The sequence below is a fragment of the Anoplophora glabripennis genome, unplaced genomic scaffold, assembly GCF_000390285.2.
Source record: "Anoplophora glabripennis isolate ALB-LARVAE unplaced genomic scaffold, Agla_2.0 scaffold78, whole genome shotgun sequence".
NCBI lineage: Eukaryota > Metazoa > Arthropoda > Insecta > Coleoptera > Cerambycidae > Anoplophora > Anoplophora glabripennis.
The window spans coordinates 213,095-285,183 of record NW_019416286.1 but is presented as its reverse complement, the minus strand read 5'-3'; the positions used below and the strand labels follow the sequence as shown (position 1 = coordinate 285,183).

The 72,089-nt window shown below is 31.5% G+C and overlaps 2 protein-coding genes across 4 annotated transcripts in view; both read left to right on the top strand.

The window, feature by feature from the left end:
- Positions 1 to 12,147: 12,147 nt before the first annotated feature.
- LOC108907960 lies at positions 12,148 to 55,512 on the top strand. 3 transcript variants are annotated; one of them, XM_023457433.1, is made up of 7 exons: positions 12,148 to 12,757; positions 45,359 to 46,427; positions 50,929 to 51,156; positions 52,255 to 52,428; positions 52,694 to 52,765; positions 53,297 to 53,494; positions 54,391 to 55,512. In XM_023457433.1, the coding sequence occupies exons 1-7, from the start codon at positions 12,318 to 12,320 to the stop codon at positions 54,430 to 54,432; spliced, it is 2,223 nt and encodes a 740-aa protein (XP_023313201.1). In that variant the 5' UTR covers positions 12,148 to 12,317; the 3' UTR covers positions 54,433 to 55,512. The 3 variants fall into 3 exon arrangements, with proteins under 3 accessions (XP_023313201.1, XP_023313200.1, XP_018567357.1); XM_023457432.1 differs by lacking the exon at positions 12,148 to 12,757 and adding an exon at positions 16,503 to 17,092; XM_018711841.1 differs by lacking the exon at positions 12,148 to 12,757 and adding an exon at positions 36,723 to 37,296.
- Positions 55,513 to 69,410: 13,898 nt separating this feature from the next.
- Positions 69,411 to 72,089, top strand: part of LOC108907925 — a 2,963-nt gene continuing 284 nt past the window's right edge. Inside the window, exons 1-4 of the mRNA XM_018711765.1 lie at positions 69,411 to 69,682; positions 69,736 to 69,920; positions 70,056 to 70,173; positions 70,232 to 70,398. Coding sequence (XP_018567281.1) covers positions 69,548 to 69,682; positions 69,736 to 69,920; positions 70,056 to 70,173; positions 70,232 to 70,398 — 605 coding nt within the window. The 5' untranslated portion in view covers positions 69,411 to 69,547. The remainder of the gene's footprint in view (positions 69,683 to 69,735; positions 69,921 to 70,055; positions 70,174 to 70,231; positions 70,399 to 72,089) is intronic.

Sequence of the window (72,089 nt, the reverse complement as noted above, 5' to 3'; positions counted from 1 at the left end):
CGTTGGTGTACTGTAAGATGTTCATGGGTTGATGAATAAATTGAAACTTTACACATCCGAGGAGAGGAGATTGTTCATAGACTCTTCGAAACAGAGCTTGAGTATTTCGACACACTAGATACGAATACGCCTGCATTCCCATTGCACATCCAAGTTTGTGGTGATTTGTAAATCGAATCAATCAATTTGAGGCAGTAGTCAAGATTCACTGAGAATCTCAGCTTCTTGTGTCTATGGGATAGTTGAGATCGAAACAGTTACTATAAAAAGAAACAATGGTCGACAAGAGAAGCACGCAATCCAGGAAGTCACAATGTCATAGAACGACTCTCCAAAAATACAGACTTTGGATAAAAATGGAAATTATTACCAATACTTAGTCAATTTACTTAGTGAAGCACAATAGAAACTATGAAATCTTCGACGGACCTTAAATCCGGAATATGTTTCACAATGAATATTTCACAACAATAATGATGATATTGAGTGAGCAGCGAGATTTTGCAACGCAATACTTTTTAGAGACAAAAGCTATGACTACGATATTGTACCAGAAATGATGAGGTACTACCAATGGTTAGGATGTTTAATGAATGCAAAAATTAATATCTTGAACTCTTACTGAACTACTCTCCTTTCATCAAGATTTCAAAGAAATTGAAATAAAATACAAGAGCAAATGGAATATGATGGCGGATTTCTTTTGGTTAAAAAAAAACTGAAGACAATAGTTCAAAGAGAGTTTGATACCCGCTGTTACATGCGAAGACAAAAAGGTACATTACAAATATAAGAAATAGTTGAAAAATGAGCCTCGATCATTTCCGGATTTTTTTCAAAATATTTATGTAGGAGGAGCATGGAAGCTTAACTAGTGTTAGATTCGTATTCAACAACTAGTGTTCAATGCATCAGAATAGCTAAGATTAAGCATTATCCTATTCAAATGTTCCTGTGACGGCTTTTCTACGTTTTTTCAGGCTTTTCAAAAGATCGTCAGTTTTCTCGTTCTTGAGGAAATCAACCTTGAAATTGGGTCTCATTTTTAGCGACCGTGTTAATATTGTTACGAAATGTACTATAAGATTTTATTGTTTAATATTAGGATTGTACCCCGTAAACAATCTAGTTGTTATTAAAAATTTTAAACGACTGGACTACTGGAAAGAAAGCATGGAACCCTACTAACTTTTCCATAACCCGATCCTCATTCCTTTTCCGTCCATGAACCAGCTCCGTCGTTGTCGGAGTCGAGTCTGGCGGAACTAAATACATTCAATAGTTGCGTACTTGCTCAAGAATCACCCTTATGTATTGCACCACAGGGTCTTCCCTGTAGACCTTGAGTGGGATGAGATACAATCTGACTGTATTTGTAGTGCGTCTCGTTGTCAAGGCCGTTCAAGAACTGCTTAATATGAATTTCAGCAGTGGCGTGCCTGCCGGCAATGAAAAATTTAAGGTTCGGATCGACCACATCGATTTTTGATAGAAAGAGGGTTACTGTATATGTAACAACATTTCGTTTGGACAAATTTTATAAATAGTAAAACAAACATTTTCCTGGACCAGGGATAAATTACTGATGGAAAGAAATTTTACTTACTTTAAGATTAAAGTGTATGCGTAGTCTTGAAAGGGACACCCTATGAGCACACTTTTTAATATATCTTAATTCAAGTTATATCAGTTTTTCTATTTACTTGTAAATTAAAACCCATTTTTAAAGGTTCTCAATTTTGATGTGTGTTAAATACTGTTTTTCCAAGTAGTTCCCTTTTCAAATAGATATCTAAATATTAAGTATTTGATTAAGCATTTTTACTATATAACATATTTTAATATCTATAAAATATATTACTAAGCGTGGGAAACAGATAATACGTACTACGAAAAATTTTCAATTTATCGACAATACATATATCGCTATAATTCATATTTATTGACATCATATTTATAGCTAAAAACGAAGCCCATAAATCAAGCTATATTACATATGTCAAATATTCAAACAATTGACACTATCAGCCTTTGAACAAAACAAATGTTTACCGAATATTTATTTATGCCCTGGCTGAAAAAGCTATTTTTAATTACAGGACTTTACTGAATAGGCAAATTCCATTTTGATTCCAAATAATAAATTGTCCTTAAATATTTTTCCATTTCAAATATTTACCTTCGTGTATATACCTACATACAACTGGCTCACTAATTTGAAAATGATGATATTTGCTGAGTGGGATTAATCTATGTATTAACTAAAAGAGCAGCAAAAGGATATTTCTTAAACAGTTTCACCATTTTTAATCCTGAATTTCAATCTGTTGAATTAATTTTTATTACAAGGTATATTTTAATGAGAATCGCGCATCGTCATTGTTTTTAATTCATTTTATTTGATTGTTCCACAAAGCTTATTTTATAAAAATAAATTCAAAAAAAGAAATTAATAATAAATAGTAAATTAATTTTTATATTACTTTATATAAATTCATCTTTTAAGCAAACGCTATTCACGTAAATAAAATATAAAAATTCAGCCTATTAACAGTTTCATTACTAAAAATAACACAATCAGTACTGCCACTCAAGAATAAATTTTATACTTACAATTACAATAATTCACCTTTAAAAATAAAAGCAATTTGTTTACAAAATAACATTCTTTGAATCGATTAACAAATGTTTATTTATTCAATTTTAGAATATAAAGGCCATCAGACATCAATATAAATACCACAAATAAATAAATAATCGGCAAAACCCACAAAAGCTTAATTCACGTCTGTGGAAAAATTTTAAATCTAATTAAGTAGTATAAAAATATAAATCGACAAATATGTAAACATAAAGAGGTAAATAACGTAATCTGTGTTAGATAAGACATCTCAGAATTTTTCATATCAATAATTTTATATGTTTTCGATCCGATCACGATATTAAACCAAGATGACAATTCTGATAAAAAGCTTTCTTCCTTAATCAATGAAGATCTCAGAAAATTGCTTAGTAGAAAATAACCGCATCGTTCGCACAACTTACAATCTTTCTGCTACTCTGGTTAAAGAACAATTGGTACACATACTTTGTAAACAGTATGGGATCTAAAACTGTACCTTGAGGTACCCCGTATTCAACTATTTCAAGCGCTGTTGTCACGTTATGATGAAATATTAATAATCGCTTAATTTTGAAAACCGTTATTCTTACGTCCCTGTAATATACAACTTTTCATTTATGATTAATCTACCTCATGCTGCAGTAATGGCAGTCAAACTTCTTATACCCCGTATATTATAATTATAGTGTCTCATTGTCAATTAATGATCGTATTAAAAATATAGACAAGTAAGAACGTCGATCAAAACTAAAATAGGTAGTGATTTAGTGTTCTTTCCATTTATTGAGAAATGGCCGAATATATCCTAACAAAGAACTCATCCACGCTTTTTCCTGAATGTATGTACACAAATAACCATCAATATCACAAGGGAACGCTTTATTTTTCGACGTATTGTTCGTATTGGCAAATATCGAATCGGTATTCTCTATTTAATCCGGACAACGGTGGCTCTGTTTTTCAAATAATCATGGCCCTTTATTCGATAAACCCTTGTTAATCTAATTGTCGTGAATAGTGTTGGCAGCATAAGGCGCCAGCTTCTGCTTCCCTATCTCGTTTTAAGTGTTAACAGGGTTAAAACGAGACGAATTGTGTAGGAAAATAAGTATAAGTATTTACAACTTTTACGAAAATATGTGCTCTGTATATCCTTTCAGCATTATAGTTATTGAAATATTATTTTTGTCTTATCTTTCACAAAACAAAATTCAAAGTGTTAGGATAATATTGCCCTCTGGCAGTATTTATTTGGAGCATGGTTCAATTTTGGACAAAAAAATCAGTTGTAGTGTTGAAGATAAGAGAAAGCTGACAAAGTGTCAATTTTGTAAATTTTGATTTTATAACGAAAAATGACTACGAACCTAATGTTGTGTGCTTTTTTCAAAAACCACCTAGGACATTGTCATACTTGTATATAAAGAAATACATATTTATGATCAATAAAAACATATTTGATCACAAGCATCTTCTGGTGAACATTGAGCACTGTTCAAATTTCACCGATCATTAGTTATTTTATGGTCTCCAGAGAACTAACACGTATTTGCACTTATTTACAATACGATCGTCAATTTCCACACACATAGTTTAGTTCCCATATGTCTCATCTGTTATCTACTTTACACGCTGAATAATGCATGAAAAGTGACGTATTAGGTATATTTTTAGGACAGATTAGCATCGTCTAAAATTATATCTGCTCATTATTAATGCATCAAACATTTGAATGTCACTTCAACGCCATGGAATATTAAACACAAACGAATTATGGATTTTGCTCGTGAGAAATATTGTTCTCCTCAAAAATATGTTTTGCTCATGATTAAAAAGTAATTGTGACTTCAGAATTCATGAAATACCGTGCGATTCCTATATCTTAAAATGTGCAGAATAATAATTAGCGCTGTTGGTACTTTTTAACAGTACCAAATTAACATTGTGAAAACTATTTCCAAATCGGCGACGATCACACCAGAAAACTGTCACAAGGTAACAGTATTTATTCTCTGATTTAAAGCGACTGTCGTATATTTTTAAGTTTTAGAGAAATGGTCTAATTAAATGCTAAGACATGTCTAGGGACGTGAAAATATGTTTTTATTTAAAGTATTTGTTCTAAAAAATGTAGTTTATCTGTTATCTAAATTTAAACCTTTAGAGGAAGAGGTAATGTAGGTAGATAAATATTTGTAAGTGATCATAAGCCTTAGGTGATTTTATTTCATAAGTTATTGTTATTAATGTAATTAGATGTGAAGCGTATCAGAATATTATGCGAAATACACAAATGCGCCAAAAAATACCAAAGAAGCTAAAATACTTTACATCAACCAATACCATTTAAAATCTCTAAGAATACATATATCTAACTTCAATAAAGTGTTTAGAAAACATTTTACGATATACATATTTTATAATATTGGTAAAACTTGTACTGAGTAAATTAATTCCGAAACATATTTATATATAAATATATAAACCGTAGAATAGCATAAATTATGCCCGCCACCCAGAGAAACTGTAGTTTGCCTTGCATTTTTTCTGCATTTTTTTTTCGATAACTAGGTTACCGTATTATTTACAAATTAAAACGAATGTAATAAAAAATTCATTTACATGTGAATAAAATACCTGTTTATACATATATGTAATATGTATCTTATAATAGCCTTTATAACTGTAAATAGTACTTTATTTCAGTTAATTTATCATTCATATAATATAAAAAACGTCGATTGTGCTTACTAGAAATATCAAAGGTTATTTATTTAGTGGTATAGTTTTTGTTTCTATTCCAAATTCAATACCTATGTATGTTTTCAGCCACGAAAATTGAATAATCCAAATGTTCCGAATTTTCGCAACCAAGAACGGCGGTGACAACATTTTTAACAATAAGGCGACGTTTCGCATTGTATTAGCTATGTCCTGTCCAAATTTAGTTAGTACAACTCTCTCGGTTGCAAAAATTCAATACCTACGTATGTTTTCAGCCACGAAAATTGAATAATTCCAAATATTTCGAATTTTCACCACCAAGAACGACCGTGACAACATTTTGAACAGTAAGGCGATATTTCGCATTGCATTAGCTATGTCCTGTCTTGCGAATAAATGACGTGTATGTGGTCTCTAACCCCTTGCTACAGAGAAGAAAAGTCGAGTTGCTTTTTTTATAACAAATTTTCTGCAATATTTTACTAGAATCATTTTAAGACAAATTCAGCTGTCAAATAAAAAATTAATATTCTTAGTTCCATACTTCTTTTCAAATTAAAATTTATTTGTATTTTTTGCTGACATGCACACACGAGCTTTTCCTTTTAATAATTTTTGATATATTTAAAAATTTTAATAAAAAATTATGTACAAATAAATGGTAAATAGTATTTAAAAATATGAATCGTATGTGTTTTGTAATTGGATAAAATAGCAATAAGTTTGTTGATCATTCCTTTCTGAAGAATCATTCCTTTCTAAAAAGGTGGAGCAAAGTAATTATATGTTAGAAATGCCACTGTTGGCTAACATTGTTTTTATTGCATGTTAATATTTATAAATTCATTAAAGATGGACAAGTTGTGGGTATGTACAGTGAAACATATTTTTAATGCAATAAATAATCAACATGCGTAACAACTGAACAAAGTGAATAAATTTTCTTCACTTCCCAGCTTTAGTTATTGAAGAATTTTAACTGAATATTATTGGGAAATAATACTTTCTACATAAATTGAAACAGTAATATTTTGACGTTAAAATATAGTTGATTGAAATAGACAGACTAGAATGTCTTATTAATTTAACATTATTGAATTTTCGAGAAGCATTATTTCATATCAATGTAGAAAATTACCTGTACTAGGCTTCTACAATTTGAGAGAACTAGCTAATTTATTCCTGCTACAAAGAAAATTTCGCTTTTCAAAGAAATTCCAGATAACAATGTCGTACTGTTAAATACCGTTTTATAGGCTGGACATTCAAAGTCAAGATTTAAATTAAATAACAGCCATTAAAATAATACTGCAGTTATAAACCGAGATATTTATAGTTCTAGTGTTTATAGTCTGTATTTATAACGATTTTACGAACACAAATAGGAAGTGCACTGCTTTGTAGGAAAATTAAGGACACGGCTAACCATAAAACGTATTTCCGTCCATTAAAAGATTTGATTTTATTACTCAGTGCGTAGATGTTTGCGTTTGCATAATGTATAAAATATTTTAAAAAAGGTATATTATTCATTCTTCCGCTTTTGTGTAATGTAATGTGAAATTCCCTACAAATTGTACTAATAAATTTATATTTATATTATATATTTATAGTAACACCGCCTAGAAATACATTTATTTTGCCTAATAATGTGTAATACTGAACGTAGTAAATTAGCATTAAACAGCTTAAAAATGAAAAACTACTCGTCTGAATACATATTTCCATTTTTAAGCAAGATTTTGGCTCAAAGAAGTAATATATTTTTGTTGTTTTAATATCACACTTGAAATAATTAAGGCCAATACGTATAAATAGCCACGCTAGAAAGACCAGACTATTACTAGATTTTACTTAAAAAAATAAATCGCACTATTCTGTCAATACTTTTCATATTATCGTTTCAAAATTTCATTGTTTCAAAAAGTGTTGTGTTTTATTTAATTTTGTTCTATCAATATTTATTTGAAAGGGGGCCAGTTAAGATCTTGTTTCTTACATATGTTCCTAGAGTTTTTGGTATCCACGACTGTTAACTTCATTTCATATGATTTTTAGGTTTATTTATTGTAATATCTTTTAATACTATTAAAATCAAGAAATAATAATATAAATTTTTAAGTGCATGTCACTGAACGTATGTTAAATTTCAAATAGGTAGGTACGCAGAAGTCTCTATCACTTATACATAGTGTCCCGTTTATGTTTCAAAAAAATTTTTCGTATCACATGAAACAGTTAAATTGTAAAACATTTTATTAACTAAAAAAAAATTAAATGTATTTTAAGTTTCAGTTTGTTGTAAATTAATATTTAAAAAAGTAAATCATAATAAACTGATTATGGTAGTTAATTATCTATTATTAACTAATTTTAGATTTTGTAAACTACTACATTACCATTACTAAAATAAACAATTGTTAAATGGACTGAATTGTTGATGGACATGAATGCTTAAAAAAAGTGATAAAAACAGAAAAATATTAGGAAACAAATTCGGAGACATACAAAACAAAACAGCTGCACAATTAAATAAATGTGCAAACTTGAAATACTACCGTAGATACTGAAATTGTCCCCCATATCCTTCTATGCAACTTCATTTTTCTCGAAAATGGTACATGCTACCAAATTTCGACAAGTATACCTTTTTTTAGTATGCTTTGGAGTTTATAGAACCGTTTAGAACTGTAACAAATTTTGACTTTTAACATATTTTTTTTCGATGTACCCCTCCAATTACCTGTATCAGCGGCACTGCTTTTCAGAAAGAATCCGTTTACTCATTATTTTTAACGCACAGTTGGTGTTTACTCGTGTACAAATTTTGTCATTTTTATCTTTAGCCGATTTAAAGATAATTAAGGAAAACCATTTGGAAAGTAACAACTTCAACACAGGGCGTCTAAGAAAAAAAATTTACATAAACTACTCCTATTATTTTTCTATGTGGATCTTGCACACAAGTTTTTTGAAACATGAACAGGACATCTTGTATATATGTAGCGTATAAGGTTTATAGGCATTTTTATTTATACTGGCGCATTCGCCATAATTTTAAATATAGAAGTAAATCAATAATACACATTTAAATGTTGATAATTGCAAAATTTAATCATTTATGTCTCAAGCTAAAGGTCCTAGTAGAATGTTCTGCTTGTATTTGTGAAATCGTGTTTAATTAAATTTGTAAAAAGACTTCTTTTAATTCACTGAATTAAGTACCTTAAAGGGTTTGTACAGAAGTTGTCCGCTATTTATATTATGACAATTTCTATCATGCTCTCAGATGAATATATCGAGTGCCCTAAAGTTCACGTAAGATTTGAATTTTGTGTAATTTGTGCGGTACAGTATTGCCAACGGAAAAAAAGACAACGTAATTGCTGACGGTTCAGGGTTATAAAAAATTAAACGCTACACAAAAGAACAACGCATTTCTATTGTTAAGCTATATTTTAAAAATAATGCATATTTGGCCGTTACAGTTCGCAACAGTGATACAACTTTATCAACTTTGAAAATATTTTTGATCTTAAACACCCCGTCCGTCTTTCTTAAGTCGTTCAACTCAAAACAATCATGCTGAAAAATACAATACCTATGTATGTTTTCAGCCACGAAATTTGAATAATTCCAATTATTTCGAATTTTTACCACCAAGAACGGCGGTAACAACATTTTTAACATTAAGGCGGTGTTTTGCATTGTATTAGCTATATCCTGTACAAATTTAGTTTCGTGCAACTCTCTCGGTTACAAAAATAAAATACGTATCAATGTTTTCAGCCACGAAATTTGAATAATTCCAATTATTTCGACCACCAAGAACGGCGGTGACAACATTTTTAACATTCAGGGGATGTTTCGCATTGTATTAGCTATGTCCTGTACAAATTTAGTTCCATGCAACTCTCTCGGTTTTAAAAACATGTACGTTTTCAGCCAGGAAATTTGAATAATTCCAAATATTTCGAATTTTCACCACCAAGAACGGCGATGACAACATTTTTAACATTAAGGCGATGTTTCGCATCGTATTAGCTATGTCCTGTACAAATTTAGTTTCGTGCTCGCTTTCAAAAATACAATACCTATGTATGTTTTCAGCCACGAAATAGCCATATTTAAGCTGTTTTAATTATCATACATTTTTATTTAAAATATAACTTAAAACCTTCATTAATTATCCACATAGGGTTGTGGTATAATACAAATATATAACTTTTCAGAAAAATAACGTAAAGTTTTGTTTCAAACTAAATTCCAATTTTAATTCTCGATTTTTTAATATTAAAAAGGAACTGCATTAGAATAAGAGTTCACTTAAAAACGTCTTTATGCTATCTTCCTTATATTTAAATGGCTTAAAAGTTTTGTTAAATGTTTATAATTACTCAATTGTACACATTGTATAAAAAAGTAGTTAATTACAAGAAAAAAAAGACTAGTTGTGATTAAATAAAAGTCAACTGAGTTCAGTACAAACAAAATTTACAAGATAGAGATTTGTTAGTGAAAAAAAAGTAGCAACTTTGTTACAAAGCAGAAATTAAACCTATAGTAAGTTTATACAGAATGATAGTGATGTCTGTATATGGACATATTTTTAAGTTTGAATGAATTCATGCAGCCGCAGTTGGTATTTTAGCGATGCAGAGAATGTGTTTACCACCATTCAACAATCTTATTGAAGCATTCATCGCCCACAGACAAAGGAATGACGCCCAACACTTACGTTAATGATATACTACAGTAAATGCTGTTATTTATTACAAACGTTACGAATTTGTATTCGTATCTGGTAAGAAATCTTCTTTCGGGACCAGCATTATTTAACGTAATAACGTATTTTAAAAATTAATAAACGTTGTGTAAATATGTACAGCGTCGGCCAAAATCGACACTTAAGGCGTTTCTTGTATTTCTTACGGAGATATTCAAAAATGGATAGGTACCACTAATTTTCCGATTTTAAATGTTGCATAAAACATCGTTCCAATAATAAAATCAAGTTCAATGTTTTTTTGTATATTTTCTTCAGGAAATACAAGAAACCCCTTAAAAGCATCGAATTCCTTAAGTCGCCAAGAAAGAATAATCTTTTGGAAAAAAGCATTATTTTCTCATTTTTTTTTGATGATTTTGCTGTCAGTATAATTTCTGATATGTATGTACTATTCCATACAGTTCAGAAACTGCATTAACCTAAGTAATAAGTTCCTTCTCTGTCAAGTCATCGTACTCTTATTAGCCGAGTTCAACAGATACCCCTTGGAGCAGACAAGAGATCCACTTTGTTCTTTTTATAAACTTACTTTGATAATACTCTGAAAGATTGCCACGCTGCCTCGATGCTATAACTAACTCATTATCATTACTATATACCTATACGGCATTAGCATAAATTATTATGCATCTAAATTTGTACATTATTGCAAATGAACAGTACTTACGAGTTCTAACTGGGTCAGCAAATTTATTACACACTTATTAGGAATTAGATAGAGCGTAAGCTGACATTTTTAAAAGAAACTAGTTCGTCAGACATTTCTAAAGAAACTAAAAGTTTAATAAAGGTATACTTTTTGTATTATCCACTTGTTTATTTAGAAACAAATAAACAACAACATTTGCTGTTACTTCCCACTTTTTGATTATTTATTGTACAGTAATTGTACAATAATGATTGTCATTATAAAAAATTAGCTGTGACTTTCATAGTAAGCTCAAAATAGTGGATTCTACTATATTTGATTACTTAATACTCTGATTTGTTATTAAATTATTCGAGTTGTAAAATAAAGAGTATTAGGTAGATTTTTATAAAATAAATCAAGTGTAATATACTGGGTGTTTCTGATAAAGTGTATTTTTCTGACGTGGTGTATCAAATAGAATAAAACTTATTCAATGTTCTCTTCTGTGCCGTCACTTGAACAATTTTTGCCCGAAATGTCGTAATTAGGTTTAAATGTACTGGCTTACGAGATACAAGAAAAAATTATAAAATGTCGACCTCGCTAAGTATTCTAGAAATTCAATCATTTTGTCAATCTCATTTCTAAGAAAAAAAGGTATTCTTTATTTGTTCTCCATATCCGAGTCATTTTTTAAATTTAAACTAATAAATCTAAAATAACTAGAGTTATTCATTCTATAAATTCATAAAATTTTATACCTAACAAACACTTCTCCTTCTAATATACGCCGGGCTCTGGTACAGCTTATAATTAGTGTAAAATGTACGCCCATCTGCCTTTTTTGACCATTTAAACCTTTTACTTTCACAGAAGAGAAGCAAAAGAAGTAATTTAAACTTTTTTAAAATGTTGTATTTCTCATTTGCTTGACCTAAATCACCAATCGCTCATAAAAATCGTCAGAATAGAAAATAAATAGAAGTACAATATAAGCATTAACACCGACAATATTTTACCATGAATTCCGAACAGTCGTAATATTAAGAAAATTCTTAGAAACATTACATCGAGCTTGGAGAGAAGTGATCAATACCAGAGTAACAAATATTTTTATTACATATTTCCAGTGCCTTAATCGTAAAATCAATCAACTTTAATGCGAGCAGCCTTGAACTACTTGCCCGGCTGAATAGAAACAGTGGCGCCATCCTCACAGACACATTCAACAACCTTGTGTTAAAGCCATGGCTGTATAGATGGCGGAGGCATTCACTTCTGTAGCGCCAATTTTAAACGAAAATGTAGATTCCTACAGCCCCCAAAGCCCCATCCAATCAATAAACACCAGACTTCTAAATATTTAGACGTAACTGCTTACTATATACATAAGAATTGCGTTTACTAACCTGCTTCTCACAATTAGCTTACTCAGTGACTGCTTCAAATAAAATCATAGGTGTGGTTCTTGTGTGTTTATTTAAAAGGGAATGAAACAGTGCTGGTAAATTGGCATAAACCGTATCTACATCTACTGATTATTCATAACAATGAAAATGGCGGATAATTCATTAATGACATTTCAAAATAATTGTGAATCTATTAATAGAAACGGTGTCGAGGTTAAAGCAAACCATATCAAAGATAACAATACAAACGAAGATAGTACGACTCTACAAATAATTGTAAATAAGCCAGACGACCAACCACGAGATGAGATATTGCAAAATAGTTCGGACATTTTGACACAGGGGGATGTTGTTGACGAATTCTTGGCGGGAGAAAATAATCTTGAATTCAACAATGACCTACTCTCTAATATGGACAACGTCAACGAAGGAATTTCTTTTAAATCGGAAAACACCATCTCAGAATGCAACACTGGAAACCTGGAGAAAAACGAGCTTCCTGAAAGTATGACTAAGGACGTCCGCAGGATATCCACGACTAATTTTATTGCCAAAAATTTAAAAAGGAGGAGCATAAAGTGGTAAGTGCATATTTTGTTTTTGTTTTCGAATCATAATTTTACATCTAATTATTTGGTACCTAGAATTATTAATAGTAACATCTAGATATAGGGGAGATGAGGACACTACTAGAAGACTTTTAATAAAATAGAGCGCATTTCTAAAAGTGGTTCAAAAATTAAGTTTTTGTAAAAAGGTATGCTGTCCCATTATGTGCCAGCTTTGAAGGTGGCATCTACCAACTCATGGGAGGCAGCCAAGAACATTATTAAGTTCAAATTACACGTATTTCTTATTCTTTTTGAATACTACTTTTATAAACCCATCTTGTAGTTTGTAGTTTTGGTAATTCTACACAATACAGAATTCCTATTAATTATTATCTTCTTAATTTTTAGTGTCTTTAGCTTTTTTCTGTTTAACATTTCAGTTTTATATATGTAATACCAAATTACGTTAAAGTACAAAGATTGCAAGCAATACATATTGGGGCAAGACTGGCCAATGTCCCATGGAAAGTCCAATTCATAAGCTCTCTAGGTATCTAATTCAAAATATTTCATATCACTAAGCTCTAACTTAGTAGCAAATTTTGCAGGAATACTTTTCAAGTAATGATACATAATGGTATGGCATTTAATATGAAAAATACAATTTAATGTCTAAGAAAACACACAATTTCCCATATTTAACGTTTATCTTGTTATGCCCCTCTTTTCCCTATCGATAAAGATGCCTACAGATCTACAACTTTTAACATTGAACATAAATTCCTTAACATTATATGCTCACCTACATTTTTCCATTGAAATATTGGAATTTTTAATTTGAAACTTATAAGATAGAATGTACTGAATGTAACTAGATCACGTTAGTTTATATGCCAAAAATATATACAGTTATACATATTCAGTGATGACAATTTTCCAGAAAATTCCAAAAATTTTCCATGATATGTAGATATACCATACAGGGTGAATTATAATTAGATGTAAGGAAAATTAATCAAAGCTTGCTCAGGTCGAAACAAAACAATTACCAAAAGCATATTGGTACTGAGATTGTTTCTTGTTTTTATCTGAAGAAGTTTCGGTTTACTTTTTACACTTAGAAAATTTTTAGTTAAGTTATTTATTATTTTTTAAATGCAGGCAATTTTTAATATTTTAAATTTTTAGCTTTCTTAACTTATTATACGTCTCAAATTGCTTGAAAAAATTGTTGCATTAGTTTATTTCGAGCAAATGCTGATATTTCGTCTTTCAAACACTCTCAAAGTTAAATGCTAAAGTAGGCCCATATGTTTAAATTTTCTGACAACCTAAAAGCGTTTCAACTGAAAACGGGTGCTAATTAATGACTTCTCAAGTGCTTCATTACAAGACCTCATTGTTAGTTGAGAATAACGATGTCTTGCTCACTGTAGAATTATCATTGCTTTCAACTCTAAGTTCAACTTTGGTGATCACATCTAAATTACAGGTTTTCATGTGTTTTTAAAAAATAATGCAATTTTGTTTTCAGCATCTGAATTATCAGAAACGATGATTATTTTTAAATAGTTACTTACTTCAAACTAGTTATTTCCTTGAATGTTTTGTATCTACCACAAAGTTGAGAATGTTAAACCCTTGATCAATTATGTTAATTTTTTTACAAGAGCAATATGCTTCTCTTACAAAAATGATGACAAGATCAATTTCTGTTTGATAACTGCAAATGTTGTGACCAAAAGAAATAAAAAACCAAGCTACAAATGGTGAGGTACCTCGGTAGTTGGTTTCAACTGTATAAATATAAAATCAAATAATTTGATAAGGATGGTTCATTTCTGAATCTTCCTTAGATTGATCGAGAATGGTGTCTCTCTTCCAATTTTTAAGGCGTAGTTTCAGGAAAAAAGTTAATCTTGCCTTCTTTTGATTTTGGAATTAGTCGCAAAGTTACTGTTACACCTTATACAACTGTACATTAGAAAATATTAATTACTCATGTTGTGTCACCTCATTTTTGGACAGGAAGAAAAAATGTTAACCAAATATAAATAAATATAATTTGTACATCGGGAACGCTATCAAAATCACTCCTTGATTTAACGTGACCTTCAGCAGGAAGTAAAGTACAAAGTAATAGTCTGTTTTATCAAACGAATGCAAAAACATATATTTGTTTGGAAAAAAGGTACAATTAATATAATGAATTACTGTCAGTGATAATTATAGTAATTTTAATATCATAATTATCTCAATTTAGAACTAAACTATGTCTCGTTTATAAATAAGGTAGTTAGACAAATATACTAAGCAACGAAAATACTAGATGGCGACCTTTACAAATTGATACTACGAACAAGGGTGAAAGGGACTTTATGAGTAAGTCGCCATCTACTATTACTACTATTAATAGTCCAATTAACTAAGCCTTTTAATCGAAATTTTGTCAACTTGGCTGAATTTTTGATATGAGTTAGTTTAAGGTATATTATAACAATAAGTGAGAGTAATTTTTTGTTCAACCCCCGGCCAAGGGTGGAAAAAGATAAAACAAAGGGCTTTTTCAAGATAACTCAAAAAGGGTAAGCGCTAGAAAAAAAAGTTTTTCATGAAAGTTGTAAAGCAGACAATTCTACATCCCTAACTCTGTTAATTTTAATAGTACGAGAAAAAGCTAAGAGACCATTTTTATGTAGAATTGTCTGCTTTACAACTTTCATGAAAAACTTTTTTTTCTAGCTCTAGGCTAGAAGTTAAGGGAAGATTTCAGAAATTTAATTTTGTTAAATCATTAAAATTAACGATTAAAAATTTGATTTTTTGTTATAACTTTCTTATTAAAAATTAAAAAATATATCTATTTCTCTGAAAAGAAAAGTTACATATTTTAGAGCAGATTGAAAAAAAAAATTACAAAATTCAATCATTTTTCTGTTTGTTATGATTTTTTTTAAATTTCTGAAATCTTCCCTTAACTTCTAGCCTCCCTAACTTTGTTAATTGTAATAGTACAAGAAAAAGTTAAGAGGCCATTTTTATGTAGAATTGTCTGCTTTACAACTTTCATGAAAAACTTTTTTTTCTAGCGCTTACCCTTTGTGAGTTATCTTGAAAAAGCCCTTAGTTTTATCTTTTTCCACCCTTGGCCGGGGGTTGAACAAAAAATTACTCTCACTTATTGTTATAATATACCTTAAACTAACTCATATCAAAAATTCAGCCAAGTTGGCAAAATTTCGATTTAAAGGCTTAGTTAATTGGACTATAAGTTCGACTGGTTCTCCACCTGTATTATATGTAAACAAAGCCGCTAGCAAATGCGAAAGAAAACCTTTTCCTATTATTGCTACTCTAGGATAAGCGTGCAGCAAGTAGTCGATTCGAAGTGTGTTCTAAATAAGGAGCAAATAGCGATGTTTAACATTGATACAATTTTATAATTAGCAATAATAAATATAGATAAGATCGTCTAAACACCGATAATAGTATTAGCCCGCTCCAGTGTTTATACCTCGCTACGTCAGAGCGGTACACAACGGTCGGGAGAGGGTAGAATTGCAAGGGGGTGCCGCTTGTACGGCATCTGCCTGTCGAAAAACTAGCATCCCCGGCATCTAAACCACCCATACCTAAGGGCGAAATTGCTGCAGCCTTAAAAGGAAGTGCAGCCCTATGTATCCGACATTTAGTTTAATACAGATCAGTATTGAGCAGCAGTGTTAGTACAGACGCATGAGGGAGAGAACGGTCAGTTAAATAATTAGGTACAACAATGCCGCAGTGCTACGTGTCGTCGTGTACCAACTATTACGGCAAGACGAGGGGGAATTCTAAAATAATTTATCACATGCTGCCGGCGTCCCCTTCGTTGGCGATGAAATGGGCGAAGGCCAGCGGGAAGAATGACGTGATACCACCACCGTACGCGCGCGTTTGCAGTGACCATTTCTCGTCGGGGTGCTACCAGAGGGACCTTCAACACGAACTTCTGGGGCTACCGCTGAGGAGAAAACTGAAAGCTGACGCCGTACCCGACAAGAACCTACCGACGACGAACCCCAAGGAGAAGATCCACGTGCTGAAGACCAAAGATGATGTAGGTGTTGTGAAGAACAACAACAGGGTTAACAGGCTGCCGATGCGGTCGAGTATAAGGATAGCTAAGAAGAAATCCATAGAATGCCTCAGCGATTCTTTCGTTAGTAACGTGAACAGCAAGGGAACGGATAGTGAGTTGCCGGAGCGGTTTTCTGACAAGTTGAAGTTTATGGCAAAGTTACAGTTGAAGCACGAACTTAACGAGAACGTTTCACGACATTGTTCTAATTCTGATAAATATTTGAATGGAAACATTTCTGGAAGGTGAGTGTTTGAAGTTATCAATTTCTCAGTTCCATTAAATTCATTGTAGAAATAACATTTACTTGGGAGTATAATTAAATGATTTAAAGAACTATCGAGCTACTGTGAATAATAATAACATTCTAGATGGGGTTTGTGTAAATAGCACTCAGTATGTACATAAACGACAAATCTTCATTTTGACAGTGCCGCTTGTTGACACATTTGTATTCCATCAATTCAAGTTTCATTAGTTTGTGTCACAAATTTTCAGAAATATTCATGTAGATGTAACATTTTTCAAAAACACCCCGTATATGGAAATGAAACATTTTGGGAGTCATGGGTGTTTTTTTTTCAACGTCCGCTACAAATAACAATAACCATGTAATTAAATTCGTGATTTTAAATAAGGTCCTACAAATTATTGTCTTTTTAAAAACAAAGCAAGTCAATTTTTCAAATGAAGCTTTATGTACAGGGTTTTTCAAACTCGATAGTATGGGCCTACTGTGAGGATAGAAAAAAATTAAATAAAATTAAAAGTATTATATTTGGGATGTGACAGAAACGACTAATTACGTCATCAATTATATATTTTCCAGAAACATATCCAAATTTTTTTCCTGTTAAAAAGCTCTCTTTTTTTCTAATAAACTTTTGTGCTTACAAAATGTTTTCTCATTCAGAAAAGGTTGTTATGTTGCTAATTTAAGGCGAGTTACAAAAAAATTCAAGAAGAGCTGTAGAGTTATATCGAGAAAGGTATACAGAGCGCCTCATTCCTGATCATAGAACCTTTACAAGAATGGAGGCGACCTCATACTTAGGATTTGTTTATATTTAACTAGAATTTTTGCATAACATTGTAATGTTAAGCAAATATTCTAATTTTGTTTACAAAAATAATTATATTCAGGTGAAAAATTAAAAGAAAGAAAATAAGTCTAGATCGAAATTTTCAATGCTAAAAATTTTGTATTTGTATTTTTCGGTAGATAGATATAATGCAAACAATTTGTTTAATCCCAAGTTGACTGTTGTATATAATAATGTACAAATAAGTATTTGTCTGTATAACATAATTATAGTTATTATTGTAATATCTACCTACCTACAATACCTGAAATATGTATTATCAGCATGAAACTAACATACTAACTGCGAAGGCATTATTGTAATTTAAATATCAAATTTATTTATTAGTATCAATCGTAATCACATCAGTCATTATTATTGTCCAAAAAACTTATTGACTTATTAACATATGTATTTATTAGAGAATGGAAAAGTCCAAATAATTTTAATATTCCTTTTATTAACACTTATCTATGTATTTAAAGTATATCATGTTTGTGACACTTTTAAAATAGCTGACCACAACATTTTGAAAGCGAAGCAAGATATTGTTAACCAATTTCCATGTATCCACATCGTGGCGGTACAAAACTAATACGGGATAAGCTCCAAGAATTGCCACCTTTGTCATCTACTCTGAAACCAGAATGGCCATTTAAATCTTATACCTGCCTTTAAAAAAGATTACCTGAGATGAAAGTGTATACCTTAGACAGAGAAGAGGTTAACATGAAGATGTATTAACATTCGAGAAAGAAGGACAAAATACCAATATAAAGTATTTTAACATTATTCTGAATAGTTCTCATATTCGTAACAATCTTCTGTTATTTGCTCTTACATGGGTCAAAATTGTGCAACTCTCTTCTTTCCATAACACTTGTTAAACTTAAAATCTGTGGCAGTCGCTTTTATACTGACTTTTTGATTATTTTCGAATCTTGTGTCAGTTAATACGGGTTTTCTTGAAAACTATAAGTTTTCTTAAATTTTAAAAGAGTGAAAAAAATGTTTAATTAAAGTCTGCTGTGAATTAATATTACTATTTTTCAATTCGGTCAATGAAGAAAAAGTTCTGAACAGTTTTAGGGGTGAGTCATCCTCAATAAACACCTTGTAGTGCTTCAATTAACTTTAAATCATAGTCAAAGAAGACCAGTAATAAACCTAAATCATGTATGAAATTTGGTTCCTCTACGGTAAAATGTTGCAGAGATATTAATTGTTTTAGAAAACTTTGTATATAGGTAAGTTTGGTTAAATTACAATATTTTTTACACCCTTACATGCATCCACACTATGTCGGTTCTTATGCGGGACACCCTGTATATTTGAAAAGTATTAACACTACAATTACCACAACAAATAAATAATCCATTTGTTCTTGTTATTTTTATGCTAAAAACCATGAACATTCACTTTTGCTTAGGTACTACAGCTCTTTTTTCATTAGGCTTTCTAAAACCATCCAAACATTGTCTAACTTCTCTTTAATTCCACCTTATCTTCATTTTCTTCTTTCTTGATGTCAACAACATTCTTAACATTGTTCAGGAACTTTCTGACCTAATATCCAACTTCACAGGCAGAATCAAAGTGATTAAGTTTCACTTTACAGTTTTTTTTTCTTTTGTGAGGAATATTTTCAATTTTGGTGTTTAATTCTCTTGACGTCATACTATATATATCTGAAGGAAGCCTCTATTTGATGTTTAATACAATGCCCTAGTTAAGTTGTGCTAACTAGGACATTGTCGATTAACAAACACATTACAATGTCAAAAATGGTACGCTTAAAATACCTTCTTTAAATTACTCAGTCACGTATTGTCGCACACAAATATGAATGAATTCATTTCGAGAAGTAAAGCAAAATAATTGTATTAACTCTATATTTTTCTTCTAGTACAAAGTGCAAATTGTACATATGTAATGTAGTAACTAATTAAACAAAGGATTTATGTGTATCTTTAAGAATAATCTTTACATATTTTTTAACACATTTTTAGTAAAAATAACCTGCATGCTGTAATAATACTATCTTGTTGTTCATAGAAGTTATAAATAAAATATATTGTAACAATTGCGTCTATTTCAATTTCAAATTCTTTGCTGTGGTTTTTTAACATGAGTGCATCCTGGTGTAAACATCACTCTAAAGCAGTGTTTTAAATGTATAGACAATCACGAAACATAAAACGTTCAGTAAGAAAATAGTAAAGTTATATTACATCAAAATTTATTGAAATAAATAAATTATTTTTGTTGTAGCCTTGGCTTACTACCCTCAAAGTAAAGTCAAAATACATTTTGTATTCTTTATTGGCGTTTTTTCTTATAAAATTATAGTTTAGGTACTGTTTCTTCAGTCTTGACAAGTTTTGAATCTAATATGAGAGATATAAAGACCCACAAGGTACCTAATAGAAATCGTCGCAAAGTTATCTTAATGAATCGATTTTGAGGCACTCTTAAACTCTATAAACCTTATCTTATTTTGCGAACACCTCTGATCAATTTATTTTAAAAACAACCATCTTATAAGCATTTGCTAGTGGGTAACCACACCTCAAAATGACCCGTAATTAAGTACGGCAAGTGTTCAATATTGGAATCGACCAAATATCATTAAGTATATATAACTAGCTCGGTGACGCCATTTTTTTATAATTCCTTATCATCAAAACAACATATTATTTTCAAGCGGAATGCAACGTTCGACGGTGTTTGTACGATATACAAACAAAATGTCACATAGAGGTCGAAGCTACTGAACAACGAACCGCAATTTTGTGTCAGAATTGGCCTCGTGCCACTTTAGTTCTGTGACGGTGGGTTCAAGGATTTCGTTGGAAACTATGCCCTGCAAGAGACCTTGAAGCAGGAAACTGAAGTTATATTCGATACGGCGCGCTAAAATTATAATTTGTATTCCATTCGCTGAGGCAGTTATTGTTTTTTTTTTATTTTACACAGTAAATAACTAACGCTAATCTTGTAATTGATAAATTGAAATAGTCGATAATGCCTTTTCAAAATATAGCGAACGAGACGTAAATAAACAAACATTTTTATCAGAACTATGGTTGCTAGAATGCTTACCTATCCATTGTTTCGTATATTAGATGTTATTAAAAAGTACATAACTTTGCAGGAGAAAAATAAATTAGAAAATGCTTCTTAAATAGACAACATCTTGTTTGCAAAATCATTTTGAGAATAAAATGTTATAGGTCCCATTTTTTTTATTGGAGAAGAGTAATGAGTGTAAAGGAACAATTTAAAAAAAGAACTAATGCCTCCAACACTTCTTCGAAATGTCCTCCTTGAGTTCGAATGCAATATGACACCTGCGACCATATAGTCCTAACTATAGGCTATCGTAGCGCCATCTTGATGAATTTCGCTAAATCTAATTGTTATTTGGTAATTACTTCGTCACTGTAAACCAGTTGTTTTAAGTGGCCCCAAAAAAAATGTGTTGGGTTTAAGTCGAGAGATCTTGGCGGTCAATCCATAATTAAGTCTTTCGTAGTGGGCTGGAGTGTCGTCGTGTTGGAACCAAATTTGTTGACCATCAAGAAGTTGAATTTGTTCGACCTTCTCAAAAAGCGTTTCATCTAGAAACTATTATTCTGTATTTAACCTGAGAGGTAAAACTGCTGTCAAGCAGTTCTCCGTTAAAGAAACCAACTGAAGTATTCAGATTAAAACGATGTTGAAATCGTGAATGTCCAACAGCTTGTGAAGATTTTGAAGATGCCATTCAATTAATGCCATGGTAAAGTGAACCTAATCTGTCGTTATATTCAAGGTCAAAATATGGGATCTTCCGAAACTGGTGATTAACAACAATATAAGACCTTACTTGCCGTAGAAATCATAAATTCTAATACATTTATTACAGTTATCGTGAATTCATATATGACATGAAGCAACACTTTTCCCATACTCATCATCATCCTCTACATCATCTGGGGTTTGTTTACATCAACCATCAGTGTTTTTCAGTCTACCTCATTTATATTCAAGGATTATGTTAAGTCAAATGTCTTTGTTCGTAATTATTTACTAGTTGGTGCAAATTTAAATTTCTGTGACTTCTAAATGGAAAATCAACGATGAAAATTTTAGTGTCATTCTGATGATCCAGAAAATAACTTGTTTGCATAGGCAAAGCACACTGCAAATGTATAAATCTATAAATTCTTGCGCTTCAGGAAATATTGATTAAGAAAAAAGTGAGCTATTAGACCAGAAAATTATTTCAAATTACCATTGCAACAAATTACTGAGAGATAATACTGCTCATATAGCAAGTAGTATTGCATTGGGATAAGTAGCACTGTCATAGGATTATAAGATTATAGATAATATTGTTAATGACGTTACTTTTAATGTATGGGTATAAGTAGGATGATTATAATTAGTAAATTATTCATTTTTAACTACTATAGAGTTCATTGAAATTTTAACATATACAAATTGTTAATTCCATTTTATAGTTACTGTGAAAAAAATGAATAGACTCTTTTATTCATTCAAAAATATATTTGTACATATAAAGAACAACTTAATTGTATATTATTCCTCATGTGCAGTAACACTATGACAAGAATTATGATTAATTGCTTTCATTAAAGTAAAAAAATAAATCTTTTCCATAAAACGGTTCTCTCAAGGACTTAAGGGTGCTTCAGATATTGGATATGAATAACCTCAAAAGATTTGGATTTCGAATTTGGTACAAAGCAGCTTACTTTGGTACGTCACGTAGAATTTAAACAAAATACATAACCATTAGCTTCGCAGTTTGGAGTAGGTAGTTTTATACTAAGTTTGAAATCTATATCTTCAGTGGTTCTGATAAACTGTATTTTCCATCCAATATTTAGAACATCATACTCTTCGAACTCTTCGAAAGAGTCTAGCAAAAATGATATCCTGTTTTTTTATTTGTCTTTCTTGTGTTTTACGTCCAATCTTTAGGACATCATCTCCTGTTTCTTTTGTTTGTCTTAACCAACCTTTGGCTGAAAACAAAACCATACTTGGTGATTTTCCTAAAGAAACAATCCAAGTGTCCTCAGTATCTTGCACTTTTTTTTATATAAACCTAAATGCGACCTAGAAGATACCCCGATTTAAATTAACAACTAGCCTTGCAAGCCAGATTTCAGTTTGGCTGTACCAAGGCTGTCCTCTACATTTTTTATTATACGAACTTTCACTCTTTAAGGTCATCTATAAGTTTTAGTTTCCACTTTACGAGTACTCGTATTAAGAATATACATTTTTATTACCTATGTATGTGCGAAATTCATTTGGATCTATTGTAATAACGATGTAATGAGAAATATTTGAGGCCAACAAATAATTATAAATTTTAAGTAGCCTAAGTATTCTTGGAATAAATCAGAATTATGCTTTAAAGTTATTCAATGACACGCGTTACTTCACTACGAATTAACATGTAAAGTTGAGGACAATATGAAATCAGGTATGCATAAATATCTCTATAAACGACATTGACATGTATGTACGAGTACATAATTATATCCAGGACCGGATACCATAAATATTTTATTTAGGTGCCTTTAATTTCTCTAAATTGTAAGAACTTGAACTATAATATAACATATCATCAAAACGTTTTGGTCTCTTATAAGCTAATATAGTAACAGAATAAGTGACATAAGGGCCTACAACTGAAAACTTCTGTTTGTGATGCTATTAACAACATCATAATATGGACATTAGAAAATCATCATAAGGTAAATGGTTAAAGAAAAGCATTTGAAAAAAGACTAAACTAAAAATACGCAAATCAAACATCCTGTCATAGTTCGACGTTTCTAACAGTTTTCTATATTTTGGAAATAACAAGAAAGACATTTTTTTATCCAAAAAACTTTACACAACTTAAAATATCCATGGTAACTTGCGTATTAGAACAGGATAATAAGCTGTGACAGAAACAGGGAGTTCGTCCCACGCGTATTCAAAGGGTAGCTCTCGCTCTCTAAATTCCGTGGTGCATGGGGTAGCTCAAGCAGGAAGGATGCACGTGGGGATGAAGGATATTGAGGTTATTGATCGAAACTGAAGGTCCAGACAGCTAGCAGGAATGACTCAGCGAATCTACCCCTAATTGCTGCAGTATGGAACCTACACACGCGTTTAGACAAAAGTTCTGGCCTGACAGACGATATTTTATAATTTCCCTCACAGATACGAAACAAAGCATGCTTTAAAATTTGTATGGGTGTAAAATATAGATATTTCAAATTTCATTTCTGGAAAAAGTAACTAATTTAAGCTAAATTTAAAGATTAAAGAAAGAATCATTACAGAAAACATTCACATACATTTGCGTATGTATTTCTTTAATTCAAAGCAGCTCGTTAGGGTTACTTTAATGGACACAAAATATTGAATAAAAGTGAGCATACGAAAGAATTAATCAGACCAAAATTGTTGTTTTTGATAAGTTGAATATGTAGATCGAATATTGACACTTGTTTCTGGGACACCCTGTATATGAACTGTTGTTTTTATCTTTAGAATAACCTGGGGGACTTGCTCCATTAAATATTTCTGCTTACTTAGGCAACACTCCGAACACGTTTATGTTCAAATTGCAACACCTTCAACAATTGCAATGAAATTTTCCATCACCAACTATTGATTCTTTTTTTAATATAATACCTATAAAATATATCCGCCTTTATTATAAGATCACCATAGAACAGATAACTTTTTCGGACACTAGCATTAGCATAATTAAAACATGCCTCATCTCTAAAATTGTCCTAGTTTTTTCCGTGAAACCGTTTCATCTTCCCGACGTAAAATTTCGCGGAAATGTGTACACCCATATTTAAGTGACAATGCAATCTACGCATCCTTCTGAATAATACCTTCAACAACTTTTACTTGGAACATAGTCCATTTCCTGAGTTGTGACGTAGGCCAAGGTCATCAACCGTTTATCTTAATTGAATTAATATTGTCTCGTCCTTTTCACATGAAATGGAAAGCTTGGAAGTGGACTCGTTATCCGCTATGACTTACTTCGAAAATATTGTTATCTAAAACGATAATGTGTTTACATTTAGGTGCAGAAACTGGGGAAATTTGCTAAAATAGATTAACAGTTGCTATTGTGAAATTCTACCATTCCTGATTATTCAGTTTTCCTACTATTAATTCCTTAAATCTATATCTACATATCGTAGCTAAGATAAAAGACAATATTATTATCCAGTCTTAATAAATATTTAAATATTAACAAGTACCTACTCATATAAACTGATCCAAAAATTCAATTTCACATTAACCAGATCATTTATTATTTTCCTTTTATTCATTTAATTTCTATTCTTCAAAACATATTTTCCTGTTTTATCTAATAAATTCCTGTACATGGATTAGAAACCTATGGAATTTTCGATTATTAGGACAAGTGATCTTGTTGTTCAAATATTGAACCACCCCAAGTTAAAAACTGGTCAGAAGTGATCTACTGATCTTGTTAACATTTTGATCTTAAAAAAGTCGATAAAATGGATCAACTGTTTCAACTACTCTTACAATTTAGAGAGTATACAAGAAATATTTAAGTGTAAACTGCAAATACATAAAGAGAATATGACTTTAATGATGACTGGTACAAAACACATTATACCTACTTTCAATCATGTCAAATTAGATAAACTCTGATAGATGTTTTTATTCCATTCGAAAACAGTCACCATTAATCAGATACTTCTTAAAATCTAAAGACAAATATTATTAATACATTGTAACGGTCTCCCGAAAACCTCTCTATTTTTTACAATACCATTTTACCATTGTCCTTAAAGATATCAAAAAAAGTGTTGAGATCAGAACTATTGACACTCAGAAAAGTATTTTAAAGCATCTGTTGATCCTTTGGCTGTAATCATGGTTAGGAATGCCAATTTATGATTTTTTCCAGAGTTCGATAAGTAACCTCGATATATTAACATATAATTTATCTCATAGTAGGATGTTCCTATATCTCATGTAAAATATAAAAGCTAACTCTAAAAATTTCTGTATTTATAAAAGTGAATGAAGAATATCAACTATTAATTAATATGATGACACAGGATAGATATTAATAACTAAGAGAAACTTCCTATTCAAGACTTCCTATTTAAAAATGATCCCATATATCAAAATATATTTGGCTTTCACATTTGATTCGATATCGTCTAAGATATTTATAGAAATATTGGGAAAGAGTTTCAATAAATTATTTCTTTATATATATCTTAATAATTTCTTTACTACCTAAAATTATTTACATTAAATACATTTTCATAAGACAATTATCCAGATAAAATTCATTATTTATAAAAATGACATAAAATGAAAACATCAACAGGTTTTGAATATAGTAGGGTACACAAATATAAGCAAATATAAATAACTTGTTTCTAAATCCATTCGACGAATGTCACGCAATAAGAAATCTATATTTTTTTAATAAATTTAATTACGCACAATTCTATGACTTGATAAATGTGTCGTAGAATTCGTAGAGTAAACTAATTACTCAAAATGGAAAAAAATATCTCCTAAAATGATTGCTGTTATAAATATTTAAATTTGAAATAAATCGTCTTAACTGATGTAGACAACACATTTGAATCAAAATCTTGAAGTAGACTTGAAAGTTGATACTTATGCACGCTGGAAAATATTAGGGAAAACCACTGGGCACAATATTCAATTTACAGACCCTGTTAAAAGAAGAACAATACGTAGACCAGGAGAAACAAATGAGATTTCTTTTAAGTTAGTATTTTTTGTTGTCATATTATTTGGCTATATAGATAAGAATAACATTTTCTTCCAAGTTAGAGTGAAATAATCGTATAAATAATAATATACCTCCAAAAATAATCCCCATGCAAAATATAAGGAGGAAAAAGTGGATAAGTAATAGTCGAAACGTTTTTGCATAATCCAAATTATTAGAGGTAGTTGCCTTAGCGGAAAATAAATTGAAAGCTTGTTGGGACCAACCAGATCATATGTTTGAGAAGTTATTGGTGAGAGTTGTTGATGAACATTGACAAATTTTCTAATTTCCTGTATCCAGTTGCATCCACCTCTGTCTGAAATGTAGGTAATTGACTACCTTGTAGTCAATTCGATTCAAAAATTGAATATGTGCATTCTGAATGCGATCATATGATACAACCACATACATGTTCAAAGCGTGCGCTCTTAAAACAACAAAACGGTTTAATTGGGTACTTTCTACATTGTAAGCGGCCATTTTGGTTTATCGATCACGTGACACTACCCTGGAACTTAACGTTAACACGCGCTATGACGATATCAACTTCATAAATGCCACTAGTTAAAGCATCTCTGTATTTCCCTTTTATAAAGTAAGCGTAGTATCTATTTCTTCTATCTAAATTTGATTCTGCCAAAATAGAATCGACCCATATTGTTGAAAATGTGTTTTTGGATATCAATACGTGGGAACCCTTTCCAACAATTGTAATTGTTATTTTTAACAAATGATTTGATTCGTAGCCATCGTTGATTAAATGTACTGTACAATACAGTACAGTACTGATTAAATTGTACACATAGTGCAAAATTTAATGTTATTAGCATTGTATTAGTCAATGTTGTCGTTAATATAATCTCTTCAAGTCACAAAATCAACGATAATGCACCAAACATCAAGTAATCACAGTGTTCATTATGCCAATGAAATGAAGCATCTGTTGTATGTATTAGCCAGTTTTAGTGGCTACTAAGAGATTAAGAGATTCAAGGGTTACTAAAAATACAATGATTTAATATGATAGTATCGCTAGTGTCAAACTATTTTCTTAGCAGCTTTGAGAATATCATTTAATGTGACACTTAATGCTACTTAGTATGTTTTTAGTATTGAATTTAACATTTTCAGTCACATTTAATCGAGTTTTAATCGTGATTGTAACAGACCTTTTTAGTAATGACGTCACATACGCCAAATAATAGGCAACCATTGTCAAGAAGAATTTTTCAGTATTTTTATTAGACCGATTTTCGACCTAAGTGTCAAAAAATGGCTTCTTTGTCATGACCCTAAATATTGCGATATTCTGGCAATATTAGAAATATTTAAGAAGTTTCAAGTGACAAACTAATAGAATTATAGAATTTATATACTTGAATTTATAGAACAATATTGACTTTTATAGTAATTAATAAGTTAAAATTATATCAATGTTACCGAGCATGCGCATTAAAGATAATTTCATGTAAGCGAAGTAGCCTTGCAACAGGATATCATTCAAAGAAAGTTTGGTTATGGTTAAGAGTGCGTCTATAATAAACCGCTTGAAGAAAAAAACACTCGATAAACACACAGTACAACACCAAGAAAAACAATAACAATGCTTAGTAGAACTAGAAAATGCCAAGATTAAATAAAGCAAGAGAAAATACGCTAATGATGACAGCGATAACATATCAACAAGAGCTCACCTGCGTATGAGGCTCTTTCCGAGCATGAGCATTAGAAATAACACGGCTAATGTTAAATTTTTACTTTATTTAAATTTAGGAATATTCTTTTATATTTATGGAAAAAGAAAAGTAGTGCGAGAATCATTGTTCTACTCCATTGGAGGCAGACTTAAATATCTTATTAGAAGAAATAATACATATGTTTGGCTTACCAAAAAATGTTAAGCAGTGAAATTTTAAAGAGAATTGGATTGAAAGTAAAGATAATAACGATATGAAAAGAAAGCCTATGAATAACTCATATAATAAAGTATGTTGAAGTATATCAACAAAAACTGTTGTAGGTAATATACTAGTTTCTAATAAAACCCCTTTACTTAATATTTACATTTTCCATGAAATAAATAACAAATAATTGCATGTGTGTAAGTGTACAAAGTTTTACTGTTTTTATCTTCTCTGTCCTTCTTAAATCTTGGTTAGATAGGTACCTACATTTTATTGTTAAATATACATATTTTGTGTATTAATTTAATCATATAGAGTAAACTAGTAGGAAAACTGTCAAATTTAAAGAATATGGATTAAGTTTACATATATTTTGTTGTACACGAATTAGTAGAAGTAAAATTAAACATTATAGGGCCACTTAATACGATGCAAGTAGTTTCCCAGTGTCTACTAGTTAAAAACGTATTAAATCACTATTAAGGTTGGCGTTTTATACAGGGCTGGAAAATCCACATGGTCCATCTGCCTTTACATGAGAGCGACAAAGTAAAGTAAGAAATCCATGCGATAGACAAGGATGGCTATAGTGAAGACGTTTCATAATCTGAATAGTCACCGCCCATTTCGGGTTAAAAGTGGGACTGACTATTCAGATTATGAAACGTCTTCAATGTAACCATCCTTGTCTATTGCACGGATTTCTATGACTTACTTTATCGCTCTTACGTAACGGCCGATGTACCATGGGGACTTTCCGAACCTGTAGACAAGAAATTACACTTTTAGTAAGAAAATGATAGAACAAGTACATCCATCCAGGAAGTGACGAACCGTAACGCTAAATTAGAGTAACTTCCTTTAATTTTTCGCATTGAAAGATCACGGAGAACATGTAAACATCAGATAAAGCACCTTTTATGTCTTGTCTTGCAAATTTGTAAAGATACTCCATAATTGTGATTAATGCAAGTGTTAATAATTTCCTAAGAGCATTGTGCGGGGTGTGATTACGTTTATAGTACCGTACGCGTTTTTCTGTATGTTCAACAGATTTGCAAAATCCAGGAATCGTAAAATAAACGTACGAGATAAAAATATGCTTTTTTTCCTTATTGAGAATGTATTGCCAGTTGTCTTATACCCTGAAGATAACGTACAGTGAACAGGAATTGTTTCTAACTTGCTTAGATTTTCCAAAATGCGCATATAAACATTGATAAGTTCGAATGACTATTTTTCATTACATTTGCGCCACATTCTCGTCCTGCGTTACCCTTAACATTTGCGGTTTCTATTTTAAGCCGCACTCCCCGAGATAGAATCCAATACCTTCCGTCTTCGCACATCTCACGATCTAATTGCACAAAATCGATCAGTTAGGCGGTGGCGGATAGACGCCCGTGACGTCACCGGTGCTCAGTTTGGTGGGGTGCGGCATTTGGACCAACGCTCAAGCGTCTAACCAGTGCGTGTCCGGGCCTCCCCTCGCCGCCGGTTCCGACCGCCGCACAGTCTCCGCTTAACCTTCTACCCATGAAAAGGTGTAGTGCTGCTGGTGCACAGTGTCGAAGTGTGATCTTTGTTCTCGCGACAGCACGTGGACATCGGATCCGTCTAGTGTGTGTATGTCGATTAGTGGTTACCACTCGCGTCGACGCGGCGTATTCCGAGTTACTTGAACCCGACCGAAATCCGCGTGAATAATAACGTGGTCGGGAATTAGATTAATGCCGTTGGATTGGTACATGTTACTTTGCGGTATTTCAAACTGCAACCGGAAATTGCATCAGTTTCCACTCGTACAGTGGCGCACCCTCTCTGCATTGACGCGAATTTCGGATCGCACGAGTCCTAGGTGATACGCCACCCATCTTGTTTTACCTTCGGTTGGCCCAGTTTGGCGGACGTTCGATGCGAATAGATCTACGTGATTGTAGCGCACGTCGTGACTAATTCCTTGCCTCCCGGCCACCTACTTCCGAACAACTTTTTACTTTTAGGAAAGTGAAATCTTGATAACGAACCAATGCTCAGTCATGTGGTATGGAACTGTTACAGTAAACAACACTGTACTTCCAGTTTGATATCGAATTTACTGCGTAATATGAAACGTTAAAAAATAATATGTTCGGTTATCTTGCCACGTACATATACGCAGAATGTTGATTAAGTACCTCTACAAGCTTTAAGGGGAGATTCTTCGAACGGATTTAAGCTAAAAAGGTTATACAAACGTTCCAAACAAATCAATAGCTTTCGAGACCCAAGGTGTTGAAATTTAGAAACAAATGCGCCTTTTCTAAAATATCTTATGCAGAATTAGGACAATTAGGCTAATGACTTGTCTAATTGAAGGTAACGATCCACTGAAATCGGATATAAATAAGTCTACCAATGGCGGAGGTACGGGGAGACTCTTCACTTGAACCCTAGAAATTCGACGCCACTGGATTTTGAAAATGCAGCCTCTACCTATAACTTATTCTGGTGTTTTCCGGAAAAAATATATCGCTTTTGAANGTGACTAATTCCTAGCCTCCCAGCCACCTACTTCCGAACAACTTTTTACTTTTAGGAAAGTGAAATCTTGATAACGAACCAATGCTCAGTCATGTGGTATGGAAGTGTTACAGTAAACAGAACAGTACTTCCAGTTTGATATCGAATTTACTGCGTAATATAAAACGCTAAAAAATAATATGTTCGGTTATCTTGCCACGTACATATACGCAGAATGTTGATTAAGTACCTCTACAAGCTTTAAGGGGAGATTCTTTGAACGGATTTAAGCCAAAAAGGTTATACAAACGTGTCCCCACAAATCAATAGCTTTCGAGACGTAAGGTGTTGAAATTTGGAAACAAATGCGCCTTTTCTAAAATATCTGATGCAGAATTAGGACAATTAGGCTAATGACTTGTCTAATTAAAGGTAACGATCCACTGAAATCGGATATAAATAAGTCTACCAATGGCGGAGGTACGGGGAGACTCTTCACTTGAACCCTAGAAATTCGACGCCACTGGATTTTGAAAATGCAGCCTCTACCTATAACTTATTCTGGTGTTTTCCGGAAAAAATATATCGCTTTTGAAAAACGAACCATTTTCGATTTATTACTTTTAATTTTCATTCACAAANACGTCGTGACTAATTCCTTGCCTCCCGGCCACCTACTTCCGAACAACTTTTTACTTTTAGGAAAGTGAAATCTTGATAACGAACCAATGCTCAGTCATGTGGTATGGAACTGTTACAGTAAACAACACTGTACTTCCAGTTTGATATCGAATTTACTGCGTAATATGAAACGTTAAAAAATAATATGTTCGGTTATCTTGCCACGTACATATACGCAGAATGTTGATTAAGTACCTCTACAAGCTTTAAGGGGAGATTCTTCGAACGGATTTAAGCTAAAAAGGTTATACAAACGTTCCAAACAAATCAATAGCTTTCGAGACCCAAGGTGTTGAAATTTAGAAACAAATGCGCCTTTTCTAAAATATCTTATGCAGAATTAGGACAATTAGGCTAATGACTTGTCTAATTGAAGGTAACGATCCACTGAAATCGGATATAAATAAGTCTAGCAGTGGCGGAGGTACGGGGAGGCTTTTTACTTGAACCCTGGAAATTCGACGCCACTGGATTTTGAAAATGCAGCCTCTACCTATAACTTATTCTGTTGTTTTCCGGAAAAAATATATCTCTTTTGATAAACGAAGCATTTTCGATTTATTACTTTTAATTTTCATTCACAAAATGTGAAATAGCTCTAGAACTATTTTTTCCTCGAGTAGTTCTAAAGTTACATTAGGTTTAATGGTTAATGACGTTATGAATGTTAACAAAAGTGGTACACTGAAAATGGTTAATTTTTTTAATAAAAAGATGTAGCATTTCTAGAAAACACGATAAGAAATTAAAAGTGGTGACAAAATTCTTAAAATTGTCACCAGCGTAAAGTTCCCAGAGCTTTTAGTGAGAGTAACTTCCGATATCTCCGTAACTTGTACAAATATTTATATCTGAATTCAGTGAACATTTCCATTTAATTAGATAAGTCATTGGGTAGCCTACGTTTCGTCATTTTGTATCAAAAGTCTTCAGAGATATTTGTTGTCAATATTGCACCAGTTTGTATTTCAAAAAATTAACACCCAGTAGATCTAAAACTACAATGGATCAGGCACTTTTTGTTAATCAACGAATCGAATGAGTTTGCCTCTGCCGCTTTCTTCCATTTCTTGATGTAAATTAGGTATCTACAGGGTGTAGGAAGTCTGACTGCCATTACTTCAGCATGAGTTAGAGTAATCATAAATGAACAAAAAAAAGTTGTGTATTACAGGTGCGTAAATTAACAGTTTTCAAAATACAGTGAGTATTAATATTGGGGAGTTTTATCACAACGCGACAACAGCGCTTATAACCTAATATTACACAGCTGATGCACACCACGTGTGCACGCGGCAGACTTGTCCTATGGAATAACAAAAATATAAACAACTGTTATTGTGAAACATTTAGTAAATTTCAAGACGTAGACAATTGTTTTCTAGTTTTTAAATAAATAAAAGCGGCACAAATTCGTTCTCGCAATTCTTCGACTGTCAAATTCCAGATACCAACTGAATTGCGTATTGTTGGTTGTTGGACACCTTAGTACCTCGCGTTAACCGCCGCGCCGTTGTCACATTGCTCGATATGAATTTTATCGAATTTTAAATTTATTACAACGCTAATTATTTCTTAGAATTAAGCATAAAGTAGTTCAAAAAAGTGATAAACATTGTATTTTATGTCAATATCCTTTAATTAGTCGAACTTTTATACATCAAGTTGGAGATTTTGATAATTTTTTCCCCCGGAAATGGTTGAGTTTAGGACCCACGTCATATAAGGCTTTTTTAATTATTTTAATGTATTCTATCATCTGTTAAAATTAAGACAGTCTAACTTCTAACACCTTGTACACCTTTAGACTAAAATGTAATTTTCCGATAGTTGTATCTATTTCAAATTTAAGCTCACAGTTGTGTTTATACATCTGAAGTTGTTGTACAAAATAGTTTATACCTCTTGAATTAAAACAATTCAGTTTCGTTGATCCAAACAACGCATTTCTGTAAATAATGTAAAAAATACCTCAACATCCTATGCTGGTCGGTAATTTTTTCTAATAACGTTGAAGATAAAGCTTATCTCCTACGTCAAATAGCTTAAATGAGGACGCGGACTGACCTACTATTCTTATCGATAAAGTTTACATTGAACCAATCTAATGCAAACAATTTCAAAAAACTTAACATTTGTAATATTCACAGCGTCATTTCTACAGAACTTGACTTTGTCAATTATTTACTTTTATCAAAAGCATGAAAGTGGATTTTAAAAAACTTGATATTAGACGTATTCTAAATATGGTCAATAAAGGCTACAATTTAAAAAATAATAATAAACTTCTTAACGTCCTACGCTTGAATAAAAGTTAATAAATTTCCCTTTGATATTCCAATATCTCAAGCAGTTGCTTCATATGAACAACAACGACAATGATCACAGACTAATCAATTTTCAATGAGAAACTTTAATCTTTCTCTTGTTAGTTCTATTTTCTCAATTATATTTAAGAACTGAATATGTGCACTCTAAATATGATATGATACTATATACTTACAATTTTATTAGGGAGAAAAGGCTTAAGAAAACTTGAGAAATTATTGGTTTAACTACTTGACGTTTTGTTCACAGTGCTATTTTCTCACTACTTTATCTCGCATACTCTGAAATATTAAATTAACACATTACTTTTAATTTATTAAATTAACTATAAACTGATGTTCCGCTTACTTCAATATAACTACTTCCTACATATAAATCATATCATATAATCGATATGAGACAATTAATTTGTGTTAATTGGATAGTTCTGTAATTAATTAAAGCAATTTTAGGATTTCGCTACAATCGCTGTCTAAAATTTATTGGAAGACATTTAACGTAAAATTTAAATTGAGGATTCGTGAAGACGGTCACAGGCTTTTGGTTTTCAAGGATAATCAACGTGAAAGTTGACTTTGAATTTGCACGAGAAGTTATCTCAGAACAACTTTTAAATTGGTATACAATAAATTGACCTAAAGACTTTGCCAAGTCACAAAGTTTTGTCAACCATTGTCGACTTAAATACTGAAAAGAAATGGCATATTAACATTCTTAAGAGAATAAAAAGGATATTAATTTCTGATAATAATCCTGACGCATTTCCTACCTAGATTTTGTAAAACGTAAATTTAATTATGGCACGTAGTTAGTATTTATATAAAATTATTTATCTACTAAAATATTTCCTGTTGATTAAACATTATATTGTTTATTTAAATACACCAACTGTTTTTCTGTTGCCTTTACTCTTGGCTTCAATAATGATTGTGTTCCTCTGATAAACGTTGTTTTTGTAACAGCAGGTTGGCAGAATGCATTAATATCTTTAATTTAAGAAACAATACAAGAGTACTTCCTTGAGAATCGTAAATAATTCCAAATGTAGCATAACACTTATTGTCTTCACAAAACTTGGCAAGACATAAAGTTATTTCTCAAGAAATATACAGGGAATATCATAGTTATTCGAGCTCAGTTTACCAATAGTCTTATTGGTCTTGATAAATTTTAAATTTGTAATCTGGAAAGTACCTGTTCCAGCGTGTACAAGTCTCATGAAATCCAATGAATGTCGATAAAATCCAATCTCTAATGGATAATGGAGATAATCTAGCCCATAATCTAGTGAGTAAAAACAAAAGGGTTTATCTTAACGAATCAAAATATCACATGCAATTTAGTCCTAGACATCCTACCTATACCTCTTCCGGAAATAAGAAAATTCCTTTAAATATCTCTTTCGATTCCTACATATAATTGCGATTAACAGAGAGGGTGCGCGAACTGTATTGTTCTAACTGTGATTAGTTAACAATTTATGTTTCGAGTTAGTCACCAAGGTTTCAATATCCGTTTATTTTATATTTTTCGAAAATTAGAATGCAGTGCCTATGTCCTTTGACAAAACAATTTTCTGTACTGACTGTTTTTATAAATAAATGATGAAAAAAGTCAGTATTGGACATTCGTTAGCTTGGAAATGAAAATTAGCAATTCCTTAAACAAATGTCAGTTTAATAACATATAAATAATAGATCTCAACATTGAAACAACAAATAAGAATGTATCTTTAATCTCAATTTTGATCAATTCTGGGCTCTGTAATATAAGCTCCTTCTTTTCTAACTAATCTACCATATGTTCCAGATTTCCGGTCACATTTCGACATTTCGATCCACAAAAGCTTTTTATCTTAAATTGAACTTAATATTTTTCATCGAGATTATTAACTTAATAGTAGACTGGTACCTACAGACGACTTTCAAATTAATCAAAACTCAGTTGAAGAGCTTGTAACCACTAGTTATCAGTAATTACTCGTAAGGCAACTGCATTGTAAATGTTTTCTCATATGACCTTCATAATCATAAAGCTACGGAATAACAATAGCCGAGAAAGTTTGGGAACGAAGTGGAAAGGTATTCTTCTGAAAAATGTACGATTGTCAATGTAGAAACCATGGTGAACTGTTTTCAAAGTTATATAGCATAGCGTACTATATTCTAGATTAGTTGCGCTATGTACATATTCCGCGAATGCATGGGAAAGAGGTCATAAATATTGCTAGTTACGTTTTGAGGACAAAATTTAGGCTGAGGTTAAATTTGTACTATAATAGGTGCCATAATAAGAAGATGGAATTGTCACAATAAACAAAAAATTAGCAAAAAACTTTCTAACCACTCTTTTAGCCTTGTCAAGCAGCTTGATATTTCTGGAGTTTATTTACAACAGATATTTTGTTAGGATTAATTTTTACTTATGGTAGAAGATATTTCCCTCAGTGTAGCTAACACTATTCATGTCAGTGTGGATCCGACTTTATAAACTGACATAACCTTTTTCTCATGCACAGAAATAACTTTAGCAAAGCGAGATACGACTTAAATCTATGTGCACAAAAAGAAAGATGTCCAGCGACACACTCTAGAAGGTGCTCTAGAAGATTTCTAGTGGTATGACATTCTACTTTAGAACGAACCTAAAAACTGACAGTTTACGCGTGCATATGAGGAATATCAGCTTCGCTCTTCGTTCGGTCAAAGACTTCAGCGCGTAATTCCGACTGAAATGCCTCAATGTGCGGTAGTGGGTTGCAATAGTACACACAGGAAGACGAAAGGGGGATCGATCCGATACCACAGGTTCCCGGGGGACGCCAAAACCCGCGCCCGCTGGTTACAGGCCTGTGGAAAACAGCTGAACAACTGCTCGACCGCCCGAATATGTTCGCGACACTTCAGTGAGGACAGTTACGAACGCGACGTTCAGCACGAGATCCTCGGCCTGCCGACCAGATGTAGGTTGAAGAAGGGCGCAGTTCCGGAAAAGAACCTGCCCACGGATTTTCTGAAAGAGGAGGAGGTTCAGGAGAGCGCCATCGCTATTCTGTTGGCGGTGGGTCTTGTTCCTACCGCGAATCCCACTGAAAAGATCTCTGGAGGCCTTCCGCAAGAGTAAGTAATGCGTCTGCGAACAAATCTGTTTTGTAATTTAGGAACATTTATACAGAGCGTTATAGATAAAGTGGACTCGATTGTTTTGGTCGATTGTTCCAGAAATGTCGAAGAATGTTTCTCTATTTAGACGTTTTAGAACAAAACAATCGCAAAATCGTTTTATTTCAAATACTTCGCTTCAACTTTACTTCGACCTTGTGTGTGTACAGTTTCCTTGGAACAAAAAATGACAAATGGTATCAACAATAGGAGGTTGGCAAAGTATCAAAAAAATTTATTTGACCTTGAAACATAGACCATTTTCATCGAAACTCTTGTGGTTCTTGAGTTTCTTTTGTAGAATACACCATTCATCGTTAAAAATTCGAAAACAATTTTAGATATTTTTGTTAGTAGCAGAGCATATACGTAAATCGGTATAGTTTAAACTTTTGGACAAATTGTAAGAGTTTTTGAACTTCTACCCATAAACAATACCATTATACGACAAAAAATAGGTAACAATTTTAATTTAATTTTATTGAAAACTTGTAGTTTCTCTAAAATCCTTTTTTACACCAAACAACTCTTGACAGCGAAATACTTCAGAACCTTCTAATTTTGACTCATTGTCAGTGGTACTTTCTGTTCAAAATTAAAATTTTGCCCTTTTTGAATTTGTTTTAGACGAGTATAACTTGTAACCACTATTACAGTTTGTTGACGTTTTGTCGTTTTCATACAACTGAGTGAAACTATTGCATCAGAAATGTGTAAGTTTTACTCAACTCCGAGTTACTGCTAACTATCAATTAAGCGATTTAGAGTTGACTTTTTCTCTAATATGATTTAAATTTAACTATTATTGAGTCATTTTTTACTCAGACTTAGTTTTTAATTAACTACATATTGAGTGCGAAAATAAATCACTAATAAATGATCAATTAGGATATACAGTGTTGAAATTAATTCAGTTCGCGGACCTCCTCCTGTCCTGGCTGAGACTCGCCAGCTGAGATCCGCCACCGTCGGCTAAGGCCTGTTCTCCTGGTGACCACGCTTTTCTGGAGGATCTAACGGGCCCCTATCAACTGTGGTCGAGATTCAAATTACTCGAAATTAATATACATTTTATACAATTTTTTTTACTTATAAAACCCATCACATAGAGCTTAGAAGATGCAGTAAAAAAAACAGAGGCAATGGATAGTAGTAGTTTTAGTTATACTACCTGACTTAATCCATATCCAAAAAAAAAACAAGGAAAGAGTAACAACCAGACGTCACTAACTAAATTATTTTTAAAAAATTACGTTTTTAGTTAGTTATTGTAAGGAAACTGCACTTTACCAAGTTTGAAGTCTATATATTCTTTGGTTCTTGAGTAATTGATATAAGACTGTTTTTAATAGCCAATTTTCACTCTAACTAATTCAAAGCAAGTTTAAACATTTTCCAAAAATTTTCATGTGAAGGTAAATACTGTTTGACAACAAGATCAATTTATCTTGAAAAGCAACTTCAAAGACAAGTTATTAACTAGTAACTAATCATATATGAAACAACTACTCTGCGAACTAAAGCCTTTTTAACATACCCAGATTAATTTCAAAGAATATTTATGACCAACAAATTGTTGGAAAATTCTTTACACTTGAATTATAGAACTCTCGGCCTTTGGTCTCCCTTAGATGATGTAGGTTGTGCATAACGTAACACAGTATGTTAAAAATATATAGAAAATGTATACACAGCCTTCATGAATGATTACAAGCCACGTGACCAATAATTTTGTTTAGAACAGTCAATTTATTTCCTTCATGTTGTCAATTTTTTGGTAAAATTATTAAAACAATAAGATTAAGATTTCATTAAATCACAACTTATGTTTCACCGGCTGTGATTGGTGTAATTTTTCGCGAGATTCTATTCAACCAATCAGCGATCGCATTATCTCGAGCGTATTCGTAACAGTTTGTTACTGTTCATTATAAACGAATCATTAATAGATATAGATCAACAAGGACTACACGTAGAGGCATAAAAATACAATTTCTTCATATAAATTATTATTCCATCTACTTATTTGCGAATAGGTAGATACTTCATGCGTTATTAATTTGTTCCGTCCCAACTTGACTTTTCTTAAGAATCGCTAATGGGCCCAAATTAGAAACGGTGAGACATTTCCGATCGGCACTTCCACGAAATCGCCAACTGCACAAACACGTACGAAATAATAAAATAATTTCCTCTCGCTCCGCTATGGTATCCGCTGAAAACACAGCGGGGACTCGCGCGGAGCGTCTATATTGGTCGCTCCCACCTCAATGGTCTCTGTCAAATGGAAATGCCAACGTCGAGACCAGGCGACGTCGACAACCCGAGTCAACCCTATCGCTTATCGTACACGTTGCACAAATCAGTGGCGGCACTTGAAGTATTGGCGAAGGCGCCAAGTGAAAACGGTCATTCTTGGTAATTGAGTTTGAGATTTTTATAATTTTTCATCTTGATGAATAGCAGTCGGAGCAATTGGGAAGTCCTTTATAATTCAGTGTACTTGGCAGTTATACTGATTTAAAATGGACTCAATTTTTTCCTAATTACTCCCAATAATTTGTCTTTACTTTTTAACCAGAAATAGTTAGGTACTATGACAACATATCTTCAGCCAAAGTAGTTAAAATTAAAATTGGTAGCTCCATGTTACACTGTAAAAAAATTTCACTCAATTTCACTCAATGTTACTCAATAATTGAGTGAAATTTTCACTGTATTAGTATGAGTACAACTAAAATTTTATGAGTGAAACTATTGCAAGAGAAGTTAGCGAGTTTTGACTCTATTCTGAGTACGTATATAAAACCAATTAAGAGTTGACTTTTTTCCTAAATTTAACTATTATTGAACAATTTTTTACTCAGACTTGGTTTTTATTCTCTTTAAATTTTATTTTAAATATCATTGTATTAAAGTCATAAACTACTAAGGTACACAGATCTGTTTTAGAGACAATATTTTATGTCTCGATTAACATTGGTTAACTGATGGGAAGTATAGATTGTCAACCTACACTGTGACCCGTTTGAAACCGGGATACCCTCATAAAATTTTTATTTACAGGGCGACTTTGACCAACGAATTGTAGAGAGGCGAAAAGTCACATTATTGTGAATTTTTTTCGTCTGATGAAGCCAGCCATGGAATAAAACGTCCTCTTATTAAATGGCTGCCAAGATCACCCGACTTGACGCCACTCGACATTTTCCTTTGGGGTAACTTTAAGCAAAACGTTTTTAAGTCAAGACCTCAGTCGGTAGAAAAATTGCACGCTAGAATAACTGAAGCATGTGCAAATCTTTCAGATCAACTGAGAAAAGTAACCACGAATATAGGAAAAAGGTATGATAAGTGCCTTGAAATAAACGGCGGATTGGTGGAGGTAACAAGAATTTAATTAATAATTCTTCTCGTCTGAAACATCAATAATTTTGTTGAATATTGCTATGAATAAAAATAGTTATTGTCTTTTATTTTTGACGTTTTATTCCATGGCTTGCTTAGTGAAACGATTATTCTAGGGAAAATTGTATTTAAATGTAGTGATTTAATTACAATAATTAAAGACGATATATTAAGTCTCGATTAATATTTGGTTAAATAAACGGATAGTTAAATTGTTATCTATAATTAAGTATTTGTAACGTACATTATAGGTTATGGTAATCTATTCATCCGATCAATTCACCAATTCCTTTAATCGAGACCTAAAATACTGTCTCTAAAACAGATCTGTATTGAAACCACTGTGGCAGCTTAGTAATTTATGACTTTAATACAATGATATTTAAATTAAAATTTAAAGAGAATATAAGCCAAATCTGAGTAAAAAATTACTCAAGAATAGTTCAATTTGAATCATATTAGAGAAAAGTCAACTCTAAATTGGTTTTATATACTCAGAATAGAGTAAAAAGTCACTCAATTGATAGCAACTCGGATTTGAGTAAAACTCGCTCATTGCTGATGCAATAGTTTCACTAGGGTTGTGAAAATTTCACTCAATTTCAAATTACGTATTATCCGACTGTTCTAACGCAAATTTAAAAAATTTTGGGAAGCGTTCCCGGTTTTCCGCGATTTATCGATTTCGGCGCCCCCCGGGCACCCTCCGAGGTACGCCGCTGCCGGCAAACGCACCCTTTTCACATTCTCCAACCGACTAACCAACGCGGGCGAATCCCTACAAGCATTTATTTTATTATAGCCGGCGTAGGAGTTTCGCAACCATAGTCCGTCCGTACGGTGCGGCAAGCAGCAGGCGAGGACGAAACCGTCGGCTCTCTGATGCCCCTTCCCCGGCTCGCTATAGTTCATTTGCCCGAGGGTCCGTGACCGCCCGCCGCCCGACCTACTTCTCGCCGATGCAAGGCGCCTTCGTCGAGTCTCCCGCGTCGAGCTCCGTCACATCAGCGCATAGTGCACGTGTTTTCTACATGAAGTCGGCGCGTACTTTCGCTGTTGTGGTCTCTGAAACACTATTTTTCGTAAATGTGTAAGTGCGCTCACCTTGAACTAAAACCAACGGATAGTGACGGAATTCTGCTCGCCGCGACAACTAAAGTGCGTTTCGCAGAAATAAAACTTTCGCAGGACGTCTCATGGAACTGTTCTGTTTTTAACAGAAGAAAAAGTCACGTAAATATAATGAAGCCATTGTAGTAATACTCCTGGGCATTAATTTTCAACCTATGCTTTATTTCACCGTCATGTATCACTTGGTTTCTAATGTATTATATCATTGTCTGGCCTTTGATCGTATCTCATAAGATCATTGAAATTGATGAAACTGAAGACATTTTATTAATGACCACATTGATGGTAATAATATTAAATTTGCGTTATTGTATTAATCACCAGATAAATAAAGACATTAATGCAACTAACCTCAAGTTTTGATCACTATAATCACTACCATGCATTGTACAGATGATTGCATACATTCGCAAAATTACCTGCAATATCAACATAATCCCGTGCAAATTGTGGACACTTTTTCTAAATTCTTTCCTAGCGTTTTTCCATCGAAAATGCTCAGTATCCAAATGTATCATTAAATTATTATCAATCCTGCCCATTAACATACAACAGCTTACGGAATCTGATGTCCTTCTAGCAATCTACAAACTAAAAAACAAAATGACGTGTGGTGAAGATCAGAATCCTAGTTTTCTGGTAAAGGATTGCTCGAGAGTTTTATGCACTTCGCTTCTTACGTTATTCGTTATTTCGTTATTTATTAACTGGTGAATTTCCTGATAGGTGGAAACGTACATTACGTACAAGAGTGTGTCCAATTGTAAAAAGCGATAACCTTGCGAATGTAAGAAATTATCGTCCTATTGCCATATTGTCAATACAAAGGTAACATTGGTCTTTGAGATGTCTCTCTATAAACAAATATTAAATAACTTCAAGTAGTATATATCAACAAATCAGCATGTTTTTTTTTCCGAATCGTTCAACTTTATCTAATCTGGCCGAGTTTACCTAGTATACGGCAAACTATGTTGATGACAAAGGGCAAGTTGATATCATTTACACATACTTCTCAAAGGCCTTTGACAAGGTTAATTGCTACGTAAGTTGGAAAGGTATGGTTTCAGTGATAGCTTACTCCGCCTTTTCAATTCTTACCTATATCATTGACAGATGTATGTCTCTTATAATGGTTTCAAGTCGAATACTTTTAATGCGGCATCGGGAGTATCTCAAGGTTCTAATTTGGGGCCACTCCTTTTTATATTATTTGTAAATGACTTATCTCTAGCATTAAAGTCAAATCATCTTATGTTTGCCGACGACTTGAAATTGTTCTTGAATATACATACCATCTGCGGCTGATTGTTATTGCAAGACCTTGTGGATCATGTTTATAAAAAATGCAAAGTGCAAAAATCAGCCTCTCATATTTGATTATAGGTTTTGGTACATTCCAAATAAATCGTTGATTCAATAGATTCATCCTTTACTTTGGTCAATACATAAGGCACTGGGCTAAATAGATACTGGGAAGTTTGATATAGTGAACTGTACTGTTAACGATACGTAGTAGATCATCAAAGCAAGGCATGTTTTCATTGTGTAAAATTTTTACATTATTATAGTGCGCAACAATCACTATTAACAAATTAACTGATTGTTCCATCACTCCATCATCATGTCATTATATCCTCAGTACACTGTTTTAATAAAAAATGCATCATATTAATTATATTACATAAAATTCTACCTCTGGTTATTAATGTCAGGCTCAATACTTTGTTATGTGAATTTGAACCCAGTTGTAGTATATAGGTGGTAGTTTCACCAACAGTAAGCAGCAAAGGTGCTTGAAAGGATTCTTGTTAATTAATGTATATTCCATGCCTATCTAATCTACCTAATAGTACGATACTGATATGGCTGTTTATGTAAATAAAAGTTGTGACACCACTACAACGCAAACTGTTCAACCTTTCCACAATAAATGGGTAAATTTCTAGTAAATGGTAGAAACAATTAAGCACAACCTAGTTTGAAAACTTTACGTACGAATTAAATCATCATTCTATATAGTCAATTTTTTAAGAAACGCCTTTATTACTTACTGGGTAATTCGTTGTTTAATAGGAATATTTGGGAACGGTGAAGAGTTTACTTAAATTCTGTATATTTTGTGAGTCAGCAGACTTTCCTCGAAAGATTCGATATATTTGTTATCGATAACAGCTTCATATCTAAATTCCAACAACTGGTTTATGAACAAAATAAAAATTTGCTCCATTACATCTGCGTAGGCCACTTAGAAAATGAAATATAAGTTCAGTAGTTTAAACATCACTACATATTGGGATAAAATCATTTATAAAGTCATCAAATAATTCTCAGAATTCAGTACAATGTTCTCAGAGATGGAGAGAGATACTTTTTAGAACCATACTTCTAATTGGGAATTAGAGCCACCAGAGTACATTCCCGTATGATTTCAATGCACTCTAGATTAATTATACAAGAACTCTGTGCTGTCGTGTCATCATATACCTTCTTACAATGTTAGTTTAACTCTTTAATAAATTTAACTCCCAATTTGTTCTAATTTATATAAATATTTCCATACCCATCATAAGTTTAGTTAAATAATTCTTTCTACCTTTTTTTCCTTCATCATATTTACTACACCTCATAAAATATCACATTAGGTACCTACCAACCATAGCCAGTTCTTTCAGTCTTTGTCAAACTCTATATAACGCCACAATAACGAATAATATTAATGCAATACATTTGTGTTTATACTGAAAGACTTTGGTATTTGTTTAAATACACCTTTCAGCATTAATTTGACAATTATTTTTTCTTCTGTCACTAATACAGGCTCTGTACTCTACAAAAGTTACAATAAAACTAAAATCAATTGGTTTCTATAGGCGTGACTACGTACCTACGATTTGTTTTTGTCGTTTTGTAAAGAGCTCCAATTTACCCATATTTCAATTGGTTTAGTTTTTAATTTTTCAAGTAAACTTTATGAACCTAAACAAAACGTGTAAGCAAAGTATTATTGTAAAACAAATGAGCGCTATTATTAAGTTGTTTGTTTACTGGCCTTGACTAAATGTATATTTTACGTTCTCAAACAGTTTTTGGGTCACAGATTGCTTCTTTCAAGTTCAGGAGTCAAAATATTGTTGAATTTAGAAAAAAAATCAATTAACGTTGCCATCTTAATATTATGCATTCAAGTTTCCCTTTAAATATTGCAGGAACTGTTCGTGTTTTGTGTGGATTCACAAGTAAATTTTCCATACTTTACATCAAAACATAATATTGATGTTCAAACGGAAAATACTCAAGGATAAATTATTATTGTTTACTCTAATGTGAAATTGTAACATGCATATTTTTTTTATTCATGAATTTGACCCAGTGTTTCTTCTACTATCAAGATTAAAATGCTTAAAATAATAGTTCAACAAATTGATTTTGTCTTATGTACAGAAATTTATTATTACTAAAAATAATTTTTTTCTTGCAGCTTGAATAAGATGCAGATAATGGAGGATGTGAGAGAAGGCTGCAATGTCCAACCTTCTTCCCCGGGTCATGCAGAACAGCGCGCTGATGATGATTCCAAGAAGACAGAAACCCATTCCGAAAACGGATTTGAGGAACAGAATTCGAATACCAACCATGAAGAGAACAATGAGGACCAAAAGGAAGACACCAAGACCTCCGAAAATGAGGTAGACGCAGCAGAAAGCAATAAAACTGAATTCTCGGAAGCCAACAACGAGGAAAACTACAGCAATGACAGTGCCCCATCTGTCGAAGGCAACAAACGTAAATGCGACACTGAAGACTTTCCCATTAAAAGACTAAGAACGGAAATCCACCAGAATTTCGTGTCTCGTGATAAAATCCTGAACGAATTCATCGAAATGGCTGAATGCAACAATTTAGAGCAAATACATACTTTCAGTGAACAGTTATTAGCGGAAATAAAGACACTGAACGAACTAGCGAAGGAAAAAGAGAGAGAGTGGAACAACATCCTCCACCTGAAGAAGATCAAAGAGGAACTGTTGCTTCGAATGCAAAGAAAAAGACAAATCATGCTGATAAATGAAAAGTCTGATTATTCAGACCTACTTTCTGAATCTCAAAGTGACAATGCGGACGAACGTAGCAAGAGCGGATCGCCCCACAGTATCTTGAAATCCAATTTAACGAATCCCCAGAAATCCGCGTTGCGCATCCCCAGCGTCAGCTTGAACGGGGACAAGTCGAAGCATAGGACCATCTTGCCGAAGTTACCCCAAAATACCCTGGAATTAAACGGATCCTTGGACCTGAGGCAAGCGAAACAGCGACCTATCCTGGACGTCCAATCCATTATAGCCGATTACCGGCAAAGACACCCCGAGGCAGTGCCTCGAAGGGGACGGAGGATTAGAAACTCTCAAACTGACGGCTCGAATAAGTCTCCTAGTAACGTTCTCAATTTCGCCTCCATGACGCTCGGTTCGGGGTCTCAGGTGAGGCAGAATCTCCAGGGAGTTGACATGAATAGCGAGTTCGGGATGCTTTTAAGCTCCATGAATGGGGTAAGTAGTTACTAGATATTCTTTGTTTTAGACCCTTTTAAAATATGCTAATTTTTTAAATTTTTTGCACTATACAGGGTGTTTGAAAAAGTTGATACAAAATTTAAGGAGGTGAAAGATAGAGCCAAAAATAGTAAAAAAAAGTTGCTATAAAGATTGGTCCTCCGGAGCACCGTTACTGAAATATGACCCTCCAAAGGAGTCTTATCATTTGGATATTTTTTAAAATAACTTTCTTTCTGATTAAGATAATAGAATGAAAATTGTAGGTCATGATCATACCATAAGGGTCTTTAACTATCATAAGTTTCATCAAATTTGGTTAGTAGTTTTCTAACTACCCTTAACAAAAATTTATCGAATTTTTTTTATTCCTTTCAATTATCAAGCAAATATTATAGTTTAATTAATTTGACTTTTTTGAAGAAAAAATGTCCCTACTTTTTTTTCGAATTCTGCGTAGTTTGTGGTCAGATATAATTATTTTTTAAAGAATGTATGGCTCAGGACAGTAACTTTTTTAACATTTTCGAACTAATGATTGTCACTATAGCGTGCTATCGTTTAAATTCTTACATTTCTTTATCTTCTTAGTTGTGATCTTTGTGCTTGACTTTGCATTTCACTCGATTTTTTTACAACCACGAACCATCATGAGCTCTTCTTACACTCGCAGTAGGATTACGCTAAAAAAATCCTAAAATTACTTCATCTAAATCATGCCTAAATTCATGATATCTTGGATAGGGTTCCTGATTCCATCGTTCTTGCATGATTTTTTTCAAACAATTTTGCAGAAGGTTGTCTCCTATCAGGTAAACGTTGCCGATACTCTTTTTCAGCCGCTATACTATTTCCATTACAGAAACCATAAATAAAATGCATATCGGCATATTTACGGTTAGTCAAAGCATGATGGGTTCATGGTTGTAAAAAAATCGATTGAAATTCAAAGTCAAGCACAAAAATCACAACTAAGACACGTAAGAATTTAAATGATAGCACGCGAAAGTGACAATCATTAGTATCATTACAACGAAACTGTCACCATGAAAGATACCTACTATGTGAAAATGAAAATGAAAATGAAAAAAGTTACTATTCTGAGCCATACATTTTTTAAAAAGTATTATTTTTGACTAAACTACGCAGAATTCGAAAAGTATAGGAAGTAATTTATTAAAAATTAATATTATTTGCTTCATAATTCAAAGGAATAAAAAAAAACGAAAAATTTCTGTGAAGGGTAGTTAGAAAATTATACTTATTTATAACCGATTTTAATAAAACTTGTGATAGTTAAAGACCCTTATGGTATGATTATTACCTACAATTTTCATTCCATTATTTTAATCAGAAAGAAAGTTATTTTAAAAAATATCCAATTGATAAGACTCTTTTATATCTCAATTACGGTTCTCCGGCGGACCAATGTTTATAGGGACTTTTTTCCTAGTTTTGGCTTTACTTTCACCTCCTTAAATTTTGTACCAACTTTTCCAAACACCCTGTATATTGTACATGAAAATGTATACAATTTTCTGTTCGTTTTTTGCGATTTTGTTTAATTGTCTGTTTGCGATGGTATATGGATTTTGTACGAAACAGTACATTTAACGATTTTTGATTATTTTGAAACTATTTAGAGCTTATATTAATTTATATTTCGAATGCAACCAAATATAGGTAACTTTTTGGCATATATACAATTTGTCGTCTGAAGGGTACAGAATAATGTCATGTTATTAGATTTCAGATTAAAAAAAATTGCTGATGCTACTTTTTAAATATTGGTCCCTTGAAAGGTCATAGCAAGCTTAAAAGTTGCAGAGTTAAGGAAGTATCCGAATATACGCACATCCTTAGCATTAATTTAATACCTATATAACTTTATTTGTTTTTTTACTTATTATTGAATATGATGAATAAAACATTTTTTTTACTCTGTTCAATAAGATCTAATATTTCATATTTCTACTCCAAGACGTATATAACCATCTAAATATTAAATTTCAATAAACAACCTCAAATACGTGATTCATAAATAAACTGACCATAGACTTATTACCTTTACTAATAAATCTATGGAACTGACACAAGGCAGATACGTGTAAGGGACCCTAAAATATGTTTCTTGTTAAACGTTTTGATGGATTTAAACGACATTCAAATGGATTTTTCATTTATGGAGACTTTTAGAAAAAATCGAAAACAGTATCAAATGTTTCATAGAGAGGAATGCTACAGGGGGTTGACATATAAGAGTATTATTATAATATCTAAATTTTTAATTGCAGTTTTAATTGCAAATCATTAAATTTCGATAACTATCAATCTATATTCCAGGAAACATTATTGAATACTTGCAAATATCTTCATATAATCTTTAAAAACACAATTGCACCAAATACTCAATCAGTAGACTTAAATTCAGTTTTTATCCCGTAGTGGAATCTACTGGAGGAAAATGTCTCAACTCTTTGTCGTCTCCTAATCTTTAAATATGAAACTGTACCTCGCCTCCCAGTTTATCAATCGTCTGTCTCTTCTACACATTTTTTTTAATCACGAGGTTCATCAGAACTTATTAACATATTTGTATATTTACATTATTAATATTGACTAGTCAAATCCGTATTTTTCAGAGCCATGTTAAAAATAACTAATAAAAAACATAAACGACGCTGTAGAATATAAATTAGAACAAAACTTAGTTGTTATTTGCATATTGCCTACATGAAATAATAATAATAATATAATTTTATTAGATTTTTACTAAATGTCCAAAACGAGTAAAATAAACTGTTTGATTATGCACTAGATCTGAAGTAAAATATACGAGAAATGACACTCTAAACAAGAAATTAGTTCAAGCGGTTTATTTTAAGTACTTACTGAATATTGTTATTATTAGAAATGCTTACTTTGAAATAATAACTGTTAGTTAGCAGCAAACTTGTTGCAATTAATTATTTATACATAATTAAGAATTAAGAGAATTTGATTCTCTATCCAATATGAAGAAAAAATTAGCTGATATTTTTCAATTTTCATCACTTTAAACTTATAATATCTACTTTAAATTCTTACGTTAAATCTTATACAATAAGCATCTGCGTGTCGATTAGTTTCAGAGAAATTCTTCGAGTAGGTATATTATTTTTATTAACTGACCCCATTTTCATTCTGGTAATTGATTTGTTGGTTGGTTGATATAGTCTGAAATTAAAAATTATTATTAAACATGATACTTATATTTAAATAAGGATAGGAGTATTTTTCATGTTTATGGATTTGATGAAGAACTGTCAGAATTACGTTGACGAAAAAAAGTGCTTCAGATTTTTTTCAGTATTTGATGCTCTTATTATTTCAATAACTTTTATATTATATTCCAAAAAGAAAAATTGTATTTCAATCCAGGGTTAGGGATTAAATTTAGGCATATTTGATTTAATTTGGGCTGAACACCTTCCAAATAGACGTCGGAATTGCAAAATTGATTTACGATATTGTTTACGACGAGCTGAAAGAACTAGGTAGATGCAGATATAGGTACCTATAGTTGTTAAGAAAAAATTAACGACTTAATGATAGTTAACGTTTAAAAATACCTCATTTATTTTTAGTTCAAATGAAATATAATAAGAAGTAGTTTATAGAAACTTTGAGTAAAGCCATAATTATAATAAAAATTAAAACTTCCGGTCATTATATTTTGCCTACGAGTTTCTCTAGCACCTAGAATATAAAAGGTTCTTACCTATACCTAAAGTTTATTTAATCACATCAAATTAATTGATGCTAAATCTTGTTTAATTTATCGCTGAAAATTGTTTATTAGGTAAAGATAATAAAATAAACAAGTGAAAGTATACATGTCGCCCATCCACTAGATATGGACAAATGTTAAAGATGTAGCTAATACAACAGAAATATACTTAAATGTTGGCAGCTGAATGCTGTTAGTATATTGTCTAGTATAAATTGACAACTTTTAGGAACAAAATACTGTATCAATTTTCGTACATCACTTATTATTTTACATTTTTGATAGGTGTAATTCGTAGCTAAGCAATTGCGGTTATCTGTTAGGAATATCTCTTCTACTTGGTAGTCAAGATGCATTCAGCAAAAATCAAGTAATGTGTTCAGTAAAATAATTGAATTATAGGTATCTGAAGTTTTATATTGAAGGTTTCATGGAAAAAGGGGCATTATAACCAGAATACCAAATTTTGAAATATCTGTGTTAAAACATTTTTATAACCATAAAAAACTACATATTTCAGATCAACGTCTCTGTTGAAGGAGTTTTTTTGTTTAAGTAAGTCAATATCATGTTAATAAACATGTTTTCCTTCACTGAAAATTTAGAAACATCCTGAAAAAATTTTTTAGTTTTCTTCTTAAATTGAGGAGTCAATACACGCCCTTTACCCATGAAACCCCCGATATTTATATCAACAAATATAGATATCCTTTTGTTTGTGCTTTTCAGAATAGATCAGATTATTCCAAGGCATCAAACTCTGACTCATCAACAATGCAGGATACCACATCATTTAGAGACATGTTGCTGCAATTTGCAAAACTGTCGCAGAGTGAAAGGACTGAACTGATGCAAAATTTCAAACCACCACCTCCTTACCCAGAAGTAACCGTTCATCCTGTTCCCACGACAACGGCAGCTCCCACAAATTCGCTTCTTCATGGAATTTTAACGAAGGTTTGTAAAAAATGAGTCGCCTGTTATTCCAAGTAACGTTAATGGTTATTGCTGCTTACAAAAAAGATGATATTGATATGATATTACATCTTTTAGTAGATAGATTTATTACACGGCGTATTTCAGGGTTAATTGGTCATATTGAAGGTTTTTATTTAAGTAGTGAAAATATAAAGGAAAAATCAAAGTGAAGGAATGTTGAGAAACACATTTTTTTAAATACAGATAGAGATATTTAAAAATAATGTCATATCCCTACTAATTGTCCGTATATTTCCAAGAAAAAATATCTCTTCCATTTTATTCATTAAACGATTTAGGGTTATGTATTTTTTTATTTGTATTAGCATTTTTAAGCATTTCAATATACCTATACCAATCTAAAATAATAAATTTAGACCTGCTTTTATTCCAAGAAAAGTCCTACATTTTTTTCTAGAAGTACTATTTTTGAATACATAGTGAGTCCAAAAAGAAAATCATTGACATAGAAATTTTGCAAGTTGTTAGCTGCAGCAACTCTACTAATAATTTTTCAACCCTTTCTTGATTACATTGTACTTTTAAAAAGAATTGAAGATGCTTGGAGCTTGTTGCAATTGCGACGAATTTCCGATCGACGCGTTTACATACTCAACTGTTTTTTGCCTTAATAAAATGAATCATTAGCACCAGTTTCTTTACTCTATATAAGAATGCCTACCGTCTCTATTTTCGTGGGATGTCCCGATTTTTAGAAATCCCCGCTAATCGCAAGATTATCGAATTATCGGCAACATGTTTGTTTCTGCAGTAGATTTCTGATACTTTGGAAACTGTTTTTATTACGCAAGCGCGGTGGTGCTAACGGTTTTGGATTTTGCTCTGCAACAACAAACTGTTGTTTAATTTGAGTTTGACATTTCCAATCCGAGGTCCAAATATCTCAATTGGCTCTGGTTTTCGAGATATCCTAACCTAAAAGTACCAAAATCGCGATTTTTTTTACTGAAATTAAAATTTAAATGTGACCAACTATTTAAAACACCTTGTATAAGCATATCTTCATTTTTAAGAAATGAAAGTTGCAAATGAATAAATGAATATGTTTGATTTTAGAGCCCTTCTAAACAGAATACCAAGACCTCATTTAGCCCTACATTAGCTCGTCTGTTGACAGCTCCAGAAAGGGCAGTCAGTAGCAATCCGACAACATCAACACCGACCATGTCAAGTAGTACCACGATTCATCCATCTAATATGTCAATTTCAGAGATACTCTCTACAAGTAAGGTAAGTGGGGTAAATAAAACTTACTGGTTTTCAAAAAACTTACAGTCCTTTTAATTAACATGTAATTATTTAACTATTAGTTTCGGACTTTACATTATATGCACCATATTCAGGCCACTTTTAATAAATATAAATAATGGATTATTCGAATATTAATTTACAAACAAGAAAAACACGTAACAAATACACTGAACAATGCACTAAACAAGACAAATAAATATTGAATTAACTTTAGAAAAAAATTAAAGTTTGCATTTATTTTCAGGCAAGAAATGAAATTACTATCACCCCAGTAGGAACACAATATGAAACAACCCCATCTAAAGCAAGATCAACGGTTAGTAACATAATGCTTTTATTAAAAAAAAAATGATGGACATTGATTAAGATGAGCGTATCTGCAGTACAAAATCCACGAATATTAATGTAACCAAAAAAGTTTAATCTTAGAACCTTAGTAAAATTTAAAAAACCATGATACACTATTAGAAACTAGAATATTCAACTTGGGAGTTGCATTTTTTATATTGCCAAAGAAATTGTCACCATATAATTTAGCACACATTTAAAATATAAAACAAGGAAAATTAATATAATCCTCATACCTTCAATCATTCACTTATGCATCAATCAAACAATCAACTGTTTTATATAAATAGAAAAATGTCATGACAAAAGAGTTGCCATTACCCATTAAACCATAAATAGTTGACCTGTTTCTAATTGTTTCTCTTTGCAGAAAACACTTTCATGAGAATAGCTCTTTTATTTAGGATCTATAAAAAGTTGTGCCACTATAGTTCTGACACTATACAATCATAGTCCCTTTACAGTCTCTAAGAAAATTTAAAACGCATTGAATTTTCAGGAGGAAGAGGAAGCAGAGGATAGCGCAGATCGCCTGGTGATTGATGAAAGTAATGAAGCTGCAGAGGCCAGAAGAGCGGCAGATAATAATTCAGACGGTGGTGATGAAGTACCTCCTTGTCAAGGATGCAACCAGAAACCTGCTCAGTTTGTCTGTGCGGGATGTGGAAACCAGTGGTACTGCAGTCGAGACTGTCAGGTAATATCCCCTTTCATGATTGTTTAATTATCACTGAATTATCGCCTCACGGCGAGTGGTGTGGTGATTTGCTTTTCAATAACCTTCCCTTTAAATATGAGATTTTGCCACCATTGCCCGGCCCGTTTCCCGTTTTTGCTTGCGTTTTACTTAAGGCCTTCGTTTTTTTGGGTTTCCCCCGGTTTTTGAAGTTTCTTAAAAAAGGTTTAAAAAATTTAGTTTTCACGATGAGGAAATTTGAAGAAATTAACGTTTTTCTAAAGGTCAAAGGTAGCCTCTGTATAAATATGACCTTCACTCAAACTTACACCCAATATAAGAAGAATCAATATTAACCAAATAATAAAAAAATAATAGTTAAAATTATAAATAAAATTAAAATTAGGGGTTTCTATTTAAAAATTTCTAGTTTTCCACATTTTCTTTTAACTTCACATTCGATAATTTTTTTAGCACCCAGTATAAAAACTGGAAAATTTTCTTGTCAAATTCGATAAATTTGGTCTTCCTCTACAAAATGTCCACAAAAAAATAAACCTATGTTTCCGGGAAAACTAAATTTTGTTGACAGTCTGCATCTGTCAATTTTTGCTTAAAAATCAAAATATCTCGGAAACGGTCAATCTTAAGTATGGAGTGTGCTATACTTAGTTTTCAACTTAAAAATAGATGCTCTTTCCCAAAAAGCAATAACATACAGGGTGTTCGTTTTAAAATGAGAAAGTTATTATACCTTGAAAATATTTTAGCTTGATAGGCCCCACGGTCCGTATCACACCATTACAGTTTCAAAAAAATCCGTCAAGCGGTTTCCCAGATATCCATCGATGGTGTTCGTGGTGGGACATCCTGTATAGTATGTTTCTTTATCGATAATAACACCCATTTTTTTACAGGTCGCCGCCTGGGATGAACATTCTGAAGTGTGCTCGGGTTAACAATTCTTCTAACAAAAATTGTTTTCATAGAAACAATTTTCAAGTAAATAGTGATCAAAAATATAAAGTACCTACATAACAATAAATGTCTATTCTAAATGAGATACACCAAACAGAATCAGGTACCTGCATTAAAAGTTTGGTTGATGCATCAAGTACATTAAAATTAACATTCCTCCTCCGAAACAAAGCTCCCATGCTTCTCAAATTACAGTAGTCAATAATTTTGCAATTTTCCATTGCTGTATTTATTGCATCAATATTGCTTTTAAATAATCAATATTAAGCTACTGATTTTTAGTACCAAAGAAAGCCAAAGCTAGATTAGATTATAACAATTTTTTCTAATTTTAAACGTAAAAAGAGTTGAACAAAAAATTGGCATATATTAAAATTTGAATGTTTAGTGATAATGTACCTAAATATTTTTTATTTTTGTTAGTTATAAATGAGAATGTGTTAGTAAAAGGGCCAATGTAAATATATTATGCCTATATATTATAACTATATTTATGAGGCATATTTTTTATATATTAATCTAGCTAGATGTTTGAGTTTATGGATTATTATACCTGAAGCTATAGATTTGAAAGTTTTTGAGTGAATGATATGATTACAAGCAAAAAATATCAGTCAGTTTCAGAATATAATATAATAAAACTTGCCTTCTATTAGTTACATACATATTTTATATTTCACTGTGTTTGTATGTGTGTAGTCTCTAATTTATTTAGCAATAAGGTTTCCCTATTTATAAAAATGTAATTATGCTAGTCATTTTTTATTACCATTACCACATATTACATAATTTGTAACACTTTTTTTAAATGTTGTGTAAGTGCCATTGACCATTTTGAGGGTTATGTGTAAATATATTTTTTTTGTAAGCTGCAATGGATTATTTAAAAAATATGTAAGATACAATTCTGTGATACCCAGTTAAGGATCAACGATACTTAAATAAAACCAGTATCTTTCATAATGAGGAATTTTTTGTTTGTATTTTTCTTAAATACCTCCCTGTCTACTCAACCCAGTTGAATGTAGAATACAAAAATTAATTGGTACGGGTGAAGGCAAATTAATAACAGAAGCTAAAAGATGTTCGAAAAAATACTGTATAGGCAAAATGATTTAAAAAAAACAGTGCAAGCGATATTGAAAGAAATGTCTGTCAAATGTCAGAAATTGTGAAATATTTTCCACATAATTTATTAAAAACTTGAAAACGGCAATTTAAATATATAGGGTGTTTTTAAATGAAGTAGCAAAAATGGTACCGGTGAATGTAAAGCCAAAAATAAGAGGATTGCAGCAAAAATACCTTATATGAAAGTTGTACCCCTGAGGCGATATACCCTCTTAAAGGAGGGGATTGAAATTCACATTTTAATTTTTTTCTTTAACATGAGGAATGCTAGAGACATGAAACTTAGTATGAGCATCCCACTAATAAAGAGACAACTTTTCAATATTTACTCGATCATTGGAGTATTTTATAAAGCAGTGAAACAGTCAACTTCATTGCATTATTTTCTTAGAAATTTTTTATATGAAGCAAATTATTTATTTAAAAATTTTTTTTGGGAAGACTGATTTATTGCGCAACTTTTTTACCTTTTATAATCTTCGATAAAACCGATAGTTTTCTAGTAAGAAAATCAGATGCGTTATCGTTCACTAAAGGGGTGATTGCGAAAATTTCGCGAAGCCTTCTTTCTACCGAGGCCAATGTTTGTCTATGAGGAATCGGTCAGTTTGGATATCTTCGGTGGTATAATCTTACTGCAGCATTACTATTTTTTCTGGACTCGAAAAAGACTTGGAGCATGTCGACAAACTCGTCATTGGTATAAATATTATTTGCCATAATTATTCTGATAATAAATTAATCAATTGGTACTAATTATTGGTTGACAGAAAGTGTCAATTTATTAATATGATAAATAACAATTTATTTGTTATGACATCCGCCTACTTTATTTTTACAAATTTTCGCCATTAGTGAACGATGACGCATCTAATTTTTTTAATAGAAAACTATCGGTTTTATCGAAAAATTACAAGAGATAAAAAAGTTGCGCAATAAATCAGTCTTCCTAATATATATTTTTAAATAAATAATTTGTTTCATATAAAAAATTTCTAATAAAATATTGCAATGGGGTTGACTGTTTCACTCCTTTATAAAATACGCCAATGATCGAACAAATATCGAAAAGTTGTCTCTTTATTAGTAGGATGCTTATATCAAGTTTCGTGTCTCTAGCATTCCTCATGTTAAAGAAAAAAATTAAAATGTGAATTTCAATCCTCTCCTTTAAGAGGGTATATCGCCTCAGGGGTACAACTTTCATATAAGGTATTTTTACTTCAATCCTCTTTTATTTTTGGCTCTACATTCACTGGTACCATTTTTGCTACTTCATTTAAAAACACCCTGTATATTTAATAAATAAAAATTATTCCTTGGTTCAATCCGCCATTTGCACTTCGTGATGTCATTCATTCATTTGTGTTCATCCAACATGAGGCAGATGTTCTAAAAGCTACATGAAGTACAAGTAGTTATACAGTGTCTTCCGTAGTATTGTGTTATTTCTCAAAAACTAGATTCGACCGCACAAAAATAACTTCAGATTCGCGTTTAGCACCCTCGAAAATAAGGGTAGAGTAGGAATATTTTTGCGACGCTTTGGGCAGGTTATTCTATAGTAAAATAATTACCAATTAGTGCTATCTTGAATGGCATATTATTACTCATCCCATTATTTTATTATTTTTGTAATTTTACATTTAATATTATTGGTATGTTATCTCTGCTTGTTCTTTTTCCTACAATAACCTAATTACGAAAGTTAAATTTGGATTATCTATGATTGTTCAGTGATTACTGATCATAAAAATTTTCTGCTACGTAAAATGGCTAATAAAATGATACCGTTCAGATACAATAATCAATTAGCGATTCAGTATGCTGAACAAGGCCAATATGACGCTCATCATTATCATATCAATAAGTTTTTGACGTTTGTCCTCTCTACAAACCTTTACAGAACTTATAAGTCGTCTCAAAAGTCAACCATGGTCCAAAATATAAAGGAAAAGCAAATAGACCATAATCGTGCTATGCTCAGCTGTTACCAAAGAACTCCAATAAAATAATTATTCCTAATGCCCGCCGCTACCTCTACAGTTTATGCCGTTGAATTATAGAGGGCGCGATTATCAAAACTCTCACATCGTATTATATGTACTATTGGTTATTTTATTACCATCGATTTTATAATAAGATTCGGCATCGCAGGGATTGCTTGTTATGGTCATGGCATTAGATATACAGGTGAAGAGGATCCGTCTAATTGTTGACACAGTCCATAGATTTAGGGAAAGTTATGCCATCTGCGGCCAGGTGGCAGCACTCTCAATGCCGTTAAATCTAAGACAGCTTGCTTTAAAAAAGAGGCAAATTGTTGTTTAAACTGTTACAATAGATAATAAGAGTATTATATAACAAATAATAATGATAAATGCGTAATTTGTTAGATCTAAGGGAATCGATCACGATGCAATCTAGAGATCCTGACAGTCTACAAACATACGCCAAACATCTCTGCATACGCCTCTGCTGTCTTCGCTAACAAATATCCCACTAAACATTTTTCAGTTTCTGACATGTTCCAGAAACGTTTCCATTTTTCTTGAAACGTTTCATAAAAAATCCATGCAACATTCTGGTAACCCAATAGAAACCGAAGATGTCCTCCCCAAAATACGTTTCCAATGAAACGTTTCAAAAAATTGGTTTCAGTAACATTCTTTTGATGTTCCATTTATGCACTCGATATTTTTACTTTACGTTTCAGTATATTTTCAGAAATGTTTGACTAACATAATAATTTTTATACCATATTGTTCTCATAATGCTCTCAACTGTAGATAATTTCCATTTCAGAAGCGTTTTTGAAACAGTATAAACAATGTGAGTAATTTTTTAAATATTTCTAATACTCTTTTGTAATATTTTTATTTGTATTGTGAATTACTTACTTCGTAATCCAGACAATTTTTTCTGATTTCTCAAAAAATTTAACGGAAAAATGTTATTGTATATTAAAAAAAATAACTGTTCTCCTAGTTTGGGGATGCAGCAACTTTTATCAAGAATTTTTTTTTTCTTTTTGAGAAGCCACTGAAAAAGTTTCTAATATGGATTACGGATTCTGCCATTCATCGTACAAATAAAAATGTCACAAAACAATATCAGAAGCATTTTAAAAAAGCTACACATCATTTTATATTGTTCAAATACGCTTCTGAAATGGAAATTTTCTAATGTTGAGACCATCATGAATATGGTAACAATGACGAAATGATAATTAAAAAAATTAGTTATGATAATGAATCTTGAAATGGTAGGTACATGAAAAACAAATAACATTACTGAAAAATAATATAAAGTTACAATTTCTTCTACGCATAGTCAATATTACATCTAACCTTTTTATAATAAATTTTACAGTAGAAATAAATAAGATACAAAAGGATATCTTGAAAAAATAAATATTTGTAGGTATACTCAAACTCTTTTATTTAAGCATTCCTATACACGTACACAAATATAAACATATGTACAAAATATAAAATAAATGACATATATTTCACTTGGTTCTTCCGTATTTCAAATAGTTCCATGTTCCATTTTTTTTTAGTTTTTGTCCTTTTGTCTTTAATAGGTATTAGGTAGTGGGTATAATAACTATGTTTAGGTAGATGTGACGCAAAATTCGAAATCTCTACACATATCGTTTTAAACATTTTGCATCAATATTCACTATTTTATATGCACCTTACAATAACCACAACTGCACACACTATAAATTATCACATAAAATAGCATCAGAGTAACGATCATGGAGACTATTCTCCCTGGTAACGATGAAGAACAACGAAGCCAGGCAAACGGGTAAAGGCAAACCGCAAACCTAACCTAACACCTAACATAATACGAATTGAAAACGGCACACGAGAAATAAATAAATTCGGGCTGTTACGCGCGGTCTGCGCAAGTCACGAACATACATTTTTTCTAGACTTGTGTTATAAATATGCTACCACAATTTTTTTTCTGTTTATGTCTGGTTGTACATATAACAAACGCAAATGAACTAACGCTTGCTATAATGATGGGGCTTGAGAGTAAAATTTAAGTAATGCCGAATGGAAGTTCCATAAGATAAACAAAAGCAAAGGGTTGTTTGTTTGTCGTTGTTACGTTTCCGAGATCGAAAGGGAATGTTTCGAGTAATGTTTCAAACTCTCTTCAATTGGAATGTTTCGGCTATGTTTCACTAAGTAAGTTTTCAAGTGCTACATTTCTGTAATGAAACAGCAACGTTTCTAGTTATTGTTTCAAATGTGTAGTAAATCAGCTCATTTGCAACGTTTCATTTACGTTTCGTGTTTAGTGGGATCGTTTACCTATAATCAAATAATAATCAAAAACTTCCGCATTTACAAAACAAATTTAGCCCATACCACTGTAGGATATATGGCTATTACCAGTAGCGTCGCCAAGGGAGGGCAGGGCAGAGCAACTGCCCCCCTAGAAATTCGAAAAAAAGTACAAAAATTTTCTTAAATCAAGAAAATATTGGAAATTTTTATTAAAATATTTTATTTAGTTAAACTTTCATCTTGAAAATAATGAATGAATAATGAAAAGTACAAAAATTTTCTTAAATCAAGAAAATATTGGAAATTTTTATTAAAATATTTTATTTAGTTAAACTTTCATTTTGAAAATTAAAACACTATAACACTATATTAAAACAAACAATGGTAGTAAATTAATTTAAATAGTTATTTGTTTGGGAAAAAGTTTTCAAAATATTAAATTTTATGTTAAGAAGTACCTAATATGCTTCCGTATTTTAAAAATGTTGCTCTTGAATTTTAAATAAAAAATAAAAAAATATATAAGTATATCTATCGGAATCAGAATATACAGGGTGTTTCTTAAGTAGAGATCAAAATTAATTATGTTATTATTTTAAGTAACGTAATGAGTATCGTAAAAATGCACTTGATCAAATAAATCAATTTTGTTGTTAATCGGTTTGGAATACAAAAAAGTGTAAGGAAACAAAAAGTGGAGATGTATTATCTATGATGGATTATATGATGACCTCTTTTATTTGTAATATTATACAGGGTGATACATTTTGTTTTTGGCAAATAATGATCGACCCACACCTCCGCCACTGGTAAGTTTCTATAGCTGGTAACTTTTTTGTTTCATACCTACTGTCATACTAAATATGAACACCGAATTTGGTTAAATTATCTCAAGCAGTTTAGAAATTAAAAATTAAAAACTGATTTTTTTTATTTTTGACAAGCTGTAACTGGACAATGGCTGTCCTAAAACCCCACATTTGTATTACAAAAAAGAATACGCCCCTGGATTTTTGACCTCTACTTAAGGAATACCCTGTAGGTGTAAGGCACCAATTTTAAGGGGGAAGAGTATTATATAACAAATAATAATGATAATTGCGTAATTTGTTAGATCTAAGGGAATCGATCACGATGCAATCTAGAGATCCTGACGGTCTACGCTGTCTGCTGCCTTCGCTGACAAATATCGTTTACCTATAATCAAATAATAATCAAAAACCTCCGCCTTTACAAAACAAACTTAGCCCATACCGCTGTAGGATATATGGTTATTACCAGTAGCGTCGCCAAGGGGGGGCAGGGGAGAGCAACTGGCCCCCAAGAAATTCGAAAAGTACAAAAATTTTCTTAAATCAAGAAAATATTGAAAATTTTTATTAAAATATTTTATTTAGTTAAACTTTCATTTTGAAAATTAAAACACTAAGTATATTAAAACAAACATTGATAGTAAATTAGTTTAAATAGTTATTTGTTTGAGAAAAAAATTTTCAAAATATTAAATTTTATGTTAAGAAATACCTAATATGCTTCCGTATTTTAAAAATTTTGCTCTTGAATTTTAAATAAAAAAGAAAAATATATATATCGGAATCGGAATAAAAGTTTAACAGTGCAACTAACTATACAGGGTGTTTCTTAAGTAGAGATCAAAATTAATTATGTTATTATTTTAAGGAACGTAATGAGTATCGTAAAAATTCACTTGATCAAATAAATTAATTTTGTTGTTAATCGGTTTGGAATACAAAAAAGTGTGAGGAAACAAAAAGTGAAGATGTATTATCTATGATGGATTATATGATGACCTCTTTTATTTGTAATATTATACAGGGTGAAACATTTTGTTTTTGGCAAATAATTATCGACCCACACCTCCGGCACTGGTAAGTTTCTATAGCTGGTAACTTTTTTGTTTCATACCTACTGTCATACTAAATATGAACACCGAATTTGGTTAAATTATCTCAAGCAGTTTAGAAATTAAAAATTAAAAACTGATTTTTTTTATTTTTGACAAGCTGTAACTGGACAATAGCTGTCCTAAAACCCCACATTTGTATTACAAAAAAGAATACGCCCCTGGATTTTTGACCTCTACTTAAGGAATACCCTGTAGGTGTAAGGCACCAATTTTAAGGGGGAAGCAAAACATTTTTAATTTTGTAGGTTTGCCCATAGATTTAAGAAATGTATATATTTCTTAGTTATACCTATTTATAAATTTTTCTTGTATTAAAAAGATTTTATTAAAAGTATTTCTACAAAAACTTAAATTATTGTACCAATTTGTAACCACAATTTATATTTCTTTCATCCTCTCTTTTATTTTGCAGATAAACATTTTTTATTATGTTAGATGACTTAGGTAAATTTATTCCACCAGTAACGTAGATAGATAAATAAAATAAATAAAAAAAGTAATGGCAGATACACCTGATTGTATTATTATTTACTGATTGCATTTTAGTGAAACATTTGAAATCATTAAAAAATACATATTTTATTTTTACTAAGAAACCTGCATACTGGCATATAAATACTTGTCAATAATGTATACCTACTTACTTATAAAGGAAATATACCAAATTCTAAACTATAGCTATAATTAGGTACTTACAAAAACAATTACAAAATTATTTAGAGTAACTAGCATTTATTTATCACATTCCAGGTATAATATTTATTTTTTTTGCATTAACTAAAGCTGATTTTTTACAAATTAGGCTTATTTTTGGATAGAGACGCAAACAGTTCTTATTATTTTCTTTTTGCTATTTTTATTTATATAAAACTAATTCAAACATTACTTTGTTTTGCATTTCGCATCTCTTATAAGTGACATCCTAAATTTTGTTCACACATTGGGTATAAAGAGAACAGCAATACCAATGCTTGTGTATCAAATATGTTGCGTATGAACTGAGCCTTACGTAGGTGTATGACTAAATTGGAAGTTCTCCGTTTCTTCTGAAAATTAAAAAAATAATAATTTTAATAAATATCAATGCATTAAATCGAGATAAGTAGATATAAGATATTTCAATATGAACATTGGAGTATTTTATACATTTATATTACACTTATGGAAATACAATGTTATAGAGAAATTGTAATTAAATTTGTCCGTCTTTAATTGAACTGAAGTATGCTTATAGCTGTTTTACATTGACAATTTATTGATCAATTAATTCATGAAGTCGCTTCATCAAGAAATTGGACAAGTGTAATGCACCAAATCTGCTGTCAAATAACTTAATGAATTTAATGAATCAAGTTCTTGACGAATTAGAGCATGTTCTAATTTTCGTCAATTTCTTCGTGAAGTTCAGAAGTACCAACCCAACAGATTTCCAGCCTCAGATCAGTAATGAGGTTATGTTATTGGAATATGTAAATAATAGTGTGGCGTCGTGCTAGTTTTACATTGTTTTTACTGATTTGTTACTTACAAAAACTAATATTTATATAATATGTGTCAGAACGGTACCGCTGTTGTATCACTACAACTATCAGTGGAAAGGTGACATTTTTGAAAATTATTTGCTTCTTTGATTCATTGGTAGAACTGATTCATACATCAAAAAACTTGACAAAGTCTGTAGCAATGTAAAACCACACTGTTTTACCAATAAATTCGTGAATTCATGAAGAACTTCGTCAATTTATTCATGAATAAATTGTCAATGTAAAACAGCTATTAGGAAATTTTTATAACGACCAACATATGTTTATATGAGACTGAAAGAAAATCACTAAAGGTATGTGTAATACGACAATTAGGCACATAACTTGACTTCGAAAATTGGAGCCGAGAGGAAGGAGTCATATTTTTTGCAGATGTGCCTCTGTCTCTCTCAAATTGACTCCAATAAAAAAGTCACATGTCCTGTGAAATACAGTGTGTGTGTTTTCACAATATGCCACTACATATACATATTTAGATATTCCAAAACAGTTTGCCTTCTCCTACTAGCATTGATATCTCCAACCAATAATCCGCAATAAAAGCTGGCACCTGAGAATTTTGTGTAATAACAAAGCCAATTGTTTTCACTTAAAAAAAAGCTGCGACTGTTATAAAATAAATAGGTTCGTGGGTAGTACCGCGAGACGGGTAATAAAGTACGTGGGTTCACGCTCACATACTAAGTTGGTGTGCTTCGACGGACTTTTAATCGTAGGTATGTGCATTAATTCATCCAGGCTATAACTGCTCGGATGTGTTTAAGATGAATGAGTGCGTCTAAATTTAATTTAACAAATAGAAATTAAGTGAAATATGGTCCGATGTCTTCCTACTTTTTTTTTACAGATATCAAAATAAAAATAATTGCATGTCAGGTAGGTTTGAAGGCTAACTGTATTATAAATTCAGTTGTTTCATGGTTAGGCCAATGAAGCAAAGATCTAAAATCACTTGTTTTCGACATACAGGGGTTGAAATTAAAATGAATGTCCCATTTTAGTAGATAGGTATTCAAACACATCGGAAGAAGGTTGACGTAAGTATATAGTTATAAAATTAAGGCTAAATATCAACAATTTAAAATAGGCTTGTCACAGTATAACTATATGAATTTTTTGTTCAAAATATTTGTAATTTTGAATACAGTTTATCCATCAAATCAATCGAGGTAAAAATCGGAATTACAGGAGGATTTTTTTAAATTTTGATAGTTGCACTGCATTTAGAACTGTATTTGGAACAAAAATTCCCCATGAGAATAGTTTCAAATATACACTAGAGTGGTAAACTGATCTTAAATTAAAAAAATATTGACTATAAAATAGCTAAAAATTTATTAAATAATTTCTAAAACTGTAGTGTTCTGTGAATCTTATTTTATTAATACCAACTCCCATGCAATATCTCAAGTTTCATTCTATAGTTTATTTAAGGCATTTTGGTCTAAAATGACTTAATTAAAAGTTATAACATAGATTTCGAATTTAAATTTGTTATTTCCGTTTTTTTTTAGGTTTTCATACTAGTGGTTCTAATACATAGGTACATATACCTTCCATTAAAAAAAATATTGCCTTACCTAAATTTTCGATTCGATATAATTTGAATTATGACTGAAAATATGACTTTTCACTCGAGTCCATGTTGTCACCTTTATTCTGATCACATTTTCTGGATTTCCTGAGCTCTTCCAAATATTTTTCCAATGCCTCACTAAAAATATACAAGTAGGCATTTATAACTTAGTTGTATTAAACATTAATTAATTAAAAAATTCTCGTAACAAAAAAAAATTGAAATATATGTACACATCTTCTTAAAACTTTAGATAAAATTAAGAATATAAGGATTACTACAATAAAAACTTAAGTTTACATAAGAATTTCACTTTCCAGCAAAAAAAAATTGTAACTTTACCTGTCGTAACTTTCGCAGTAGTTCGAAATCAAATACCGTATGGAACACTCGTTATAACAGCACTCTTTAATAACTTGCCTTTTGAATCGAGGTGCTGTAAAAAATGCATTTATAAATAAATTTGTTGTATTATAAAATTTTATAAAACACGATATAGGAATATACGAAAACTAATCTGTGGGAAATTGGTTTGAAGCAAAACATCAACATTAAAAAATTAATGCACATTGCTCATTAGTAGGTACTCATTAATTTATTTAATATCCCTTAAATTTTTTGGTACCTACTACTTATATATAGGTACCTTTTTGATCATAAAAATTGTCAAAATCGTTTTTTCCTCTTCAATAGAAAGAAGAGGAAAGCACAAATACCTCAAGTACTTTCATGAATTAAAAAATTACCCGTTACCCAATATCGTGAATTGAAAATAATGAAATTTAACCAGAAAATGGAATAATTGATAGATATTTTTTTTGATTTGAGGAAATTCTCTTGTGATTTCAACATCTGCCTAGAAAAATAATATAGAAACATCAGCATACATATTTTTTGACAGAACACTTTGTATATTTTTAAATATACAAAGATACGGCCAAAAGAGTTTAAATATCTATATAGTTTATTGTTAATATACTCCTTTGGCCATATCTTCCTTATTATTAGAGATAGATCTGTCGAACCTTACGTTACTGTAATCCTAGAAATGGGTTCTACACAAATACTAAATATCACTACATAAACAATGACATTTTTTATAAGAAAAACAGAAACCAAATTCAAAAACTGACAGCATTATATAAAATTAAGTTAAATAACGTTAGCTTACCTGGTGTATTGTAGACGAAACAAAAACTAGATAATATGTTCGTTAGCTCATTCCCACAAAATTTTCTTGGAAGAGCTGTAGTTATAGTTATGAGCATTAAAAAAACAAGTGCCTTCCGGAACGGCATTCCTATATAAAAGAAAATAATATTCTATAAATGCACCTAATTCAAATTGAAAAACATCGCATTAATATGTGCTTTGATTTGTAAAACCTTATTTTGAAAATATTGTTTTGGATTCATTGTTTCACAATGTACGACGTTTATGAACGAAAATTGAAATGAAAAAACTATATTATAGTTTGTTTTTAAAAAAATGGACAATAAACGAAAATTATTTTTTGAACAAGATTATAATTAACTCACCTGGGCAAGAAGTGGTATATGTGTATAAAGAAATAACAAGAATGTTAAAAGCTCCGCTAGAACCTAAACTCAAAACTCAGATCCCAGCAGGCTACTAGTGGGGCACACTTCTCTTATCCTGCTATTTAAGGAGACTCTGGTAGCGACACTGCTTCAAAGCGAAGACTTTTCGATGTTTGCTTTGGCCGGTACCAGTGCATATAAGGAAGATTTTTTTAACTCGAACGCGACTTTATTTCTCTGTCTTATATACAGGGTGCCTCACAAAGAAGTGAGGGGACTTTCCTCGGGCTAAAATAATTAAAAAAGTTTATATAAAACGTTGATCTAGAAACGCCCGTTTTCAAGATATTAATTTCTAATTCTTTTGAAAAAAAATTATAATTTAGTAAATAGCTTCAAGAGCTCGTAATTAGAGTATCACACCATGCGTTTATTGGCTTCCCAGAATACATAACATCGATAAAACATTTTTACTTTTTTTGTATAACTATGTGTATAAACAAAAAAACAAATGCAGGGCTTTAGTTCCAGCGGTTGTGCTTACTTACCTGCATCAAATTACTTTCACACAATTTGCAGTAGGTACCCAACTGGCCAAGTTGATCTAAATAAGAATGTGATCTTAAATTGTAACACATAACAATGAAACAATAAACTTTTTGTTGACGTTTAGCTCCTGCTAACTTCTTTCTATGAGCATATTTTAAAAATGCCACTTTTTAAATTATAAACAATGAGTTTAGGTTATCTGAAAGAGAGAATCATTGCTGAGATCAATGTTTCTCCAGCGAAATGTTTGCCAAAACTTATATGAAGACGAAAGAAACTTTGCAAAGAGCAGTTTCGAAGTAAGTGGCTCCTAAAACGTTTAAACATCAATCGAACTATTTTAAGACAATTTTTTTTTTCATTTCATATAGGTGTACTCATCACATACCGAGAATTCATTTTATGATATGCGTTACAATGAAAGTAGTATTTATTTCATTTTAAAATGGGATCAAGTGAAATTCACCTAAGCTTACAAGTCAAAACAAAAGATTTTTAGTCATATCTATATATTTTCTGTATTTTCTTCCATTTCCAATTATTTCTTTTTACACGTTTGTATCCACTGTCAATTGTACGCCACTGGTCAGAATTTTAGCGCAACACAGGGTTTGCTGCGATACGTTACCTGTACAAAATTTTATTGCTATCTCTTAGTAGATTGGTAATATTATTACAGAAGTAATAATTTAGCCCAATTTACATTTTATCAAAAATAAATCCAAATTAGGTAACTTTAACCGGAAAAAGGCGATTCATTTTAGTATCCATTAATTGTGTGATATTCATTTCCTGAAAACTTTCGTATAAATGGAGGGTAATTCTTAATAAAAACATGCCCTTTGTTCAAATCCGTTACGTCGTTACTTATTATCTAATAAAAATGATGTAAACATGTGTGCCACTATTGACACATTCCGATTAGCTTTTAAAATAACAGTTGTTTGTCTAGACATCAAGATATATAGGACCCAAACTCAAACATTCTATAAATAGTTTATATAAACTAATCGAAAGAAAAAAATATTTTTATTTACTGTACCATTTATTGTTCATTTTACTATCTCATGGCGCTTTGTGTAGTATGGCCTTTAATCTATGGCTTCTGGTCAAAGTTCGAGATGTTTTATAGGTAAAACAGATTTTATCCAGGAAATGAGGTGTTTTTCCTATTTGATAAGAAATCTACTATTAAACGACGTGGTGTTTGTTGTGCCACTATTCTTTCGTTTACTTAAGTTACATAACGAAAGAAATCCGCCAGATTGTTTGTTTTCCAATAAAGGGCGCATACCTATTAATTTCATGTAGGTATAAAAATAAATAAGTTGAGTTATTTATAGTTTTTCTAAACTTAACTAATTATTTTTAGTTTTTAGTACTTATAAAATATAGAGCTAGAAGATAAACAAATTATTATAAAATACCTGCATGTACGGTGTATTCCAATTGTAGGTACATATCTAAAAAATGGCACCTAAATACTTATTTTTAAAGCGACCCCCAAAGGAACCATTAATTTCCCCTTCTTGAATTGCAAATTTCACTTACGAAAAAATTTATAAAATTTAATAACATCACTGTTACTCAATCTACAGTGATTTTTTTAATTACCTATTAAATATTAATTTGTAAGAAAAAGCGTAAATTTATCGTACAAAAGTGCAAAGTACTTTTTCTTCATCATTAATTCCGAAAAGTGTAAATGAAAAAACATAAAGAAAAGTTATTGAAATGAAGAATAAAGTTCTTTAGGCTTATTAAAATCTTTATTATTATTAAAAATTTTATTATTACAAATATTTTTATTACTATTAAAATTTCTTTAAAGATGATTACATAATTTTTATTGTTTGCAAAGCTCCTTTCACTGTAAATTTAAAATATTATATCCAGATATTTTAATAAGTTCGTTAATGAGGACTATTTGATAACATTGTTTGTCGATCGTGCTCCTCTACAAATATTTTCGTCTTGCAGCAAGGGGGACAAAGAATTAAGGAAATTAAAATAAATATTTATAACTATAATGTTACATTAAAGATACCAGTAATCTAAATTTTTATCAAAATTACAAAAAAAAAAGAAATAAAGTATTCACTGCATCATTTTCTAAACAGTTGCATGTGTAGGTAAATATCCCTTTTTTCAATGTTAATGTATTAAATTACATTTTTTAATATGTGGGTGTCCAAAATAGTTAAAATTGAAACTTATTTATCATTTAATACACTAAATATTATTTATCGATTATAGTAGCTCAGTGTATTAAAGGGCCATAATTTTGGGAACATTTATTATTAACGTAAGTCTTCTGTAATTTCAGTTCTATGATTTTGTTATTTGAACTGCCTCAGAGTTTATGGTCTCTGTGTTCTAAGTCAATGGCGTTAACCTCAAATCTACAAAGTTTGTTTACGTTTTGTGGTTTAATTTTGAATTAGAAAGAAAGTTGAGGTTTAATTTATTTAAAAACCCAGTACTAATTTAATTACCTATTTCGTTGAAATAATTTACTAAAATGCTTGAGGGTTGGTACTGTAGATCTCTTGCTAATGAAGCTGCGGCTGCTGAAGAAGAGGAGCGAGCTTTAGAAGAATCCAAATTCAAAAAGGAATATAAATATTTGAAAAGAAAATTTCAGAATTTAGTATATGTAAGTCACAGTGTTATGTGTTAATCATCAGTAGTTAACTTTTTATTTTAAAGGAAAATGAAGCTTTCCAGCAAGCTTTACGAACAGCACAAAAAAGGCTACTAACAGTTACAAGAGATCGCACCTTCTTATTGGACAGACTATTGATGCATGAGAAGGTTGAGCACAGTACTTCAGAATCGGAAGAGACAGAATCGTCTGATGATGGGGAACCTACTAGATCAGAACCGATAAAAAAGTAATGGACTATCATATAATTACTAAGAATAACCAAACTTATTTTTGTTGCTATTTAATACTGAAAAGCATTATCGGAAAACAAATGTAATCACAAATATGTAGTATTATGTTTCAAGTGGTATCTAAATTTTAGAAAGAAATTTGAAGCAGGATCTAATCTTCATCATATCAGTTCAGGAAGAGTCCTGCCTATCGCAAAGAAGAAGAGACCTCCGGCGCCTCGTCCCCCGAAACAAATTCAGCAGTCTATGGTAAATTTCATTGACATAAAGTTAGATACGGGATAGTTAGTGAATATAACATTTTTAGCAACTTCAAATGCCAGTAAGTAACGCAAGTGTATTATCTGATGGACACATGACCCCTGAGGAGGTCGAGAGACATTTACAGTCTCAAAATTTTATGGAATTTGTTCCCGAAAGGGCCCCCCCAACAGTCCCGACAGAGATGTTTAGTAATGAACCGTCATTAGACAGGTAAGTGATATTTTGTGCATATAATTCGTACATTGAAACGTAAAGTTCAATATTTAGTGTTTTTTTTTAGTTATATAAATTTTGGGAATATTGAATATGTTAAAATTATTATTGAAACTAGGGTTGCCAACTGTTTTATTTTAACACGGAGACTTCGGATTTTGGAGCCATTACCTATTTGAACTTTGAATTTCATATATTCGAATTCATTGAAAATTATAATCGTGGACAAAAAGTTTGTGGAACCACAGTTAGGTATAAGTATTGAAATTTATACTCATACATGTATCTGTATATTTATAGACTTAGTTTACTTGTAATGTGCATATAAAATGTCTAAGGCAGGGATCAGCAAGTAATTTTAGGTGGAGTCCGGATACTTTTGAAAATTTTTAACAAGGTCCAGAAAAAACTCCGATTCCTTATTAATTTTTTATTTTAATTTGCACTCACAAAATAATATGAAATAGGAAGAGATAGGCATATTTGTATTCAAAAATCAATGGGAGAAATTACATTTGTGGTCTTGAATCAGTTTTTTACTAACCTACTAACCATTAAAAAATAATAATTTTGCTCAGAAATGTGTCTTATTCAGGTACAAGAATAGTACAAATTATATGNTAATAGTATAGGGTGCCCCATTAAGGTCGGCGAGATAGGATATTAGGGATTTTTTTTTATAAATCGACCAAGAGAAATTGCTGAAAATAGTTTTCAAGTTCGTAGCTCGGCCGCTAGGGGGCGCAACCTACATACCAAAACATAAAGTTCAATTTTGCTCAGAAATGTGTCTTATTCAGGTACATTGAATAGTACAAATTATATGGATCGCCGGTTTCATTGCTCATAACTTTTGTTATTGACATCTTGTTCTATCTCTATCGACATAGGGGTGGGGGAAGCCCCTAATGTCTGATCAGAAAAATTCATTTTTTTTAAGGATTGGCTCATTAAAAGCCCATTGTGTTATACCTCTTTGGAAAGGTCTTTTCATGCTTTTTCTCGTGGTGAATGCGTAATGTCATTTACCTCAATATGGAAACCTATAGACTGTGGTTATTTCAAAATAATGCCGTTTTATGGATTTTTCTCAAAAATTTTAAATGCAATGCATTCTTAACATAAATGAATTCAGCACAAAAAATTGATGAATATAGCAGAAGTTTGAAATTTCTAACGAAAGTGTTGTTTAACTGGTTCAAATTTTCTTAAAAAAGTTAAATAGCAGGATAAAACTTTATATAGTTAGTTAATATAAAAATGAGCAAACAATAAATAGTGACAATGAATTATGAACATGACTAACATTTAATTACCAACACAAAATGCGTTTATAAAAAACATACCTAAACCCACGTTACGTTTCTAACTCTGTTGGCTCAGCATCAGTTTGCCTGTCTTGTATTTTCCGGAGTAACAGTTTGAAACACAATTTTTTAGGTTCTTTTATGAAAGCATTTTGTTTTGGGACACCCTGTATAGATGTTGGCAGCCCTATAGCAACCTTGACATACGATATATTTTTCTCACATTACAAATGTAAAAATTGAAGGAAAATAATTAATTCATTGAATTATATTTATTTATTATTAAAAATATAAACAGGAACATTAAATTAATACGTAACAAAATACATGCAAATATTATTTTACAGAATTTTTAAAATATAAGTATAATATGGCATTAAA

Excerpts from the sequence above, each read along its gene's own strand:
- LOC108907960 (XM_023457432.1), top strand. The coding sequence starts at position 16,503 with ATGCCGCAGTGCTACGTGTCGTCGTGTACCAACTATTACGGCAAGACG. Across the intron at positions 17,093-45,358 it reads AATGGAAACATTTCTGGAAG|CTTGAATAAGATGCAGATAA; the intron begins GTGAGTGTTTGA and ends TTTTTCTTGCAG. Across the intron at positions 46,428-50,928 it reads TTTTAAGCTCCATGAATGGG|AATAGATCAGATTATTCCAA; the intron begins GTAAGTAGTTAC and ends TGTGCTTTTCAG.